General features: G+C 41.1%; 1 protein-coding gene and 1 long non-coding RNA gene across 3 annotated transcripts; one reads left to right on the top strand and one right to left on the bottom strand.

Moving 5' to 3' along the window:
* Positions 1 to 37860: 37860 nt before the first annotated feature.
* On the bottom strand, positions 37861 to 41636 carry LOC118676392. The gene is made up of 2 exons (XR_004974094.1): positions 41156 to 41636; positions 37861 to 38482 (listed from the first exon to the last, which is right to left on the bottom strand). It is a non-coding gene; the product is annotated as an uncharacterized LOC118676392 (long non-coding RNA).
* Positions 41637 to 41710: 74 nt separating this feature from the next.
* On the top strand, positions 41711 to 70070 carry LOC118677408 (TCDD inducible poly(ADP-ribose) polymerase). 2 transcript variants are annotated; one of them, XM_036352520.1, is made up of 6 exons: positions 41711 to 41946; positions 44978 to 45934; positions 60832 to 61000; positions 62958 to 63118; positions 68347 to 68625; positions 69295 to 70070. In XM_036352520.1, the coding sequence occupies exons 2-6, from the start codon at positions 45018 to 45020 to the stop codon at positions 69740 to 69742; spliced, it is 1974 nt and encodes a 657-aa protein (XP_036208413.1). In that variant the 5' UTR covers positions 41711 to 41946; positions 44978 to 45017; the 3' UTR covers positions 69743 to 70070. The 2 variants fall into 2 exon arrangements, with proteins under 2 accessions (XP_036208413.1, XP_036208414.1); XM_036352521.1 differs by lacking the exon at positions 41711 to 41946 and adding an exon at positions 41972 to 42486.
* The last annotated feature ends 2019 nt before the right edge of the window (positions 70071 to 72089 follow it).

The following is a 72089-nucleotide window of genomic DNA, read 5'->3' as shown; positions in this document are numbered from 1 at the left end:
TTACCTCCCAACTTTGCCTGAACCTCAATGTGTGAATACTAAGGAAGCTGTCAGGGTATTGGAGGGCACACAGCTCTTTTCCCCTCCCCCGTTCATTCCCTGCAATCTCACCCCATCCGTCAGTGAACTCATATTCACTTCAAGGCTTCTGTTCAAACCCAGCTTTCCTCAGCCCAGTCAGCCACAAAAACTTACAGTGCCCTCTGCACTCCTCCCTGCCCACTTGCTCCATTCTCCCAGCCGCCTCCCCTCACCCCCCAGTCTGGGAGACTATGTCTGGCTTTTCTGTTTTTGCCAATTGACAAGATGCAATACTGAGGGTAAGACACCACAAGGTGCTCAGAATGTCAGATTTTTTAAAAAAAATTGCTTGCAACGAGTATTTTAGTTACACTTCCAAAGAATATGCTGAATGTCTTTCTTCAACCTCCAAATCCCTTTTCAGGCGAAGCATTTCTAGATGTAATGTAGTGAGTCCAATTGTAAACCAGAAAAGTATAATAAAAACAGTACAGGAGTACCCAAAAGTCTGGAAACACAGACAATATTGTGCATCTATTGTACTTTTTTTTCAGATTAATTATTAAAGCCACTGTTCTACCTGAAGAGAATCCTCATCTGAATGTAGTTGAAAACAAAAACATATTAAGTTTCTCCTAAGCTTTCTTTACCAACATCCTGCATAATGCCCTGTAATTTAAAAAACTTAAGTCAGTGGTTCTCAACCTTCCTAATGCCGCGACCCTTCAATACAGTTCCTCATGTTGTGGTGACCCCCAACCACAAAATTATTTTCATTGCTACTTCATAACTGTAATTTTGCTACTGTTATGAATCCTAATGTAAATATCTGATAGGCAGGATGTATTTTCATTGTTACAAATTGAACATAATTAAAGCATAGTGACTAATCACAAAAACAATATGTAATTATATATTAAATATGTGTTTTCTGATGGTCTTAGTCGACCCCTGTGAAAGGGTCATTCGACCCCCAAAGGGGTCGCGACCCACAGGTTGAGAACTGCTAACTTAAGTGGACAATAGGATTGGTGTACATTCTCCATTCAGTCTTCCAAGTTAATTGGTTTACTGTAAAAGTTATTTATCTACACATAAACCCTTCCATGAGGATGACCAATTCAAATTATGAGTACGCTTATAATGTACTTGTCAGAATACACCAAAAATGAGGATGATTTTGAGTTTTGCACTTTAATGAAATCCTGGCGCCTCCAATGAGAAGCAGAGTACAAAGGGTCATAGTGTCCTATTTCTCCTTCTCTCTAAAAATAGAATTCTTATTATATAAATATTCTGTGTTACACAATAAATCTAAATAAGTAGGAGAGAACTTTTGCTCCCAATCTTGTCAGCTCAGCAGAGCTAACTTTTCATTAGACTCTGCTCCCTCTAGCCTTTGTGGATAATCTCAAGTGCATTCCCCCATTTTCAGTTAATAGCATCTCAGAAGCATGTTCCATGTTGCTGTGTAGTCTTTGTAATTTAAATTTTAATAACTACACCATATTTTTAATTATTCCCCTGCTGTCAGACATTTATTTGGTAATATTTTCTATGATAATTAATGTGACAGCTAAGCTTTCTTTCCTCATGGATTATTTCTTCAGAATACATTCCCAGCCTGGCTGGCATGGCTCAGTGGTTGAACATGAACCAGGAGGTAACGGTTGGATTCCAGGTCAGGGCGCATGTCCAGGTTATGGGCTCGATCCTTAATGGGGGCCTTGCAAAAGGCAGTCAATCAACGATTTTCTGTTATCATTGATGTTTCTATCTCCCCCTCTCCCTTCCTCTCTGAAATCAATAAAAATATCTTTAAAAAGAATACATTCCAAGTGGTAGGATTGAAGTCCGAAAGCCTGGATATGAGGAGGTTTTTATATTACCCAGTGACCAAGGAGCTCTGAGGCCCCACCCATAGCCTTCCCCCTTCTCACCTTCCCCTGCCCCACCCTTTCCTTCAGATATAGGCAATTCTGCATCTGAGGTTTATCAAATACTAACAGCCCCCAACTTCTGCCCTACCTCCCAGCCCCACAGAATGCTGGGACAAGCTCAAAGTCTATTTCAGGAAAATATAAGCTTAAATACTATGATCGTTAACCCATATGGGCTTGTTATATGTTGTTCTCAGCAAGGACTAACACCAACACTTTAAGATTATAACAACTTCACTGAAAAAAAGAAAAAGAACAACATTTCTGTGGCCAAGTAGTGACATTTAAAGAGTTGTATGCCCCTTTAATAAATGTAAAATCGTCCTCATTGTTTTAATTTGCATTTATTTTACATTAATGAGATTGAACTCTTTTCCATGTATTTGTTTACTAGCTATTTCCTCTTGAATGAAGCATCTATTTATTTCCCCAGTGTATTTACTTATAAGGATCTAATATTTTTGCATGAGCATTTTATATAATATACATTTTAAGCCTTTTTAATATATGCTAATATTTTCTAATTTATTTTTTTCTTTTTAATGTAATTCTAAGATTGTCTTAATAAGCTACATCCACCTTCAATTCTCGTAGCATTGCTTCAGAAAGCTTTGGATATTGATTTTTCTTCACACATGTTTCCAGAAATAATACAAAGTTGTCAAGTTTTGGGATTTTGACAACATGCCAGGCATATTATGGAAACATCTTTGGTCAATGTCAAATTTATGTAGTAACTTGTTGGTTCTTGTGGGGGTTTTTTGTGTGTGTTTTTTTTCACTGTGTAAACAGAATAGTCAATTAAAATAGATTGGGACTTTTGGGGACCTCAGTGTGGATAATGGAGTTAGGGCCTTAGGAATGTGGAGAGGCAGGAGCGGGGCTTTTTGGGGATGGCATGAGATAAGGGTATATGGACTGGGAAGAACTGAGATAAAAGGGGTTTTTCCTTTTTTTCTCTGGCCTTCCCATTCTCTTTTCCTTTAATCCTGTCTGATTACTAGATCAGATTTCCATAGGAAGTAGTTTGCAATTATTTCTAGTATCTCCCCTTATTTCTCTTCTCTTTGTTACACTCTTTCTTTTTCTCTTATGGCATATAGCACAGTTATACTGGGTTCAGACAGGCTGGGACTAGGCCCTGCCATTTGATTACAGTATTCCCCCTTATCTGTGTTGGATACATTCCAAGACCCTCAGACCCCAGTGGATGGCCTGAAACCATGGACAGTGTATATATTTCCTATTCATACATACTTTTCATTTAAAGGAAGCACTATACAGATTCTCTTTGGCATACTGAATTGCCAGCATCACTACTCTTGGGCTTTGGGGCCATTATTAAGTAAATTAAGAGTTACTTGAACTTGAGCACCGAAATACCTGGATTGTTGGTCTGATAACTGAGATGGCTACTGAGTGACTTAACAGGCCAGGCGTGTGTAAACAGTGTGGACACGCTGGACAAAGGAATGATTCATGTCTGGGCAGAACTGAATAGGAGGGTGCAAGATTTCATCATGCTACTCAGAATGACATGCAGTTTAAAATGTATGTGTTATTTATTTCTGAAATTTTTCATTCAATATTTTTGGACCATGCTTGACCATAGAAAACTGAAACTATAGAAAGCAAAACTGCAACTCAGGGGAGACTACTGTATTGTTTGACTTTTGCCAGGTTTACTCTCTGAGCCTCAGATTCTTCATCTGTAAAATGGAGGCAATAATAGTATCTGTTTCTAGAAGGATATTATGAAGATTAAAGAAGAAACTGATTGAATGCCTATCACAGTGTGGTAGACTATTTCATTCACAAGTATTTGGTGCTCCTTCCTGGGGAAGGATTAGCTTTCCCTATCCTATTGATTTTGGCTTGGCCATAGATTTGATTCAGCCAATGAGATATGAATAGAAGTGACATATGGCACTTTGAGGTAAAAGATTTAAGAGCCAGTACATTGTTTGCTCTGTTCATCCCTCTGCCATCGTGACAAGTAATGTTCCAACAGTGACTGCTCCATTACTCTAAGTCTCTTAAGTAAAGAAGATGCAGAATAGTCATAGCCGATATACAGGAGCACACAGCATAAGTAAGAAAGAAAACTTTGTTGTTTAAGTCATAAGCCACTGAGCTTTGGGTATTGCTTGTTGTCACAGCACATACTAGTCTATACTGATTGATAAACATAGTAAGAGTTTATATACTGGCTGGGGAGCATTAAGCCAATTTCCAGTGCTCACATCAGCCTGTAATACACCTAATAAAAGAGCTTCAAAATACATAAAGTGAAAAGTAGAACTGTAAGAAAAAAATAGACAAATTCACAATCATAGCCAGAGATGTCAATACTTCTATCTCAATAAGTATTTGAACAAGCAGATTAAAAATGAATAAGGACATAGAATATTTAAACAAGAACCAAGTTGATCTAACTTATAAACTATTCCACCCAACAATAGCAGGATACATATTCTGTTCAAGTGCACACAGAACACCATTAAGATAGACCATATTCAGGACCATCACATAAATCCCAATTGAAACCATTCAGAGAATAGGTGTTCTCTTACTACAACCAAAATCAATAACAGAAAATAATCTGGGAAATCCATAAATATTTGGAAATTACACTACACACTTCTAAACCAGTGCATCAAAGAAGAAACATGGAGAAATTAGAAAGCATTTTGAATAGAATAAAAGTGAAAGCACGTGTCAAAATTTGTGGGATGCAACTAACATAGAGCTTAGAGGGAGATTTATACCTCTAACAGCTTATATTAGAAAAGAAGAAAGATACAAAGCAACAGTCAAAGCTTTCAACCTAAGAAGCTATACAGATAAGAATTTAAATCAAAATAAGCAGAAGGAAAAAACATAATAAGGATAAGAGCACAAGTCAGTAAAATAGAACACAGACTAAAGAGAAAAATCAGTATGCCCAAAGCTGTTTTTTTGAAAGCAAAAATAAAATCAATAGATAAGAAACAAAAGAGGGAACAAACAATACTACATATTCTACAAATATTGAAAGCATAATAAAATAATGTGCACACATCTGTTAATGGATTTAACAATTTAAATGAACAAATTCCTTAAAAGACATACACAATCAACATTGATTTAAGAAAAAAAAAAATAGAAGTGGTACATCTACACAATGGAATACTATGCTGTTGTAAAAAAGAAGGAATTCTTACCACTTGCAACAGCATGGATGGAACTGGTGAGCATTATGCTAAGCGAAATAAGCCAGTCAGAGAAAGATAAATATCACATGATCTCACTCATTTGTGGAATAAAATGAACAACATAAACTGATGAACAAAAACAGATCCAAAGACAGAGAAGCATCGATCAGAGCATCAAACCTCAGAAGGAAGGTAGGAGAGGGTGGAGGTAATGGGGGGGAGATCAACCAAAGGACTTGTATGCATGCATATAAGCCTAACCAATGGACACAGACACCAGGGGGGTGAGGGCATGAGTGGCGGGGTTGGGGGCAATAGGGGCTTAAGGACACATATGTAATACCTTAATGAATAAAGAAAAAAAATAGAAAACCTACTTAGCCTCATATCTACTAAAGAAATTAAATTTAAAAAATTGAAATCCTAATCTAGGCCTAAATCTAGACTTGGATAGCTTCATTGGTGAATTTCATCAAACATTATATATATATAAATTCTACAGAAATTTCTTTACAAAATCGAGGAAGGAGGCACATATCCCAACTCATTTATGAGTCCAGCATTACTGATACCAAAACCTGTTAAATACATTATAAGAAGAGAAAACCATTTATCAATATCCTTCATGAATATAGATGCAAAGATCCTTAGCAAAACATTAGCAAATCAAACAGAGCAGTATTTGAAAGGATGTTATATCATGATCCAATGAGGTTTATCTCAGGAAAATAACATTGATTTGAAATTCAAAAATTGATTAATATAATTCAGCATACTAACAGAACAAATGGAAATATAATATGATCATCTCAATACACACAGGAAAAGCATTTGATAAATGTTTCTTTTATGATAAACTTTCTCAACATATCAACCTGTGCAAGGACATTTACAAAAGCGTGCAACTAGCACCATACTCAGTTGTAAAAGACTGGATGAGAAAACATGGGAGAAAATCTTTCTGAACCTGGGATAGGCAAAGATTTCTTAAAACAAAATTAAGAGGAAACCACTTAATAATAAATCAAACTTCATGAAAATAAAGGACAAATAGACAAGTCACAAACTGAAAGAACATATTTGCAAAATACATGTTTAACAAAAGACTGGTATCCAGAATATATAAAGAACTTCTACAACTCAATAGTCTGATGATAAAACAATCCAGTAAAACAAGGGGCAAATGCTCTGAACAGACACTTCACAAAAGGAGATATATGAATAACCACTAAACACATGAAAAGATGCTTCAAATCATTAGTCTTTGGGGCAGTGCAAAGTAAAACCACAATGAGTCACCACTACCTAACTACTGGAAAGACTAAAATGGAAAAGATTGAAATATCAACCGTTGGCAAGAATAAGAGGCAGCTAGAGCTGTCATACATTGCTAGTGGGAACATAAAATGCTACAACTGCTTTGAAAAATAATTGGGCAGTTTCTTACAAAGCTAAATATATACTTACCATACAACTCACCAACCCCATTCACAGATATTTACCCAATACAAATGGAAATATGATCAGTATATATCTATGCATGAATGTTTGTAGCAGCTTTATTCATAGTATCCAAAGCCCAAAACAACCCAAGTGTTCATCAACAAATGAACTGATAAACAAATTGGGGGATATCCACACAATGAATTATTACTAATCTATTAAAAGGAACTACCAATGTAAGCAACAGTATCAATAATCTCAAGCAGAATGCTAAGCAAAAGAAAATAGATGTAGAAGAGTAGATGCTCTATCATTCTGCTTATATGAAGTTCTAGAAAGAAAAAAAATCTAATCTATAGTTACAGAAAGCACATTAGTGATTGCCTAAGCCTCGCTGTTGTGGGTCAGGGAGCATGAACAGCAAAAGGATTCAAGGGAACATTTTAGGATGACAAAAATGTGCTATTTCTTGACTGGTTGTAGCATGGTTGTAATCACTTGTTAAAATGCATGAAACCATAACTTAAATTGGATGCATTTATTTTATGGAAATTATGCCTCAATAAAATGTATCTTAAAAATAGTTACAGGTAGTATTTTAAGGGCACACACTCTGAACCTGTCAGATTGGGCTAGAAACCCAGCTCCAACTCTTTTTAGCCTTGGGACCTTGAACAAGCTACTCAATCTCCTTTTGCCTCAGTTTCATTACCTGTAGCATCAGGATAATAATAATAATAGTAGCTGCCTCAAAGGGTTATTGTAGGGATTAAATTATTTAACACTTTTAAAGCTCTTAGGTCAGATAGCAAGTATTAATATTATTACTGATATTTGCATTGGTCACCTGGCCATTCACAGAAAGCACAAATGTTCAAACATGGGCCACTCTATTGTTCACTCTGGCTCATCATGGTTGTTTGGTTGTTCATCTCCAGTTTTGAGCACAGGATGATACATACAGTGGGTACTTAATAATTATATTTTTAGTGGGTGAACTATTTATTTAATGAATGAACATTTATTCAACATGTTGCATAAAATATACATAGTGATATAGGAGTTTCTGTTTGGGGTGATGGGAAAGTTTTGGTAATGGTGCTGATGGTGGACAATATTGTGAATGTAGTTAATGCATATTGTGGTTAAATAGTTAAGTGGCATATTTTATTATATATATATATATATATATATATATATATATATATACACACACACATATATATCCTGCCTAATAAAAGAGAAACATGGTAATTAGCCGTACCTCTGCTACCCTTCCCATTGGCTAAATCAGGGCGATATGCAAATTAACTGCCAGCCAAGATGGCGGCCGGCGGCCTGGCAGCTTGAAGCGAACAGAAGGCTTGCTTGCTTCAGTGACGGAGGACTCCAACGTTCCCCGCCTGCCGCTGCCGGCCTCTGAGCTTGCAGTTTGAAACATTGTTACAAATATAGAAGCTAAACAAAACCCCAGAAACCTGCTTTCAGCCAGCTGGGATCTCAGAGCTGGAGTTGAAACAGTGTTTCGATTATAGAACCCAAACAAACCAGATACCGGCTTTCAGCAGCTCAGAGCTAAAGCTGGCCCAAAATAAAAAAGAAAAAAGAAAAAAAGGAGCAGTTGGGAGCTTCAGTCACCCGCCAGCCTGAAAACAGCCCTCAGCCACTTACCCAGACTGGCCAGGAACCCCAGTGGGGACCTCCACCCTGAAGGGTGTGTGACCAGCTGCAAACAGCCATCATCCCCTCACCCAGGCTGGCCAGGCACTCCAGTGGGGACCCCCACTCTGATCCAGGACACCCTTCAGGGCAAACCAGCCGGCCTCCACCCATGCACCAGGCCTCTACCCTATATAGTAAAAGGGTAATATGCCTCCCAGCACCCAGATCAGCATGACAGGGGGCAGCGCCCAAACCCCCTGATCGCCCTGCGGCTCTGTGTCTGACAGAGGGTGGGGACACAACCTCCCTATCCGCCCTGCTCTGTTCATGACAGGGGAAGGCACCCCAACCCCCTGATCAGCCCTGTTCTGTGCCTGAAAGGGGGGAGCTCCCTAACACCCTGATCGCCCTGCGGCTCTGTATGTGACAGGGTGCGGCGCCCCAACCCCCTGATTGGCCCTGCTCTATGTGTGACAGGGTGCGGTGCCCCAAACCCCGCCCCCCCCCCATGGGCCCTGCTCTGTGTGTGACGGGGTAGAGCCATAACCTCCCCATCGGCCCTGCCCTGAGTGTGACAGTGGTGGCGCCCCAACCCCCTGATCGGCCCTGCTCTGTGGGTGATAGAGGGTGGCGCCCCAACCGCCCCCCATGGGCCCTGCTCTGTGTGTGAGGGGGTAGACCCATAACCTCCCCATCAGCCCTGCCCTGAGTGTGACAGGGTGTGGCGCCCCAACCCCCTGATCCGCCCTGCTCTGTGTGTGTCAGGGGACGGTGCCCCAACTCCCCTATTGGCCCTACTCTGTGAGTGACAAGGGGGAGCTCCTCAACCCCCTGATGGACCCTGCTCTGTGCGTGACGGGGGGAGCTCCCCAACCTGCCTATAGGCCCTGCTCTGTGCATGACAGGGGCAACGCTCCGACCCCCTGATGGGCTCTGCTCTGTGCGTGACTGGGGGTGGCGCCGCAACCTCCCCATCGACCCTGCCTTGAGTGTGACAGGAGGCGGTGCCCCAACCCCCCAATCGGCCCTACCCTGAGCGTGACTGAGGGTGGCATCGCAACCTCCCGATCCGCCCTGCTCTGTGCATGACAGGGGGCACTGCCCCAACTCCCCAATCAGCCCTTTTCTGAGCCCGACCAGGGGCTGCACCTAGGGATTGGGCCTGCCCTCTGCCACCCGGGAGAGGCCTAAGCCAGCAAGTCGTTATCTCCCGAGGGGTCCCAGACTTTGAGAGGGCACAGGCCAGGCTGTGGGACCCTCCCCCCCCCCCCACCGAGTGCACAAATATTTGTGCACCGGGCTTCTAGTCTAATAATAGGCAAGCATGGTAATTGACCATACCTTTGCTATGCATCCCATTGGCTAATCAGCACGATATGCATATTAACCGCCAACAAAGATGGCGGCTAATTTGTATACTGCAGGCAGATCCTGCTTTGCGCCCCTCCTGGGGTTGGCGGCAGCGCGATCCTGAGCCGCCATCCGCCCCAGCAGGAGATCCGGGCCTGCCATGTGCAGGGCTGGCGGGGCGGGCGGCAGCATGATCCCCAGGTGCCGCCTGCCTCAGCTCGGGATCGGGGCCTGCTGTGTCTTCGGGGGGGTGGGCAGGGCGGGCGGTAGCATGATCTGAGCAGCCGCCTGCCCCAGCAGGGGATCCGGGCCTGCAGTGTGGGGGGTGGGGCGGGCGGCGCAACTTCTGACTCCGGGAAGTGGCCTGGGGGCTGGGATGTGGCTCCTCTGACCACAGCGCTGGAGTCCCACTGCTCCACCAGGAGAGGAGCAGAGAAAGACTGGAGCCTCCATCAAGGTGACCTGAAACCCCCACCCACACCAGGCAGGCCGCTGGGCCTGTGTGCAGAGGACTCACCTCCAAGCCCAGCCGGTGGCCCTGCCGCAGCTCCTGGGTGCAGGCCCCAGCGGGACGCAGGGTGGCGGCGGGGGGCCCCATGCGTCCTGGGCTCCTCGCCTTCCTTCCACGGCCTCCTCCTGCTTCAGGGCCTCGCCCTCCGCGGCCTCCTCCTCCCCAGTGCCCAGAGCAGTGAACCCACTGAGGGCACTCCCCGCTGGCCGAGGGGGTGAATGGAGCAGCAGGGACTCTCGGGTGAAGGGTCGCCCTGGGGAGGAGTCCCGACACCTCCATGCCCCGCTCCTGGAGCGCTGCCTAGGCCCTGAGCACAGCGTGGAGCCGCGCAGGCCTGAAGGGCCTCGGCGGGGGTGGGCGCACGTGCACCTGGTGCAGCAGGACTTGCTGGGCGGGCCTCAGACCTGGCGCCCAACACGGAAGGGCCGCAGTGCAGCCACCAGGCCCTGAAGGCTGCCCTGAAAGCCACACAGACAACCTGCTGCTGGAGGGCAGGCATGCGGTGCTCCGGGAAGATGCCGGAGGTAGGGAAGGAAGGTCATGGAAGGGAACAATTGCAAGCGGAGATCCCGAAGGTTCTGAAAGCAGAGGACCAGCTCCCTGCAGACCTGAACTCCGTGTGGGCATCTTTCTCGGCCCTGTGGAAGCAGTGCGACACACAGGAGGAGGTGATGGACTGGGGCTGTGCCCAAGGAAGACTCAGAGGAAGCAACATGTGGACAGGGCCAGGCGGAACAGGCAGGCCCGTGCGGAGCCCGCTGGAGCGCAGCCAGACCCCAAGGCGACCACCAAGGCAGGCCCCAGGGAGAAGCGAGCAGATGCCACTCCACTCGCTGGAGAAGACCATTGAGCAGAAAACTAAAGAAACCGATTTTACATCATTTCCCAGGTGAAGAACAGTTGGCATGTAAGCCCCTGACCAGTGCCCAGCCTCTCCTCTGTCTGTCTATCTCACTCTTAGGTACCATGTTCTTTGTTCTCTCTTAACTGCAACTCATTTTTAAACTAGATTGCTTTTAAAAGAAGACTAAATAAAGTTTCCCTTAAGTTATTTAGGCGGTGCTGGGGCTGCTGGGGCTGGTGAGGGCCGGATTAGAGACACAAAAATGCAGGGGAGCCCGGCACCCAGCAGCCGCAAGCCCCGCTGAGGCGGTGCTGGGGCTTCTGGGGGCCAGATCAGAGACACAAACCCGCATGGGGCTCTGAACCCAGCAGCATCAAGCCCCGCCACCACAGTGCTGGGGCTGCTGGGGACCGGATCAGAGACACAAACCCACAGAGGGGGCCGGCACCCAGCAGCCCCAAGGTCCACCACCTCGGCGCTGGGGCTGCTGAGGGCAGGATCAGAGACACAAACCCTGTAAGCCCTGCACAAGGAAGGCGCTCCCCTCCAGGCGAAGTGCTTTCCCTCCGACCCTGCTCTCCCTGGGAGTCCAGCGTGGAGGGCGCTCTTCCTGGTAACCCGGAAATCTGCACCTGGGGTGACTGTGCAGCAGCCATGCCTGGCGAGTCAAGGTGACCTACCCATGCAGATGTGTACGCTGGAGGAGGCCACACAGCTGCCACAGTTGAAGTCGTCCTTGATGTAGGAGCCGGGGTAGTGGGGATCAGAGTGGGCCAGATTGGCAATGGAACCCCAGCTCCCCACCGAATGACTAGAGCACACGGTCCTCAGTCACTTCCTGAGCAGGAGTCAGCCCCGACCCGGGATCAACCCGAAACCTAAGTAGGTGCCCTGGCAGAATGGAACCCAAACCTTTGCTGTAGCAGAGGAGCTCCGACCCACAGCAGGGGCCAGGGCAGCTGGCTAGTGCAGCGGCGGTGGTGGGAGCCTTTGTGGCAGCACTAAGGAGCAGCAAGCCAAGCGGTAAGAAGCAGCAAGCAGGTGGGCCTAAGGAGGGAGGGGTCCCGGACTGGGAGAGGGCACAGGCCGGGCTAAGGAACCCCCCCCACTCATCCCCAGTGCAAGAATTTCCTGTACCGGGCCTCTAATATATATTTTACCATAATAAAAGAAAGTTCATACATATATACACACATATATACATGTGTGTAATTACACATATAAAATGAAAAAAGAATCTATAAACTTGTCTTCCAGCTTTGCAGAGGTAACTCAAAACAGTTACCGTATCTGTTTTTTCTGTGGCTAAAACGTGGAGAAAAATGTTCATTTGCAGAGTTCTTTAAGGTTAAGATCGGGATGTTTCTGCAACATCTTGACAGGAAAAGCTAAAATTTGGATCCATCGTGGGGTACATTAAGAACCAAAAAAACTTGATCTATCAAACATTTGTCTAGTAAGATGAAATTTCCAGCTAAACCACAGCTTGCTTCCCACACAAAAGCTATTAAAATATAGAAGATTCAGCTCCTGTTAGCAAAATTATGAATTGAAATACCAACTTCCGGTGGTAAGTTGCTCAATAACTATATGATTAACATTCTTCTTCTTTAGAACTTATATAACACGAGTTGCTTGTATACCTTGAACATCTCTAGAAACACTATAGAAACACTGATTTTGTTGATAATGGTCAAATTTTAGAAAATGTCCTTGAAGCATGACAGCTTGAAAAGTATTAGTTTATTTCAGACATTTTTAAAGCACATGAGTGAGTGTTTGTTTTATGGATATAAAACATTTATATCTTTTTCCTTCCTTTGATGGAAATTATTTAAGAATCAATGGTGTCGCCCTAACCAGTTTGGCTCAGTGGATAGAGCATCGGCCTGCAGACTCAAGGGTCCCCAGTTTGATTCTGGTCAAGGGCATGTACCTTGCGGGCACATCCCCAGTGGGGAGTTTGCAGGAGGCAGCTGATCAATGTTTCTCTCTCATCGATGTTTCTAACTCTCTATCCCTCTCCCTTCCTCTCTGTAAAAAAATCAATAAAATATATATTTAAAAAAAAGAATCAATGGTGTTTAAAATGATTAAAATCACATAAGAAGTACAGAGGAAAAATAGAGTTTTAGTGCTTGAATTAGTTTTGCCTAGTATGTAGTGTTACTTCCTATCATAAAGACAGGACAAAAGGATACCCTCTCTTCCATTAAAAAGGAAAGTTTTATTCACTTCTTTCCTCTCCATTTCTGTCTACTGCTGCATGGCAACCATTGGAGAAAAGAGGAGGCGTGTTAGATTCCACAGTGGCATCTGCCATGACGTAGAGCAATGCTCTGCGTCTGTTAATGTATTTTGGTTTTCTGGTAGACTATCTAAACCTCAATTATCTTATTATCAAAATTCTACCCTGATAAGAGTTTCTCTCCCCGGGGGATCCCATTCACTTTACAGTTATTAATCTGTGAAGAGCCACAGGGAGACTTTTATAAAGAAAAAGGATAAATGAACCATGTATATTATTTTCTTTACAAAACATATATGCTAAATCTTTGAGTGGAATATCAGGTGGAAGTATGCAAGATACTTTAAATGTTTCCAAAAGCCCAGTGAAAATTCTACCTATATTAAAACAAAGCTAGCTGGCCCTACTTTTGGCTTTTATTTTTCATAGCATGATGATTAATTAAATGCTCTAATTAGGGGTTATATAAGCCTGCCGGGAGCCGGTCCATCCTTGCTGTTTCAAAGGACCTGGCATATATGCAATACTGTTCTTAATATGTTTGCTCACCTTCTTGGCACTATGTGTTTTAACCAAGGTCTCTGAGAAAGGTTGTTTCCCCAGGTAGGGATTTTCCCCTGAAGTTAGGGAGGGAATAAAACCCCTCAACTAAGTGCCAGGCGGGTAATTAATCACTTTAACTATGAACAATCATGCTTAAGCTACATAATCTTTACTCCCTGGAATGGAGATAAGAAACGCCCTAACCTTTGTAATAGAGATTGATAGGATTGAATCAACTGGTATAAATACAGATGTAACAAGACAGCAAGAGACAGAACTTAGAACACAGAACTTAGAATACAGAGCTTAGAACACAGAACTAAGAAGACAGAACCTACACAGAACTAGAGACAGAAGAACTTCGCTGGAGAGAACATGGCAAAAGATCCTGGACTGAACCTGACTACAGAAATGGGCAAGAGAACCTGACTAGAACCTGGTGACTGAACCTGGCTGGAGAACCTGGACAGAACCTGGCTGGAGAACCTAGCGAGGGAACATGGCTACAGAACCTGGCTGGAGAACCTGGAGAACCTAGCAAGAGAACATGGACACAGAACCTGGCTGGAGATCTGAAGCAGAACCTCTCTGGAGATCCAGACCAGAACTTGGCTGGAGATCCTGGCTGGAGATCCTGGCTAGGCTGCTGATCAACTGAACACTGTCTCCGTGTCATTTCTTCTTCGCCGACTCCATCTACGCCTTTGGGAACCCCTGGACCTGCTGGGGTTGGACCCCGGCATAAGCCTAATTAGGAATTTCATCTGATTAATAATGAAAAAGTAAATTATTGCATGAGAAATGTAGTTTGTTTACTAGATAACTGTTTTTTCTTAAATATGAGGTCACTGTGGGAAAAGCATAATGAAACAAACCCTTGGTGATGAAAATGTTGGGAACCATGAGTCTATAGTAATCATTTGGCAATGAGTCGTCTTTCTATACTGTGCTGCCTAAGTGAGTATTTTTTATTTATGCATGAACTATACCCTACCTTTTCCTGGAAGCACTTACATTGTCTCATGCTAGCTAAGTATTATTGTTCTTTCAATATTTTGCTTCTTTTCTTACCTGCCCAATGAGACTGCAGAATCTTTAAGGAAAAGGAGCGCCAGGCATTTTCTGCACAGAGTGGGTGGTTTTCCCTTGTCCTAGTCACTGACCTGTGAATTATTGGTAAATTTTCTTGCCAAATCCATTTGGTGCCCTTATTTAGTAAGTACTTATTCAAGGCCTACTATGAGTCAATCACTGTACCTAATGCAATTAGGCAAAGAGAATACACATAAAAGGAGTAGGCAGAGTACTCCAGGAAAAGGGAACAGTTTATGCAAAAGCCTCGAGGTGGGGAAGAACTGGCCTGGTTCCAGGGACTGAAAGGACACCAGATTTAAATTCTGTGGGCAAAGGAGAGAATGGAATGAGATGAGCGTGGAGAGGCTAGCAAAAGCCAAATTCGGCATGGCCTTGGAGGCCATAGTAAGAAGTTCTTCAAAGTTTACTCTCTGTCCTGAGTCAAGAGATTGGGGTGGGGGTGAAGGTGGCAAGAAGTGTATCAGAGAAATCAATTTAGAGGCCAGGCTTTGGCTTAGACCAAAGTAGTAGAAGGGGAATAAAGAGAAGTACATTTGAGATTTACTGTGAAGGTAGAAACCATAGGGTTTACAGATGGATTAGATGTGGGAGAGGAGGGGAAGGGAAAGGTTCCTGGCTTGTGCAATTGCATGAAATGTGATGCTGTTTACTAAGTTGGGAAGTCTGGGCAAGGACAAGTTGACCTGAGAGGTTTTGAAAGAAAATCAAGACTGGTCGGGGCTGCTGTGTTTGCGATGCCCGAGAGACACTGAGAGGGAGCTATCAAGTTAGTAATTATGTTTACAAGTCTGGAGCCTACTAGGTACATGGTGAATCTGAAAAGGAAAATGTGGGGAAAGGAAAACCTAGTTCAGTATCTGGTTAAAACTGTATTCTTTTTATAAAAATATTTTTATTGATTTCAGAGAGAAAGGGAAAGGGAGAGAGAGATAGAAACATCAATGATGAGAGACAATCATTGATTGGCTGCCTCCTGCATGCCCCCTATTGCGGATCAAGCCCACAACCCAGGCATGTACCCTTGACTAGAATCGAACCCAGACCCCTTCAGACCACAGGCTGACGCTCTATGCACTGAGCCAAACCTGCTAGGGCTAAAACTGTACTCTTACTTCTCCACTCTGACTTGGGCAGAGCTGCAGAGCCTAACCCCATGGCCCCACCACAGCTGAATTGAGCGAAGCTGCAGAGCATACCCCAAGGCGCTGGCCAAGATTGATTTGGGCGGAGCTGTGGGCCCTCAGGGGCCGCCACAGGAGGAGATATATAAGTCAGAGCCTCCTCACAAGTTCAGTTCAGGCTTTGGATCCGGACTTTCTGGGACTTTCCCGGGAGGGAAGTCAAAATCAGATGTCTGAACTGTAAGTTTTTCCCTGGGGAAATGGGTCTGAGTTCTGGCCTGTCCTATGGGACAGAGAGGTAGCTGGCCCCTACCTAGGTAATTATTTACCTCAGAATAGCTGAGATCATCTGGAGGAATGGCTTCTAGACCAGTGGTTCTCAACCTTCTGGCCCTTTAAATACAGTTTCTCATGTTGTGACCCAACCATAAAATTATTTTCTTTGCTACTCTGTAACTGTAATGTTGCTACTGTTATGAATCGTCATGGAAATATCTGATATGCAGGATGGTCTTAGGCGACCCCTGTGAAAGGGTCGTTCGACCACCAAAAGGGTCGCGACCCACAGGTTGAGAACCGCTATTCTAGACTGTATTCGCAGTCTCTGGGACTTCCTGGGAGGGAAGTCAAAACTCGGACTGGCTAAGGGTCCGAGTCTGGCCTGCCTTTGAAAAAGGTAAAAGAGAAGCGTTCCTAGGCAATTTTCTACTGCTTCTGTTCAGGGACTTGTTCTGTATCTCTGCACAATTGAAACTGATTTAGCGAATAAGATGTGGCATGCGCCAGTGTAAAAGTATTTATTTACTGATGTTTTCTTTTTTAAAAATCCTTCTAAACCTCTCCCAAATTTCTGTGGTGATTCAAAGTTTTTAGTGGGGAATGTTATCTGTCTTTATTGTTTAAATATGTCTCTTTGTTGTTTTTTAAAATTGTTTAGATGACATGTCACCTAAATATTAAGGCTGAGAGTTCTAACTAACTGGAAAGAAAGTATGGCTTTGGTGTAATGGAGGAAGGTAAAGAGAAATGTTGAAAGAAAGTTGAATGGATGACAGGCCAGTAAGCCAGGACAAGTAGAATAGGGAAACTGAGCAGAAATCCTGTCTTCCCTAAACCTAGGACACTGGGAGTAAATGATTTTCATTTTGCCTCCCTAAACAGAGGTTAAATAGCTTGTGTCAATGCACTCAGGGAGATTGATAGCAGAAATCTGATTAGTGTCATTTGTGGTCCACACCTAAGAAAAAATGAAGTTAGAAAATTAGCCTTATTTTGATTAGTTCTTTTATTCGGGTATTTTTTTTTTTTTAAGGAGGCAACCTGGTCCCTCCCTGCAATATGGGTAATAGCTCCTCCTCAAACTCTACTATCTTAGAATGTATGTTAAGGGATTTTAAAAAGGGGTTTATTGGGGATTACAGAGTAAAACTAGTCCCCTGGGAGTTAAAAAAAGGATGTGTGAAACTATGAGTTTGCCTTCTCTGGATAATCTAGAGAATTAAATTAAATTTGTTAATAAATAATTCTAGCTAATTAGAAGGAAAGTATGGCTTTAGTGAAATAGAGAAAGCATAGGCATAGAAATGCATTTTGAAAAAGAAAGAAGGTAATTCCTAAAGCTGGTTATTTCTGAAACTTATAAGAATGTTTGTGTCTAATACCCTTTGATATATAATCTTTTGTAAAGGGTAAAATCAAGTTTGACAATCCTTCAAGGATTTAAATTTTAAGAAACTTTCTCTTGACCTAGAATTGGCTTTAGATCATCCCAATAGACTTTGAAGTGCCTCAAATGTTCGTTTTCTGAAGGTACATAGGAGCCTTTGTCAAATACAGTTAAAACTAATAGCTATTAGTTATAATATTATAGAATACTAGAGGCCTGATGCATGAAATTTGTGAACTGGGGGGGAGGGCGTCCCTCAGCCCAGCCTTTGCACTCTCAGGGTTCTGGACCCCTCAGGGGATGTCTGCCTAAGCCAGAAGTCAGACATCCCTCTCACAGTCTGGGACACCTCGCTCCTTACCACCTGCCTGCTCACTGCCCCTAGTGCTGTCGCAGAGGTGGGAGAGGCTCCTGCCACTGCCACTGTGCTCACCAGCTGTGAGCCTGGCTTCTGGCTGAGCAGTACTCCCCCTGTGGTAGCACACTGACCACCAGGGGGCAGCTCCTGCATTGAGCATCTTGCCCCCTGCTGGTCAGTATGCATCATAGAGACTGGTCGTTCTGGTCATTCCGCTGTAATGGTTACTTAGGCTTTGATTATATAGACTAGAAGCCCCATGCACAAAAATTTGTGCACTGGCATTGCGGGGGGTGGGGGGGGGGGGTCCCCTCAGCCCAACCTGTGCCCTTTCACAGTCTGGCACCCCTCTGGAGATAACCACCTGCTGTCTTAGGCCCGCTCCCCTGGTGGCAGATGGCATGCCCAATCCCGTGGTGTCTGCCCCGTCTCCCCGGTCGCAGATGGTAGGCCCGGATCCCGCGCTGGGGCGGGCAGCGGCTCGGGATCATGCTGAGGTCCCTGTGGATGCTCAAACTCTGAAAGCGTAGTTTTTCTTTCTTGGTTTTGTTTTTACTTCTTGAAATTGAAATGTGTTAAAAATATTTTTTTAAAAAGAATAGCTCAAGCACCCAGTGAGGCCTTAAAGCCTGGGGTGCTTGCTTGTGTTGTCCGCGTCTAAGCTCGCGGCGCTGGAGCACCCCCGGGAGACGGGACCCCGGCGCGGCTCTGTCTCCTTCCCACAAACCCCATGCACAGCTGCTGCCAGGTGCCCCGCTGTCCTCCTTCACTTTTCGTCCCGGACTTGCTGGTCACTCCTGGTCTCTGTCCGCCTCTGGCCGTTGTGGGGGAGGTGTGTTTCTTCCTGAGGAGCCGTCCTGGTCCTGGCCCCGGGCCTCCACTTCCTCAGAACGATCCCCCCACCCACCCACCGCCACCCACAGTAGAGTCTCCCTCCCTCCCCTGTGCTCGCGGCTTTCCTGACGCTCCTTTTCGCTTCCAGAGCCGCCCCTCTTGCTGTGTCCCGCGCCCTTTCGCTCTTCCGTGGAGACGCCCAGACCTTTCTTTCCTTTAGGCACTTCCAGGGCTTTCTTCGGGTTTCCTTTCTGAGCTGTTTTTCTGATTTTGGACCTGGGAGCCAGGCCTCCTGCACCCGCAAGCTGCTGTGCTTCCTCTAAAATCATTTCTCCCTTAGGCCCCAGCCCCTCAAACCCCCCTGGAAAGCACTGATCACTTCCTGTGCCCGTGCGCTTCCTGCTCCCGGCATTTCAGGTAAATGGAGTCAGACAGCCAGGGCCTTTGCACCGGCCGCTTCCCTCAGCTCCGTGTTCGTCCTCGCTGCCCGCAGCGTGTCAGCCCTGCGCTCCTCTTCACCGTCACCCACTCCCTGTGGGCACATAGTTCTGGGGTCGACACCTATTTTCTTTGTTGTTTGTTTTCAAATAACTTCTCTAATGTATTGGTGCCTAGTTCCAATAAGCATAAGCCTGATGCTCCAGTAGGCAGGTTCGGGTCTCCTGGCTGTGTACCTGGGGCTTGCAGCTCCCTGTCACCTCTGAGGAGCTTCCTGCGCCTGGGGCTCCTACTCCCTTGGGGAGGGGGGGGCCTGCAGGCCTCTCCCTTCGTGGGCGGTGGCGGCTTGGGTTCGGGCTGCCACCCGCCCCGCCCCGCACACGACAGGCCCGGATCCCACGCTGGGGCAGGTCGTGGCTCAGGATCATGCTGCCGCCCACCCTGCCTGCCCCGCCCCCCACACAGCAGGCCAGGATCTCACGCTGGGGTGGCCAGCCCCAGGTGGGGCAGCGGGGGATCTGCCTGCAGTATGCAAATTAGCCGCTATCTTTGTTGGTGGTTAATTTGCATATTGTGCTGATTAGCCAATGGGAGGCATAGCGAAGGTATGGTCAATTACCCTGCTTTTCTATTATTAGATAGGACTAGAGGCCCGGTGCACAAAAATTTGTGCATTGGGGGTGTCCCTCAGCCCAGCCTGTGCCCTCTCGCAGTCTGGGACTCCTCGGGGGATGTCCACCTGCTGGATTAGGCCTGCTCCCCAATTCTTGAGTCTTTTGTAATCCCCAAGGCTAAGAATAGCTTGTGGAACAAGAGTGGGGAATGAAAAGGAAAATGGGGGGCTTGCAACCTAGTTCAGTATCTGCTTAAAACTGTAGTCTTACTTCCCCACTCTGACTGACTTGGGCAGAGCTGCGGGGACTCTCAGGGGCCTGCCACAGGAGGCGATATATAAGTCAGAGCCTCCTCACAAGTTCAGTTCAGGCTTTGGATCCAGAATTCCCCTGGACTAGCAGATCTGCGAAATAAAGTTTAAACTTTCCTCCCTCAGAGCGCTGGCTGATCGTTCTCCCATGCATTCTGCCATAGCAGATCAACATATATTGATGATGTTTTAAGGTATGTTAGAGGAACTCTGTATTTTAGAGTTTGAAGAGGAGAATGTTGAGAAATAGAGAGGAACAGGGAAAGGAAGTAGATAGGAAATCAGGATGTTTATTGTACCAGAGGTCAAGAGAGGAGAAGAGTCATCGGAGAAGTAGGCAGCCTGAATGCTGCTGAGAAGTAAGCATGAAGAGAATAAAGTGACTATAAGATTAGGCACCCCGGGGTCACTGGAGGCCTTAATCAGGCCGTTTCAGGAATGTGAAGGATTCTGAAGACAGACTGGAGATTCTGAGGGAGATGAGCAATTTGAAATAGTACATGTAGATAACTCTTTTGGGGGGAGTTTAGCAGAGATATAAAAATTAAATTCAAGAGGAAGAGAGATATTTGAGGGAGGGAGATGGGGCTGAAATGAAGGAAGTTTTCAGGTATGGTGAGCTTTGGGATTTGACAGCAGCAGAGCATCCAGGTAAAATTATCTTATAGAAGACTTGAGGAAGAACTTTGGAACCATGTATGTGCAGCCAAAGGTGGGACAAGAATCTCTGGCCCAGGTGCCCTTTTAGCATAACTTGTTTCTTCTACAGTACATGCTCAAGGTCCTAGTGTAAAAGAGGGATGCAACACATAACCCCTTTTCCAGGCAAAAGTCTTGGATTACCCAGCTCAGCTAGTAACCACTGACTTCATCCTTGCTGTAGAATCTATAAGCCACTTTAGTCTTTTACCTGGCCCTTTGGTTTTCTCCTGGAAGAGAAATTTCTAGAAGTAGCATTTCTGGACCATAAGGTATATCTTAATTTGACATGTCAGAGGCAGCTTTGCATCCTCTTAGGGACTGTGGGAAGCTGGAAAAAGCTGCATGAGATATGCTGTGTCTCTCTCTTCCTGCTCTGGGTAGCATTTTACTGCTTGGTTTCTGTAGCCTTTGCTAAACAAATCAGGAACTTAAACCTTTCCTGGAGTTAGTCAGTGCTGTCTCTTGGGCCATTCCATAGCCCACAACTTTCTTTCAGTATTGGGAAGAAGATAATAGCTATGAAAATCAGAAGAGGTGGGAGGACTTTTGGAGGTGGAACCCATTATGTATGACTGCAAAAATGTTTTCTTAGCACTTTGATGAAGGCTGTTTTAAGATTTCTCATGGGAATGTTTTCTTATGAGAGTAGCATGCTGGTATATTTTACAGGCTTCTTTTCCTTTTTTCAAAATAATTTACACCTACTCAAATAAACTACCAGTCTTGTATGAACTGACTCATTTGTCAATAATAAGTCCAAAGCCAGTATGGGGGCTGACTACTCCATCAAGAACACAAAGTGTTTCAGCTTAAGTGTGACAAGAAGCAGTGAACTTTTTCTTCTTGTTCTAATGGCACCCATTGACTTACACATGTTTCTTTGTGTGCTGAGATAAACTGTAAGTTTAATGCAAAGGGACAGGGACATGGCATGGGCAGCATGTAAGAGAGATGATTTATTGTACATCATGAAAGGAATATTTCAACATATCAGTTATTTCATTGTACAGTATTAGTTTCCTAGAGCTTTCATAACAAACCACCACAAACTGGGTTGTTTAAAACAAAAGAAATGTATTGTCTCCTCGTTCTAGAGCAGTGGTTCTCAACCTTCCTAATGCCGCAACCCTTTAATACAGTTCCTCATGCTGTGGTGACCCCCAATTTCATTGTTACAAATTGAACATAATTGAAGCATAGTGATTAATCACAAAAACAATATGTAATTACACATGTGTTTTCCAATGGTCTTAGGTGACCCCTGTGATAGGGTCATTCGACCCCCAAAGGGGTCGCGATCCACAGGTTGAGAACCGCTGTTCTAGAGGCTAGGAGCCCAAAATCAAAGGAAAGAGGGAATCCTTCTTGGCCTCTTTCTAGCTTCTGGTGGTTGGCCAGCAAGCTTTGCTGTTCCTTTGTTTGTCGCTGCATGACTCTAATCTCTGCCTTCATCATCACATTGTGTAGCCTGTGTATGCACATTGCCATCTTCTTTAAGGACACAACTTATATTAGATTAGAGGCCCACCCTACTTCAGTATGCTGGCATCTTAATCACATCTATTTCCAAATTTTTGTAGCTCTATTTCCAAATAAGTTCACATTCTAAGGTACTAGGGGTTAAGATTGCAACATATCATTTTTGAGAAGACAAAATTTGATTCATAACACTCATTTTCACAAAAAGGAAAGAAGTAAAGGTGATAGTTATTGATAATGGGTTGAGAAGCTAGTTGTCCCTATTAGTTTCTAGACCCTATGATAGCAAAAAATTGCTTCCCAGAGGTCCCTTCTATTTGACTAAACTACCCTCTCTTCCTTTCTCCTGATAAATATTATTATGTACTGACTAGTCAGTTACATCCCTCCACTAAATATTGGACAGTGTTTCTAACACTTTGTTGTAAATTCCAGATCACTTGGGAACTTGGTAAAACTATACAGAAGTCCAGGCCCTATCCTACTTCAATGAGCCTGTCTCTGTATCTTCTAATGGGTTTCCAGGTGACTCTAATACATTCCAAAGTTTGAGAAGCACTGGCCGTGGGCACATTGCTTGCAGTCTATCTACTCAAACTTTTCAGGCATTATGGAAGACTTCATCATTCACAAAGAAGACAAAGCCAACATCATATCTCTCATATCTTGACCTCTTCACCCTCAATGACCTTCTATTCCAGTACATCAGAACCAACTGCTCCCTCAGCCACACTTTGGAGCTTGTTATTATTATTTCACTAATTTGGAGTAACCAGCAGTACAGTGAATGAACTGCACTCTACAGGGCAGAATTATACGGTGAGTTCTTTTTTTCTTTCAATTGCCCTTTTCAACTCCCAAGCTAGTTTTTCTTTTGTTTTCCTTGCCCCTAAGGTAGACCCTAACTTTTCTGGCTACTTTTAGGTGATTAAAATTCTCCTGGGAACTCACAGTCACAAGAATGTTCACTGGAATTTGAGTCACATTCCAAGCTAAAGCTCTTCTCCTCCCTCACCTGGTTACTGCTACTGGCTGGGAAGGAGTACTGATGGCAGCTTCTCTCTGTCTTTCCCATCCCGCCCCCCAGTTTGGCTACTTCTGTTTGCATTAGGAAGAGAGAGAAGAGATTGTCAAGGTTTCCCTTGATTGGCACAAACACAGTCCACCATGATAGCCTCTGGGATGACAGAATCCTATTGATCGCTCTTTCCTTAAGGAATTTTGAGAAGATACTCCTTGATGGTGGCAATGTCTCTGGCCTCCTCCTGGCTTCCTATAATTTATTCCTCAGCCCCTGACCAGCTGGTAGCCACTCACTCCAGCCAGCCCTGGAATCTAAGATAACCCCAGATTTGTCTCTCCCAACTTTGCTCACTGCAGGTGGATATGTAGTTTGCTTCCAATGCAACCTTATATCTCCACCATCACCCCATCTAATTTGGTCAGTTTCTCTTACCAGACCTTACACTCTTCAAACTCAGGGAGGCACAGTTGAAGCTCTTCAAGTAGTTTCCTTGAAACATCTCTCTCACTTGGTTTAGAAAGAGAGGAACATCATTCCCTTCACTCCTAGAATAAAGAGGAAGAACAAGCCAAGGCACCCCAATTCTCCAAAGAAAACTTCCCTGTCAATTTTCAACTCTAGTTCTTGTACAAACTCTAGGTGAGTGATGGGTTAAAGGTCACAACACCAGTTTGACCCTCTCTTTGCAAGTCCTGTACTAGGTTATATAGCCTCTCCTTACGGCACCTATTGTTTACTTCTTGCTCTGTAGGGCCTCAGCCAAAACTAAAATAGAAAGAGCCCCAATTGAACATCCTCTTTACACAGAAAACTGCTCCCTAATTTAGGAAATGGCTACTTTGCTAGTTAAATAATTCTCACTAGGACCATTATTTGACCTTAAGAGGACTCTTCTCTTTATCTCATCACTCATCTTCCTCCCAGGTTAGATTTCACAGTCCATACTTTCAGTAATCTTCTTGCCAGTATCATACATTTTCTAGTCTCTTTATCTTTTCCTCACATCAATCTGGAAAAACCGCAATCTTAGGTTAACTCAACAGCCCACATCCTCCATATCTGAACCCAGGCAGCTATGCACCACATCTGAGAAACACAAAAGGGCAAGCTGATATGACTATAATTTTAAGGTCACTAGCTCTGGGCCCTCAACACTGCCAATAATCCAGTTACATTTATTTGGCCAGCGGGCTCTCTTGCTCTCTACAAGGGTCATTTTAAGTGTTCCTCACTCTCCTGAATCTCTGATCCCCTACCTGCTACTAATTCTCAGAAAATACTTTGCCTTTGCCTGGCCAGTGTGGCTCAGTGGTTGAGCATCGACCTATGAACCAGGAAGTCACAATTTGATTCCAGGTCAGGGCGTATGGGTGGCTGTGGGCTTGATGCCCAGTAGGGGGGCATGGAGGAGGCAGGCAATCAATGATTCTCTCTCATCATTGATGTTTCTCACTGAAATCAACAAAAAAATATTTTTTTAAATAAAGAAAAAGAAAATACCTCCCCTTTTATTTCTTGGAGAATACAGAAGTCATTACACCTTCTCCCTAGAAAAATTACCACCCGACACCTGCACCCATTCTATTCTCTTTCCTTCCTGTTAAAATAGAAATACTCCTCCTTTAGCCTCTGTTCTTCCTTGGCTCCCCTCCCCTGCCACTTTCTCAGGAACCATACACCATTAATTACCCCTTCTTCTAACTTCAACCTCTCTCTTTTGAATTCTTATCTGAATCTAAACATATTAAATTCTCCTCTATCTCAACAAACCTGTAACAGCTTACACTTATAAAGTAATTACTATGTACCACTATTGTTCTAAGTACTTCAAATATGCAACTTATTTAATAATTATATAACCCTATGAACTAGGTAGTATTTTTATCTCCGTTTTTTTTTTGTGAAAACAGATTCAGAGAGATTGTATAACTTGCTCAAGACCGCACAGGTGATGAGTAAGGTGGGATTCCAACCTGGGTAGTCTGATTCTATTCTCTGGATTTCCTATTGGTCTGTTTTTATTGCTATTGTTTCTCTAGGTTTTTGCTTTCATTGTCTTATCTCTTCATGACTTGCTTCCCCACCCTAACTTTTATTATAATAATCTGAAATTTAAAGAAAAGCTGCAAGAATAGTACAGTGGACACCTATTATATATACCCTCTATCTAGATTCACACACATATCTACACACACACACACACACACACACACACACACAATGACATGATTCAAATTTTAATTCCAATGGTATATTAATTGTAATTGCATAAAGAACAAACTTCACTCCCAGAACTTCAGTCTTCAAAGCACCACAAACTTAACGGATGCCCATCCTGATTAGTGACAGTGACCAATCACAATACTTCTTTCCAAATCTGTCAGTGAGGGGTCACTGCATATCTGTTATTCAGTTCGTGACAGACAGCAAAGCATGCTATGGTGTTGTCTCCTTGTCTCCCAGGGGTAAACTTACATGACATTTTATAAAAATGAATATTTGAAAGAAGAATTTGGCCAAAAAGATGAAAGTACAGAAAAAAATTAAAAGTGATAATGCTGAAAGTGAAATTAGAATCAAACATAAAAGGAGTTATAGAAGAGATAACTGGGACTATTAACACTGCCACCATTAGAAGCACTAGCTATGCTACCAGAGGAACTTGGTGAAGGCAAATTTATGAAGATTAATGAGGAAAGTGGTTGTGATGAAAAGGATGAAGATGCCTTGGAGGCAGTGGCATTGACAAAAACTTCACATTAAGAGAAATTTTGGAGACATTTCATGACATAAGGGCAAGTGATAAAATGATTTAAGCTGATCAGGTTTAGAAAGGAGCATGACAATTTGCAAAGGCATAGAGAAGACGCTTAATCCATATAACTAATTATACAATCAGAAGAGTTGTTCAAACTATCCTTTGAGTTTTTTGCAAAGAAATGAAATACTTTAATCCACAATGTTTCCAGTGTTTTAAATTATAGTGTACTAAAGAAAACATTGTTTTACTAGTTTTTCATTTTCCTGCCTTCCTAACTAACCATAATGTTTTGACAAAAATGTTTAAAGGTCATGGAACAGTGGCAGTTTTTTTCCACTATTAAAATCATTTTGGCCGGGCTGGCATGGCTCAGTGGTTAAGCATTGACCTATGAATCAGGAGTTCACAGTTCCATTCCCAGTCAGGGCACATGCCTGGGTTGTGGGCTCAGTCCCCATTAGGGGGCATGCAGGAGGTAGCCAATCAATGATTCTCATCATTGATATTTCTATCTCTCCCTTTCTCTCTGAAACCAATAGAAATATATTTTAAAAAATCATTTTGCACACTTTTATGTAGTCCTACACTACCATGCAAAGTGATATATATATATACATTTTTTTCCTGAACCATTTGAAAGTACTCTACAGATATTATGATGTTTCACCTCCCAAATATTTTAACATGTATCTCTATCCCTTAAGAACAGGGACATTCTCCTACACGATCACAATACTTCTCTTATCACTCTCAAGAAGTTCAACATTGATACTATATTTAATATTCAGTATGTATTCAAATTTCATCAGTTGTCTAAATAATATCCTTTATAGCATTTTTTAATGTCTAATGTCTACATAAAGATCAGGCATAGCCTTTAGTTTCCTTTCATCTAGAATAGTTTTGCTGTGTTTTTTTTTTTCTTTTTCTCTCATGACACTGATATTTTTTAAAGAGTATAGACTGCCCCACTATTTGAACTTATCTGATTGTTGTCTCATGCTTAGAGCAGATTAAATATTTATGTTCTGGAACTTCTTTCCTCCAACTGCCTTATTCCCTTTCCCCAACCAGGGCCCAGGTAGCTATGGTAAGTTATGGAAAAATTCCTGTAATGTTCTTCTTTTCCTTTTATTGCTTTCACTTTCCTTAACCAACTTGCCCATAAGTAATCAACCAATTCTCTTCTCTAAAAAAACAAAAACAAAAACACAACACAAACAAAACAAAACAAAACAAAACAAAACAAAACAAACAAAAAAACACCAAAGAATTTCACAACTAACTTCCTCAACCTTCTCACACATTCTTAAGAATGATTGAAATTCCATCATTCGTTTTCTTCATTCTTTTTACTCCTTGGGTGCTCAAAAAAACCCTTACATCCTCTATCCCAATCAAAAACTCTCAAGAAAAGATTGAAAACCCTTACACTAAAATGAAATGGCTACCACTGGTTTAAAAAGACACATCTCCCAAAGAAGGATTTAACTTTAGCAAAGTTCGGTAAAGATCTATGCCTATCCAGTCGTAGGGCAGAATATACTCTCTATTGAAAGGAATTGACATATAACTCACTGGGTAAAATCAAAGATTTCCAAATCAAACTCTGTCTTAATTAAAGTACTGCTTTTAGCATAATAACTGTTTCTATTGATAATAATTTATACAGAAAAGTGCTAGAATATTGAATGACCAGGTAGCGTTTGGAAAAAAAATCTTTGGTTGAAATATTGTTGTTTTAGTCTTGGGAAAAAAAATAACTCTGTAATATAAATTTAATGGATGGCTTGTCTCACCAACTATTTTATAGTGATACTAGAGGCCCAGTGCATGAAAATCGTGCAAAAGTAGGCCTTCCTTCCCCTGGCTGCTGGCACTGGCTTCCCTCTGGCACCCAGGACCCAGGCTTCCTTACTCTAGCTGACAGCAGGCACCGAGGACTGGGACTGGCTTCCCTCCACCTCAGCTTCATCAGGAAAGACATCCAGAATGACGTCCGGAAGTCATCTAGTCTAATTAGCATATTACCCTTTTATTATTATAACTAGAGGCCAGGTGCATAAAAATTTGTGCACTCAGGGGGAGGGGAGGTCCTTCAGCCCGGCCTGTGCCCTCTCCCAGTCTGGGACCCCTCGGGAGATAATGACCTGCAGGCTTAGGCCTGCTCCTGGGTGGCAGAGGGCAGGCCCAATCCCTAGGTGCAGCCCCTGGTCGGGCTCAGAGCAGGGCTGATTGGGGAGTTGGGGCGCCGCCCCTGTCATGCACAGAGCAGGGCAGATTGGGAGGTTGCGATGCCACCCTCAGTCACACTCAGGGTAGGGCCGATTGGGGGGTTGGGGCACTGCCCCCTGTCACACTCAAGGCAGGGTCGATGGGGAGGTTGTAGCGCCACCCCCTGTCACGCACAGAGCAGGGCCAATTAGGGGGTTGGGGAGCTCCCCCGTCACTCACAGAGCAGGGCCCATCAGGGGGGTTGGGGCTCCGTACCCTGTCACGCACAGAGCAGGGCCCATCAGGGGGTTGGGGAGCTCCCCCCTGTCACTCACAGAGTAGGGCCGATAGGGGAGTTGGGGCACCGCCCCCTGTCACACACAGAGCAGGGCGGATCAGGGGGTTGGGGCGCCGCCACTGTCACACTCAGGGAAGGGCCGATGGGGAGGTTATGGCTCTACCCTGTCACACACAGAGCAGGGCCCCTGTGGGGGGTTGGGGTGCTGCACCCGGTCACACACAGAGCAGGGCTAATCAGGGGGTTGGGGCACCGCACCCTGTCACACACAGAGCAGGGCCGATCAGGGGGTTGGGGTGCCTTCCCCTGTCACGAACAGAGCAGGGCGGATAGGGAGGTTGTGGCCCTGCCCCCTGTCACACACAGAGCCGCAGGGCGATCAGCGGGTTTGGGCGCTGCCCCCTGTCACGCTGATCCCGGTGCCGGGAGGCCTCGTGGCTCCACTGATCCCGGTGCTGGGAGGCATATTACCCTTTTACTATATAGGATAGAGGCCTGGTGCACAGGTGGGGGCCAGCTGGTTTGCCCTGAAGGGTGTCATGGATCAGGGTGGGAGTCCCCATTGGGGTGCCTGGCTAGCCTGGATGAGGGGATGATGGCTGTTTGCAGCTGGACACACACCCTTCAGGTTGGGGGTCCCCATTGGGGTACCTGGCCAGCTGGGTGAGGGGCTGAGGGCTGTTTTCAGGCTGGCGGGTGACTGAAGCTCCCAACCGCTCCTTTTTTTCTTTTTTTAAAATTCTGGGCCAGCTTTATCTCTGAGGCTTGGCTCCAGCTCTTAGGCCTCTGCTTCTGAAAGCAGGTTTCTGGCCTTTTTTTACCTTCTGTATTTGAAACAATGTTGCGATCCTGCTGGCTGAAGCCTGGCCAACTAAAGCAGGTTTCTGGGGGTTTGTTTAGCTTCTATATTTGTAACATAGTTGCTTAGAGTTGCAGCTCAAAGGTCGGCAAGGCAGGTGGGGAATGTTGGAGTCCTCCGTCACTGAAGCAAGCAAGCCTCATGTTCGCTTTAAACTGCCCGGCTGCTGCCTGCCATCTTGGCTGGCAGTTAATTTGCATATCGTCCTGATTAGCCAATGGGAAGGGTAGCGGTCGTATGCTAATTACCATGTTTCTCTTTTATTAGATAGGATAGATCTTAAGGTCTTACTCTCCATGGCTCCCAACATATGCCTTACCTCTATAATTAAAGTTCAGTAGATGCTTGCTGAGTTTGAAAATATATTTTTTGACAAGACTATTACATTAATGATGGTTTGTCCTCCTCTGTTAATCATATCAGATGATATATAATATCTATTAGTGCTCATCTTAAGTTCAAATACTTGGTTAAGGTGATGTGTGCCCTATATTTGCCAGTAGGAGGACCTTTAATCTGCATGTCATTTGACATGTTCCATCGGTTTGTGAATGCTCACCTGGTTATTTTTAGTTGAGTACCATATATGGTATTTGGATCATTGTAAAAATAGTTTGAGTTCTAGAATAATATCATCTTTCTTCAAGGAGGATTTATATTTGCTTCTGGAAAGAGGTTAAGGCTACTAGCAATGATAGGTCTCCTTAATCCAACTGGAAGACCTCAGAGGATTTGAAGCTGCGAGGGCTGGCTTATTTCTGGTTTATCTTTACTCCCAATATAGTCCTTTGGGTCCCAAACCCAAAACCTGAAGTCACGCCCCTTGACCTTCCTCAAACTTTAATTTTGTATCCTTATTCCTATTAGTCTGTCAAAAGTTCTGTTTAGCTTCCCAGTCACCTCCTTGGGAAAAGCAGCTCTAAATGTTCTGCTCACTTCTCTGTGTTTTCTTCTCTTAGATCTTATTTCATTGTCGTGCTAGCTCTACGAGTGATTTAAAAAATATTTTTTCCAACTTCTCTGGGGGTTTTTTTGGTAAAAGTATTAGCCTGAATTACCTAATCCATTACTGGAAATGAAAGTTCTCCTTGCCCCAGAGTTGACTTTTAAAAATAAAAAGATGGTTATATCATTTTCCTAATTAAAACACTTCAATGATTGCTTATTTTTCTTCAGAATCTTTTATTAAGCTTAATGGTCTTCATCCCCAAATCATCTCCAGCCATTCTCCATCTTGCTTTGTACTTTCCAGATACAGTGGCTCTCTTTCGCAAAATTTATGATTTTCAATCATTCAACCTTTACAATTCTGGCATTGCACTGTGGTTTCCATCTCCTGACTACTGTTAACTGCTCCCACCCATCACCTCCCTCTGACCTAGTTAATGCTTATTAATTACCAGAGCTCAGCCAAATGTTCAGCAAGAACTTCCCTGACTCTCCCGGCCTACATAGGGCAGTCACAGCACCCAGTTTCCTCTTCAAAGCACTTACTAAAGTTTGCAATTATACACTGATTTGAATGATTAATTGAATAATCTCTGTCTTCTTCATATGCTATATGATGGCAGAGGTCATGTCTGTTTTGCTCACCATTGCATGCCCAGCAACTACTTGTAACAGGTGTTCAATAAAATAGAGGAAAGAATAAAAATGATTGTCAATCAAAAGTCCTTTTCTGGGTCAGTTATCTATGCAATTAGCCCATTTATTTGCACCAACATTTCTGCAGCTACGGTTTGTTGATGCAGCTGAAATTTCCTGGCTTTTTACTTTGAAGTCTGATTTAAAACACACACACACACACCAGTTTCGATTTCCATTCCTCCTATGGTCACGTTGATTTCATGTCAATAGAGAGTTATTTTTAACCAAAGAAGTGTTGCTTTTTTGGTGACTTTGTAAAACTTTGGAACAAACCGAGAGTTACTTTGGTTTCAATGTAAACAACACTGATTCTTGAGAAAAAGCCATTCTGATGCTTAGTTTTCATTTTGGCTAACTCCTCAGAAAGTCAAAAATGAAAGACAGAGTCTCAGGCAGGTGATGGAAGTCAAAATAATAGAGCAAATAATTTTGCAAATATGTTCTTTTGCTGACTATAGATTTCCCTGGTAGAGTGAATTTCCATCTGTTTTGCATTTGAAAATAAAAGACAGCTGCTTCTTTAAAATTTGTAGGTAAGAAGTCAATAAATAATGAGAACTCTAATTAATAGTATAGGTTTTTGTTTTAAAACCAGATTTTGGCTTACATTAATAGAAACTTGTATACGCCTGTACCAAGTTTGTATTTTGTATTTTAATAGGCTTGTCTTGGAATCGGCTATTTTTCTTTCTCTAGGTCTCTAGAATACACAAACAATAGCTATTTTACTTTTTTTAGTTTCAAAGTGATTTCTTAGCTTTCCTGAATGGTGTCTTCGCTGACACAGTTGGTAACTGTAATGGTAACTGTAATGGTAACTGTAATGGTAACTGTAAATCAGATTAAGTTTATAGGGATTACAGTTTTTTTCTGCTGGAGAAATATGAAATGTGTAGACATACCACTCGGCAACACCTCACTTCCACACTTTGTGAAACTAAATCTTCCTCTGCAAATACAGTCCTCTTTTTAAAAGACACACGTTTAGCCCTAGCCACTTTGGCTCAGTGGGTAGAGCGTTGGCCTTCGGACTAAAGGGTCCTGGGTTTGATTCCTATCAAGAGCACATGCCCGGATTGTTGGCTCGATCCCCAGTAGGGGGCGTGCAGGAGGCAGCTGACCAATGATTCTCTCTCATCACTGATGTTTCTAACTCTCTCTTCCTCTCTGAAATAAATAAAAATACATTAAAAATAAAAAACCAATATGTTTGCTATGTAGGTTTAGAAATGGGGATATTCTTAGAAATGGCAGCAAACAGTCCCAATTTCCCCTAAACTTTTGCCTTCATTATCCAACTGCCTACTAACCATCTCCTCTTGGATATATTTTATATCTCAATCTTAACATGTCTAAAGCCACACTTGCTCCCAAAAGTCTAATTCCCATCATCCTTATCATCTCAATAAATGACAACTTCATTCTTCTGATTGCTCAAGCAACTGAAGGGTCATCCCTGGCTCTTCAGTTTTCTTCATATGCCATTTCCAAATCACCAGCAAAGCCTCTCAATTCTACACTCAGCACATGTCCAGAATCTAATCACATCTCATCACTGCCACCATTACTCCCCTAGTCCAAGCCACCATAATCTCTTGCCTAGACTATAAACTGATCTTCCCTGTTTTCACTCTTACTATCGTATAATACTCCTTCACACACAGCAGCCAGAGTTATCCTTTTAAAATGTAAATCATATAGATTTTTGTCTTAAGGTAGAATCCAAAGTCCTTACCATGGGCTCAAAAGATAAAATATAGCCTCTGGCCACCCCTTTGACCTCTTCAGCAGAACTTCCTTTTGTTCATTTCACTCCAATCAAACTGGCTTCTGTGATTTTCCTCTGCCATGCCAGTCTTGCTACTACCTCAGAGACTTTGCATATGATATTCCATCTACCTGGAATGCCCCTCCCCTAATATCATCATGACTAGCTCCTTAATCTTCCTCAGGCTTCTGCTTAAATGTTTCCATTCAGAAAATGCCCTTCCTGAACAGCACATCAATTTTAAAAAGTACCTCATTCCCTACCCACAGGACTCGTTCATGCCTTTCCTAGAATAAGGTTTTCCAGGATAGTCCTGATTTCATCTGTATTGTCTTGACATAGTAATTATTCTCAAAATGTCCTTGTTTGATAAATTATGTTGTTGCACACCCTTACAATATTTTCTTCTTATAGTTTTCATCTGTACCTGATACCACCTGTCTATCTCTCCCCGTCTGAAGGTTGGTGAAAGTTGACCATTTGTTTTATTTTCTGCCGTATCCCTATCACTAAGAAGTACCTACAGCACAAAGACTCAATAAATCTGTGTTGAATGAATGGGGTCATTAGCTACCTGATAATGTCAATTGCTCTCCTGGAAACCAGGGAGGAAAAGATAAATAAGAGACCCTATTCAATACATAAGCCCCACCTGAGAGATTGTGTTTTGATAGAAACTGGAAAAAAGATTTTCAGGTTGAAAATCTATGGTCTGGGATCTATCTAACTAGTGGAGGAGTCAGAGATGAAAGGCAGATGGGCATCGGAACATCTCTCATCAGTGAATGGCTGGGATGTCCAGTCTGGCAAAATCATATTGAGTTTACTATGCACATAGTCCTGCCCAGTGTGGCTAGTCAGAGCTAATGATAAATTAAATTCCTAAATTCTATTTTTGACACTGGAAAAAGTTTTTACTACAGAGTTTTGGCTTTGCAGAGCCTAAGCAGCAAAAATAGAAAGTATTTATAGCCCCAAATGTCTCATGGCAGTATAAGAAGTGGGGACAGGGAAATTGTCTCACAGAGAACTGAGTTTGGGATTTGATCAAAATGAGCAGTTGGACACAAATTATTTGCTGCAGGGAACAGCATTGTAACCAAACTTTTGCATATAACTCTAATTATATCCTTAGGATAAATCCACACAAGTTAGAAATGCTATTAACTCGGATGATCTCTGCACATGATTTTCAAGATTGTCTTGAAAACTACTTGGGAATTCATTTTTTTTTTTTTAAAGAAAACTTTCCCCCTCTATTAAATTTAGGTGTACTCCCAGTAGAAACAGCTGAAGTTCTTAACATTCTAAGATATAGTAATCCTAGATACGTCAAGAAATCTGCTGCATAATTCTCTCCTCTGACAATAGAGGTAGGCTTAATTCCTCCTCTTTATATTATATTCCTAACACCATGCAGGTACACCTCTATTATAGCACTTGCCACACTACTATAGATTATTTGTTTTCCTATTTGGCCACCCTCCAAGTCTCCTTTCCCTCCTACCCAACCCCCAAGGGTTTTAAAAGCCTGTGAGCTCTTAAAGCAGCAGCTCTTAGGGAACATCTTCAAAGTGCAGAATTCGCTGCCCTCTCAGAATTTTTTTTTCATACTTACCTGAGGGCATGTTCATTAATTGTAGAGAGATGGGAAGTGAGAGAGAGAGAAAGACGGAGGGAGGGAGGGAGGGAACAGAGGGAGAGAGAGAGAGAGAGAGAGAGAGAGAGAGAGAGAGAGAGAGAGAGAGAGAGAGAGAGAGAGAAGGAAACATGGATGTGAGAGAGGAAGATTAATCGGTTGCCTCCCATAGGCGCCCCAGCTGGAATCAAACCCTTGACCTTTCAGTGCACTGAACGATGCTCTCAACTGAGCCACATCGGCCAGGTCATGCCCTCTCAGTGAAGTTCTAGGGTGGGGCTGGGGAATCTGTAGCAGACTTTCCCAAGAGACTTGGATAGTCAGTTCATAGACTTCACCATATGAAAATGACTGAGAGTAGGGACTATCTTAGTCATCATTGCATAACTAGTGCCTGGCACATACACACCCATAAATGTGTGCTGAATCAACTGAATGAATGGTCTGGAAAACATCTGGGGACTTCTCTAAGAGAATCCTTTCAAAAAGAATCAAAACCAGTTAGATCAGACAGCACTTTGCTTATGTGCTATGGGAATTAATCAACAAACAGGTCCAAAACTAAAGGGGATTAAAGAGCACAGTTAGCTATCCTGTGAAGATAAGAATAGTCCAGCAAGTGATTAGGCAGTTTACAGATGCAAGTCTTAGATAAACAGAGTACAGCCCTGGCCGGTGTGGCTCAGTTGGTTGAGCATCATCCCATGCACCAAAAAAAGGTCACCGGTTTGATTCCCAGTCTGAGTTTCAGGCTCAACCCCAGTAGGGGGTGTGCAAGAGACAGCCAATTGATGTTTCTCTTTCTCCCTTCCCCTTCCTCTCTCTCTAAAAAATCAATAAAAACATATTTTTTTAAAAAGTCAAACAAAAACAGAATATAGAGGGTCCTCATGTTTGATGGTGTGACTTATTATTTTTCAACTTTATGATGGTGCAAAAGCTATATGCATTCAGGAGAGACTGTAATTCAAATTTTGAATTTTGATCTATTCCCAGGCTAGTAATATGTGGTACAATGTAGGGCGCAGCTATAGGGTTAAGCCTCCGACTGACCTGTTGGCAAAGCCACAAACAAGTCCCAGTTTAGAGGGCACAGTCCTCTTAGCATAATTAGGCTTGACCTTATGACGTTCCCTAGATCTTATCTGGGAAGCTAATGGGCTGAGGGAAGTGCAGGGAGTGTAACTATGGTCAAAACAGGTGAAACTCACAAGAACTGTGTAACTATCGTGACCACTACCTTGTTTACCTCTGGCTATAAAATAAAGGCTCAGCTTGCCTCTGGATCTCCCTCTGTGGCCTCAGCCGGGCACAGGAAGATCCACCTAGACCCAGCTTATTCTCTTTGTCATTTCTTCATCCTTTCGCTGCCCTCACTCAGGCTTTCGAACCCTTGGCTGAGCTGGCTCGGCACAGTACAATACTCTCTCATGGTGCTGGACAGCAGCAATGAGATGATTTTGCCCTATAGTAGGGTAATGTAAGTGTTCTGAGCATGTTAAGTTAGGCCAGGATAAGTTATGATGTTTGGTAGGTTAGGTGTATTAAGTGTACTTTTGACTTAATTTTTCAGCTTATATCAGGATATAACCCTATCATAAGTCAAGAAGCATCTTTAGTGAACTGGCATATGCATTTTAGAACTCATCCTACTCATATTTTATCTTTTTATTTTCCAGTAGGCCTTGTACCCTCGTCTTTTCCAGACAGAGGCACCTTGTTGCCTCAGCAGAGGCAGAGAGAAGTGAGTTTCATGAGAGAAGTGGTTATAACTGAGAAGTATTTTTAAAACCCAGAAATGGTCTGCAAAGTGAATATTCTATCACTTGATGAAAACATGAATCTGAAGTTTACATTTATCAAAGTACTTCATGTCAGGCTCAAAACCAGCCCTGAGCATTTTATTAATTCACCCTTAATTCATGCTGATTAAATAAATACTCTACCTTTTGTTGCTCTGACATATTCTCTAGCAGCACTTTTCAATCTTCTCCCATAAACACATTTAAAGTCCACTTGATGTGAATACATTCAGCCAAATCTTTTCTTGCCCTAGAATCCCAAAAGTACAGAACTCCCTTTCCAGGAAATAGGCAATCTTTGTTTAAATAAGTCCCTAGAGTTGGCCCAATAGTAACAGCATCAAGACAAAATTTTCATTAATAGAATGTTTAAAAACAAGTCATTCCGTTGTCTAAATAACAGTTGGACTTTTCCTTTACTTTGGATATATTAGATACATGCACATATAAACTTCTGTTGAGTTAAAGAATAAGTTGTCCTTAAACATCACCAGGAAACATTATAGCTTGGACTTGGCACTCATAGATAAGGAATTGTCAGTCTGCCATTTATGCAGTGTGGCTGCATTCTCCATGTAATCTCAGTACAGCATTGCTGAGAGCCAAGGCCTCTGTTTGCAAATCTCATGTCTTTCACTGTGCTCTCTGAGTCACGTTAGTTACTGTTTCCTTCTTGGTACAGTAACCAGAAATGATTATCTTTGCACCAGAAGGATGTTGGGGAAATAACTATTACTAATAATTATGAAAACAGAAAGCAACTGATATTGATACTTGTACTTTATAGCATGTACTCTATTCATGAGCAGGGAAACGGGAGGTCTTGAGTCACTTGAAATTTCAAGTATGTAGTCTTGGCATTTACATTAGTAAGTTGTTCATGGGGAGTACTCTATTGAACAGTAATGCTAAGGCAAATCCAGCAGGCAAGGAAAACAGAAAGTGATAAAAGAAATATGTGCAAAGGAAATTAGAATATTTCAGTCCTATAAGCATATTTTAAAAATATTAAATGGCTTTGGGCCACATATAGAAAGTATACACATGCATATGCTATATACTGTATGTTGCATGTATATATTTGTACCTTTTGCAGTTTTGAAGAGCATTCAGAGAGGAGGCACTTATTCATGTATGAGTACTTACAATATTTAATCCAGTGACTTAAATGTATTAGATACTCATTGAAAAAATGATTTTTTAAAAAGTGAATTGATAGCTCGGCCAGTGTGGCTCAGCAGTTGAGTGTTGACCCAGGAACCAAGAGGTCACCAGTTCAATTCCCAATCAGGGCACATGCCCGGGGTTTCGGGCTCAACCCCCAGTGGGGGGCATGCAGGAGACAGCCGATTGATGATGTTTCTCTCAATGTTTCTTTCTCTCAATCCCTCTCCCTTCCTCTCTCTCTAAAAATCAATACAAACATTTTTTTTTAAAGTGAATTGATAATTTCAATGATAAGGAACCAGTTAAGTAAAACTTGTTTATATTTATTTGGAATATTCAACAGCTATTTGTTTAAAAGACTGTGTTAACATGAAAAGCAAGTTATCATATAGTGTTAAGTTAAATATGACTATACAGTGATGTTACAATAGAAAAAATCTTTAAATAAAACAAGATGGAACTATAGAAAAATGTTAAAATGGGACTTTAGATTCTTTGGTCTCCTCTCTACTTTCTATTTTTTCTTTAATAAACATGTTTCTTAATCATATAATTTGGTATAAGTGTAGAATTGGCAAAAAGTGCTATATATAGGAGTTGATGTATTGCTTTGTGACAGCTTTTATATCTCTCACATGCTATATCATATTACTATCCAACGGGTAGAGCCTGCAAGCAGGAAGACAACATGATAATTTATGTATTAGCTGAGAAAAATTTTAGCTACACATAACAGAAAACCAAATTGGGGTTTTTCAGACATAAAAGTAAGTCCAGATGTAGCCAGTCTAGAACTGCTGCAGCAGCTTCAAGATGTCAAGTGACCCAAACTCTTATCTTTCTGCTCAGCATCCCTATCTTGTAGATTCCATCTTCATATTTTCCACATCATGTTCATTTTCATCATGAGGTCCACCTCCATCCTCATTCTAGAAGGGGAAAAAAAGGGTATAAAATGGAGTTTTGAGGTAGTTAGTAGACATATTAAGAAAAAATGTTTTTTTCTAGACATATTCACCATATGTCTAGAAATATATCCCATGGCCACCCATATCAGTATGGGATCTAATGAAATGAGTTTTTTTAGCTAAGCTCATTGCCATCCTTCCTCCCATCCCCCACAAAAGTATCAGGATAGTCCAGCTGGTGTGGCTTAGTGCTTGAGCACTGACTCATGAACCAAGAGGTCACCATTTCAATTCCCAGTCAGGGCACATGCCTGAGTTCTGGCTTGATCCCCAATAGGAGGTGTGCAGGAGGCAGCCAATCCATGTTCTCTCGTTGATGTTTCTCTTATCCCTTTCCCTTCCTCTCTCTCTAAAATAATCAATAAAAACATTTTTTTAAAAGTGTCAGGATATTTCTAATAGATAGGGGCAACAAGCAGTGTCTGCCCTTTCGTTTCATATAAGGAATACACTCATCCCCTCCCTAAGAGAAACACTCTCAAAGTCTCATCCAGTTACTGCAATGAGCTCAAGCCCAGAATCCAGAAGTTCTGATGATGTGGGGTACTTCCCATCAAGAGTGTGGATCTGGCAACCAATATTTAAAGAAAATTTATCTGCCTCAACACTCCTAATAAGCAATGGTGGATAGACAAGAACAGAATGTTGGTAAAACTCCTATTCAGGAAAGGGGAAAATGGGAGACACAGTGGTCTCTGGCCCATAGAAATACCAAATCCTGCTGGATAATTACTGGTATAGCAAGGAATCCATGCCCTTGGTCAGTTAATATGTCAGTTCCTGGTTCTGTTCTGTAAGAGGATCTTCCTATTCTATTGTCTTCCAGGAGTCCCATCTGAGGTGGACATTGTGGAGGGTACATTTTGGAGCATTAAAACTTTAGTAGTTGGAAGAGACTAGATCTAAGAGTGCTGAATGAGTCCAGAATCTGGTGCCATTTTACCTTCTGAGACAACTGACATCCTGAAAGCAGTAGTGGAGAGGTTGTGAAGTTCTCAAGGGCAGTGGGTGGGGAGTGGAGGGTGAAAATTCTGAGCTCAGAACCGGGGGAGGTGGGGAAAGATTTTAAGTTGGAATCCCCAAGAGCTACACCCTGGAATAAACTTTTAATTAATCCCTAATTGGATTAAGTTGATCTGTCCTTAATCTAAATACCCCCCCCCCCCCCCAATGAACCACACCTCCTAATTCATGGCCTCTTGCCATATCTGCTCTTGGCTATGTGACTTGCATCGGCCAATGATACATTAGTAAGCACAGGCCTGCACCCTGAGGCTTGTTCTCTTGGAATGCTCCCTCTCGGGATCCTGGAATTACCATGCTGTGAGGGAGTCCAAGTTAGTCACATGGAGAAGCCATGTAGAGAAAAACCAGGGAATCTAGCCAACAGCCCAAGACACACAGGCCTCCCTGAGCCAGCCCCAACCATCTGAGCCACCCCAGTTGAGGCCCAAGGGATCATGGAGCAGATGTGTGGCTCATGCACTCTGGCCTGACTGCGTTCTTGAGCCAAAGAATCTGGAATCTTGAGCAAATAAGAGTTAAGTCATGAAGTTTTGAGGTGGTTAGGACACAGCAACAAATAACTGAAACACTACAAAAAGAATAAAGAATGTATAGCAAATAAATCTAACTGTTGGGGAAAAATACAATTAAAAGTAGGTAATCCAAAGGAAGGCGTGAAAAGAAAGACAACAGATTAGATCAATAAAAGCAAACAGTAAAATCCATTTAAATGTGCTTCGAAGGCAATTCTGTCTATGAGTAGGCATGACGAAGAGCTTGCCTCAAATCAGTTTCTAAGCCTGAAAAATCTTGTCTTTTCTGTATTAGCCTCTGTATCCTGTCCATATCATTTCCACCTGAGTTTAACGGCCCTGCCTTGATGCAATTTGAAATAAGCCTGCAGTGATGATCCTTCCTTTAATCTATTGTTTGCTAAATACATACATACATACATACATACATAAATAAATATTCTTTGTTGAATAGATTTAGAAGAGCTTGTCACCCAGTTTGGTTTAGAAGAGTTTAAGAAAGGCTTGGAACCATATATCTATTACTACCACCTCTCAGCTCCTATTTTTATAGGCTTCCATGTCTGGCAAGGTTAATAGTTGGCTTTTCCAACCCAGAAAGCCTCCAAATTATGGAAAAAAATCAGTTTTATTTTTCAGGCCACAGGCCGAGAGCATCTTTTTGCAAGCTGTATTGTGCTCGCTCTCTCTCTCTCGCTCGCTCTCTCTCTGCCAGCTGTTGGGGATAAAGCCATAATTAACTTTCTTTTATTTTGATCAGGGCCTTTCCTTCCTATAGACAGAGATTATATGATTTTCACGTGTTTCTTCCTCCACCACTGACAAGCTTTTCAATTTGTGGATTTACCAGAAAGGCATTTGACAATCCGGACAATCCGGCAGAGTCCCGAGGGGTACGTGTTTCAGAGGAGAGGATGTGGTGCCCTGCACGCTGCCTGGTGGGTGTCTGGGCTGATCAGAGCTGCCGCCGAAGCCTAGCACACGCCGGGCAATAGGCGCTCGACAAGTATTGGGTCAATTAATTACTACGGTGTCTGTGGGCTTTAAAACATATCTATCGGCGCCTTTCCGTCAAAAAACCCCAAAGATAGGTCACCTGAAAGAGGAATATGCCTTCTACCCGGTTGGGGCAGGCGATCCCTGGTGCTGCCGGGCCGGGCCGTTGAGTACGGAGCTGGCGACCCCGTCTGGCCGCAGCGACCATAGCAGCCGTTTGCCGCCCCTTGGGGTTCGGTGGCGTCAGGGGCAGGAGGAGTCTTGTGAGGAGGCAAATAAACAAAGCCGACCGCACAGAAACGGGTCGTTCCGTTTCACATCCTCCTTCGCACGCCCGGGATTTCTCGGAACAAAGTGATCCTCCATCTAACCGCAGGCAGGTGGAGCCCGCCCCACAGGGAGCGCAACGCTTCCTCACCGCCAGCCGCTCAATGAAGCAAGTTGACAGGGACCCTCCCGGCCCGCGCCGCCCGGAAAGGACACGCCCCCTCGAGGGAGCGCGCGGCCGCGGCAACCCCCGGCGCGCCTGCTCGCGAGCGCGCACGCGGACGGGGCGGGGCTCCTTCCCGGCACCCAGTGAGCGCCCGGCCCCGAAGCCCCACCCCCGCCCGGGCCCCGCCCCCTCGGCCGGGCTGTGGAGAGCAGGCGACCGGAAGCCACTTTAAAGCAGAGCTCGAGGTGACAGGCGAGCGAGCTGGGTCGGGAGCGCCGTCGCCGCTTTCTGCGCTCGCGGCGGCGGAATGGCTCGGGCGCCGGTCACCGCGTCCCCAGCCTGCGACCCTTAGAAACCTGAGCCTGCCCTCCGCGCCGACCCCCGTGCGGACGTTGTCCGCGAATCGGCGGCGCCGCAACTCGGCTCCTGCGGTCGGCGCTCTCAGGGTGCCGGTTGAGGTAAAGGACTCCGGCTGAGCTCCGAGGAGCCGGGGAGGGACCCTGGCGGGGCTGGCGGGCGAGGAAGGGGGCGCCGGCCCCGCAGCGACTCTCAAGGATCGAGGGCGATGGCTACTTAGATTGTGCTTTTTTGTGTGTGTGCCCAGTTCACTCGGATCCCGTCCGCATCGAGATGGAATTGGTTTACACTTCGTAGTCACTTAGGGCCTCTGGCAGGTGTATACACCGGAGTGAGACGCGGAAGGGTTTGGTCAGGGTCGCCGGCGTCGCCCCTGCCCGCCTTGGTCAGCGCGGGCGCGTCTGGGCGGCCTCCCCCGCGGGGGCGCTCCGCAGCCCGAGCGGGAGCACGGTGGCCCGGGGAGCCTTCCGGCCGCCCCACGTTCCGCCTGCAGCCCAGAAGTTAGCAGGCTTGTTCGGATTAACTTTGAAGGCGCGGGAGTCCTCGTCGCCCTTCCCGAGAAGCGGCGGCCACTTTCCCCCGGCGCTTCGCGGGGCGGTTCTGCGATCCTGCGAGACCCGCGGAGCGATCCTCTGGGGAAGGTCGGTTGAGGGGTTGAAGAGTGGACTGGAAGGCCCCGTGAGTGGCTTCTGGGATGGAGGGGATCCCGGGCCGGGGAGGAGGCTAGACCGAGGGTTTTGGGGTGGGGGGTGGGGGCAAGATGCTCGGGACTCCCGGACCGAATTGGCCGAGCTTGGCGGCGCCTCAGCCGCGCTGCGCCGAGTTGGCGCGGCCGGGGGGTGCGGAGCTGCGCGAGTCGCCGCGGCCCTAGGAGGCGTCGCTCGGACCCGGGCTCGGCGCCGGGGTGTCGGGCAGCGGCGGCTGGCCTTCCGAGTCCCAAGTTTGGGGCCGGCGATTCCCGTGGAGCGGGCTCCGAGCCGGGCGTGCCAGGGAAATCGGGGCACCTAGAGGTGAGGGGAGGAGTGGTGGGGGGCCTGCGGAGGGGGGGACCCCAGGAGGTGCCCTGCCGATCTCTGTTTGTTGGTATGCAAACTTTAATTGAGGAACTAGGTTCTGTTGACTTCCCCACTCCTCCAGGTCTCTGCCGCCTCAGGTTTATTTCCGAGTGTGACAGAGGACAATCATGGGAAAAGTTGAAGTGTGTGACTCAAGATCGGCTTAAGGTCTGCTGTGCCCGGAGAGGGTGTGATAGGAGGGTGTGCGTGTGTGTGTGCGTGCGTGTGTGTGCGTGCGTGTGTGGAGGATGGCACAGGCCGGTTTGGTGTGGCGGAGAGGGAATACCACAGTCTGTGCCAATTGTGCCTTGAGGCAAGAGCACTGAATGATGAATAATAACGCCTGGCTTGGCCGCTTTCCAGTTGATTTATGTCTTCTGTCAAGTCCCTCCTTCTTCGTGAAGCTTTTCCCTAACAATGGCAGCTCACACTGAACTCTTTCTACCTTTTCCTTTTGTACTTATCTTGGAGGCTAACACCTTGTGGGAGGTTTTTTGTGTTTTTGTTTTTCTTTTAAATCATTTTTCTGCGTTTGATCATTATGCACTTTTTACCCGCACAGATTCAAGAATCCAATTAGACCTTTAATATTCACTTTTCAGGGGACTCAGTTTTATTATTTTTGTGTTGTTGTTGACCCATAAAGACGAGTAGAACTAGGCACTGCAGGTTCTTTTTCTTCAGTTATTCAGACAAAAACATATCCTGAGTACCCACTGTTTGCATTGTGTTAGGCACTGTAATGGGCACCTGGGTTGCATGCTTGATGAAGTCATGGGTCCTTGCATCAAATATCTCTTTCAGTCCATTGGATAAGAGAGAAGAATATTAATTGCTCATCACCAATCCTTTTACACCCGACACAATGCTTAATAAATATTTTCAGAATTAATTAATGAGTGCTAGATTATGGAGGTGATACCATTTGTCATTTTACAAAGTTTCCTTTGCTTTATACTTTGTTCACCATTTGTCATTTTACAAAGTTTCCTTGGCTTTATTCTTTGTTCCATTTTTTCCCAAAGGGTCTGATTCCTTAAAGAAAGAACTTTTATTCTCTTTCAGTAGTTCATAAGGAATCTGAAAATGTGGCTTGTGTTTTATATTCTTATGTTATTTTCTACAATATTCCTTCATTTGCCTTTAAAAAATACATGTGTAACTTTTTTGAAGACAAGGACAAAGGGGTCTCTTTATGAGGTTGTGTTTGGTTTCTAAAACAGTGTGCGCTGTAGTTGTTGCTGATTTACTTTCTGTCGCTAAACAAGCCCTGGTATTCCTCCTCCAGCAGTGGTTATGTTTTGGGGATTGCAAAAGTAGACCCTTAATGTCTTTGGGGTTTATATTGAAACTTTCTGAATACAGCAGGTCATCAAAAATATCATTTTGTTGTATGAACTTAACTCTTGTTTATAACAATTAGCCTATGGTAAAATTGGTTTCATTATACTTGGTTTCCCTAAAGTCACAGGTGACCTTAAGTAAGGATTTAACTGAATAGAAATGCTTCAGCAGGCTCCTGGCTTTCTCCCATATAACATTTTGAGAGACCCTATTTTCTGAGTATATCCTCACACCCCAAATTCACTCACTATTTAACTTTGAAGTTTATCCTTCATTTGATGAACCTTTTTTTTTTTTTTTTACAAAGAAACAGTTTTGTCACCTCATGAGAAAGGCGATAAATAACTCTGAAAAGAACCACAAAGCAGTGAAGATGTGGTTTCCCTGCTGTCATCAATTAGACACACTTATTTCTACCCCTCATTCTCCCCCTCCCATTCTACCCTAGACTTATAGTAAAAAGTCATACCCCAGCAAAAGTACAAATTGTATATTAAGTCCACAAATAAATTTCAAGTGCCTAAAATACTCTTTCTCTTTTACTTTTACCTTCTGTGGGCATAGCCCTGGCTGTTTTGGAGCCTTGATTTCTCAATAAAATCTGAAAAGATGAAATACAATGTAAGAGGAGTGATTTCAGTAACTTATAGACAAAAACTAAACATTTTGATGAATGAATGGTATCCAGTTGTTGTCAGCTTGTAAACGATCATCTTCTTTCCTTTCCTGGTAGGATTTTAGACTCTGAGGAGCAATTGGAGCTAATCCACATTATGGAAATGGAAACCACCGAACCTGAGCCAGACTGTGTAGTGCAGCCTCCCTCTCCTCCTGATGACTTTTCATGCCAAATGAGACTCTCTGAGAAGATCACTCCATTGAAGACTTGTTTTAAGAAAAAGGATCAGAAGAGATTGGGAACTGGAACCCTGAGGTCTTTGAGGCCAATATTAAACACTTTGCTAGAATCTGGCTCACTTGGTGGGGTTTTTAGATCCAGAAACCAGGATGCAGATGAGAACAGCTTACATGAACCTATGGTGAAAAAACCCCTGGAAATCAACACATCCTGTCCACCAACAGAAAACAATATGTCTGTCCTGATTCCTGAGGGGACAAATGTCGGGGACCAAATACCAGAAACTCGCCCTTCTACTGATGCTCCAGAACAAGTGATTCCAATCCAGGATCACAACTTTCCATCAGAAACCATTAGTGGGACAGTGGCTGATTCTACAGCAGGGCACTTCCAGACTGCCCTTTTGCACCCAGTTTCAAGTGATGTTCCCGTTAGTCCTGACTGCATAGACAAAGTCATGGATTATGTTCCAGGGGTTTTCCAAGACAACAGTTTTACAATTCAGTACATTTTGGACACCAGTGATAAGTTGAGTACCGAGCTCTTTCAGGACAAAAGTGAGGAGGCCTCCCTTGATCTTGTATTTGAGTTGGTGAACCAGCTACAGTACCACACTCACCAAGAGAACGAAATTGAAATTTGCATGGACTTTTTGCAAGGCATGTGTATTTATGGCAGGGATTGTTTGAAACACCACACGGTCTTGCCCTATCATTGGCAGATCAAGAGGACAACTACCCAAAAGTGGCAGAGTGTATCCAATGATTCCCAGGAGCACTTGGAAAGATTTTACTGTAACCCAGAGAATGATAGGATGAGAATGAAGTATGGGTATGTATTTATAACTTCTTTAAAGCTGTTGTTAAGTACTATAGAGAAAGTAAAGAAGTTAAAAGCTTAGTAGGGTAGTTTCTTTTAAATAACTAACAGGTTTTATTCTTTTTTCCACTGTTATTTTTCTGGCTGTGTGCTGTACTGATTTTTCATAGTGGTTGAATGAAGGCTATTTACCTAACCAGACAATAAAGTTTTTATGATTTGAACAATTCAGATGTTACTCTGTGCAATATGTATATGACAGAAGTTACCTGTACATTGAATGTTGTAAATCAAATACAATTTTAATCATACGGGAGAACTTGATTTTGAAAGAAAATCCATGATGAGTCTTATAACCTTAGACTCATACCTAATATATCTAATTTTCAAGTTTTGCGTATTGAGTAGCTGCTACTTTTTAAAGGAAAATAGTATTGTTCGGAGATTTTTGTGGCCCTCTTGATTTTGAATGGTACAAACTGTTTTTGTGAATGATTCAGAAGTTTCTTCCAAACATGAATCCTGTTCAAGCATATTAATTTGTTTTTTAGTTTCCTTAAAACTTTTTGCCATTAAGTTTATTATTTTATTTATCTTATAGTAAAATAAATTCTGCAATTCAGCATACTTTTTAAAAAAATGAGTCTTTTAACAGTGAGTAGAGGATATGTTTATTTATCATTTACATAAAAACAGTTAACATATAAGTAATTTGGTTCTTTTAGTATGGATATCTAAGCAATATTCACTGATAGGAAACTGAAATTTTCATATCTGAATTCTTTAATTGAATTTAAAAGTGAAGAAGAAAATGATAGTTGCCACATGTAAAGTTACTAGTGCAAAAATGGCTGCATAATAACATTAATCTTTATATTTCTAAGTTGTTTATCCTGTAGTATGGAAGGAGTTAAAATGTGTGATGTTAATAGTTATTTGTGTATGACCAAGAGTAAATATTCAAATTACTTAGGGGAAAAGAGCACTTGTGTACATGCTACCTGATTTGGGAGACCATGAGGGCATCCTGACTGCTTCACAGATAATGAATAGCCTGATGATGTGTGTAGCACTGAAAGGAATGATCCATAGAGAGGAAAACGACCCTGAGTGTCCTAGACGTCCAGGGGAAAAACTTCCTTGAGAGAGTCGTCTTTGTTCACAGATAAGTTGGGTTACTCTCTTCAAGAGAGTCAACAAGCAAATGGTGGCAGTAAACCATTTCCAAGTTGTTTAATTCCGTTAATCTTGTTGTTCAACTTCTGTATTTCTAACATGGTGCCAAAGCATTGTTGGCATTGCAGAAACCTGGTCTTTTTTTTTTTTTTTTTTTTTAACTTCTCTTGTTCCCATTTAGTATTAGATAACTGGTTTCTTTTTAATAGTTCAGGCATATAGTGCTCAGATCTGTGTCTTTTTAGCAACTCAACTATGAGACTAGAATTTTGAGATGCAAAGGGACATTTGGAGGGATGTATGGAACAAGATGAGAAACAACATGAGGCCCAAGTTTAAAGGCATCATTATTATATAGAAGACTCCTTGGGATTAAAGTAAGATTATATCAATAATGTAGTTTTCCTGATCATGAATGTATTATCTTAATAATAGAATGCATCCAAGATTCTATTTTGCTTGGGTAGTGAAATTCTTAGATCCTGTAATAAAGCTAAATACTTTAACTTCATATTTTAAAGCCAGCATTGGAAGACAACAATGTTTTCCATTCTCTTAAAATCTTTTTAATAAGTCTTTGTCTAAAATCTCTGTTGCCCATGAGCTAGCAATTCTAATTGGTATGTAAAGGGTAATTAATTTTATATACTCCAAAAGCCACTCTATCTTTCCCATCTCCAGATTGCGAAACTGCAGAATAGTAGCCTCCCACTTCACTCTTACGAAGCACATTTCCTGTCTGCTGAGTACTTCAGCATCTGGTACATTAAGTTTCTCTCTGTTTGAATTGGTCAGGATTATTGTCCAACACATTACGTTCTGTTATTATCAGCAAGGCAAGATGGGTATTTTGATGGAGAGAATCCAGGAACTCTTAGGTCAGCAGTATATTGGGTATTTTGTCCTTCGGTAAAATTACTTTGCTGAAGAATAGACATGGATATTGTTGAATTAGTTATAAAGTAGTTGCAGTGAGTGCTTGATTTCCAAATCAGTTTTACTGAAGTAATGTTTATTTGACACTTGAGAGGAAAGGTATGAGCGAATTATTATTGTAATTATTGTTGCTAATACATTGGTAATGGTAGTAAGTTGTCCTGTCCTGATAAAAATAGCAAAGTTAATTATTAGTAATGTGAAGAAGGTTCTCCATGGACTACAGTAAGAAATGTTATAAGATTGTAGATAACTAAGTGTCAAAAATTAGATTTTTGGGAAGTTGACCTGTGGTCATTGCAACCTGGTTTTCCTTGTATTCCAAAGCGATGTTGTGTTTCCTGGCAACAAGATGCAGATAACGGCATGTTGAGCCTTGCTGAGAGATTCACAAACAAGCTGGAGCAGCCCAGGTTCACATGGTTACCACATTATTTGGCTAAAGCTATTAATCTCTGTGGTCAGGCCTGTAAAGCTGGTCTATCTGTGCAGATTGCACATAACCAGGAAGTGTGTGTTCAGCTGTGTATATGTCCAAGTCAGACCCCAGCAGTCTTTGGGTTCAGGAAAAATGAATGACAGTTATTATCTCACTTGTGTTCAGTATTTTATATGACTTGATAAATCATTATTACATACTATATCTATAATACTTCATTGTGTGGAACTTGGGGAAAGTTAATAGTTCTGGGTCTGCTGTGCAGATAAAATTCTTCCAAATTAGATTTACAGGGTTCATTTTATTCTCAAGAATGAAATTGGAAAGGAAGTTGAGTTAGATAAATTCACAAGTCCATTCTGCCTCTTTAATCAAGATGCCTAGATACTAAAAATACACTTAATAAAGAGAATTTCAATAATAAATGTTTATTTGGTTCATTATAATGAAATTATTTTTAATTATTTTCCAATTTTGCCTTCACCCCAAATTATATAATCCTACTTTTCTGCCACACTGCTTTTGTACATCTGCAGATGTTCATTGCCAACATCAACTGGAAACTAGTTGTATGTGTGAGCTCCCTGTATTTACACGCCGAGGCTTTTACACACAGGATGGGCTTTGGAGAATTTCCAAATTCCAAATATGAAGTTAAGAAAACAACATTGAATGTTATGTTTTAAATTAAGAAAACATAGTCTCTGACAGTTTAGGCACTCATCCTTATTAGAAAATGATACTAAATGGCAAGTCTAAGTAGTTTTAAGAGAGCCTCACTAACTGTAGAATACCTTTGAGGATAATTGAAATTGTGGAGGATGTGCAAATCTCCCATTAGCAACTAAGATCGCCATTGGTTTTCACATTACATCCATTTTAAAGTGTGCCAGAAGTCTTATAGTTATTATTAACCATAAAGAAGAGGCATTCTGCAAACCTTAATTTGGGGTTAATCTGTACATGAAAATATAGCCTGTGATTATTTCTAATTCTGAAAGTTTTGAAGGAGAGTGGGAGGGTGAAGTAGAAAGTTGCAAAGCCCAACTCCAGGGTTAATCTTTCTCAGAGGACAATGTTCTTTTCTCCTCTTATGGAATTAAGGCATATTGATAAAAGAGGGAATTTTACTTGATATGACTTATGCCTATAGTCTTGTCATAGTCTTAGTTTTGAGTGATTTCGATTGCTAATTGCTTTTAGAAGTGTGTGTTTAATCTGTGCAGAGGATAATAAAGATGACTTCACAGGAACTCTGTGAAAGAAGACAGGAGAATTGCATACTAATGATAATAAAGAGGATAGGATGTTCTTTTCTATGTGACTTGCAGAATGGATTATTTAAAATAGAGCCAACTCCTGACTGAACTCTACTGGAATAGTTAAATTAGCCAAGTTAGCTCTGGCCTGCACAGCTGTGATGATGTATGAACTAACTCATTATGTGCTATTGATAATACTGGAGAGATGAGAACAGCTGAATCTTACTATGCCTTGTGACTTTTTGGTATTTCTTGAATATACACAGCTGGATGAATTTGAATTTATTTTTAAAATTCCTGCCTAAGAGAAAGAGAGAGAGAGCTCCATAAGCAATAATTGTATTTGAAGTGACTTTCAAAATGTGTGCCTTGTGCTTGAGGATAAAGCAATCTAATGAATTATATTTTGTACCTCTTTATGATGCTATTTACATATGAAATAAAACTAATTGGCTTCTTTCTGTACTAATCTAGAGGAGTTACTGGGTCTGTTGAGCTATCACGGGAATCAGTAGCGATCATTCATTTATTTTCTGTGTGTGTGTTTTATCAATAAGCAGATTAGGCTTTTTTCCCCATTGATTTTTTTGAGAGAGAAACATCTATGTGTGTGTGTGTGTGTGTGTGTGTGTGTGTGTGTGAGAGAGAGGAAGAGAGAGAGAGAGAGAGAGAAAGAGAGAGAGAGAGAGAGAGAGAAAGAGAGAGAGAGAGAGAGAGAGAGAGAGAGAGAGAGAGAGAGAGAGAGAGAGAGATCAGTTGGTTGCCTTCCATAGGAGCTCCAAACTGGCAACTCAGGTTTGTGCCCTGGACCAGGAATTGAACCCGCACTCCTTTGGTATGAGAGGCGATGCTCTAACCCAGTGGTTCTCAACCTGTGGGTCACGACCCCTCTGGCGGTCGAAGGACCCTTTCACAGGGGTTGCCTAAGACCATCCTGCATATCAGATATTTACATTACGATTCATAACAGTAGCAACATTACAGTTATGAAGTAGCAACGAAAATAATTTTATGGTTGGGTCACAACATGAGGAACTGTATTTAAAGGGCCAGAAGGTTGAGAACCACTGCCTAACCACAGAGCCAAGCCGGCCAGGGCTAGATTGGACTTTTTAAAGCACCTGTCACCTAGTTTCGGGTTAGGTCAGTCTGTTCCTAATGTATTTATGGTAATGAAAATGAACTTTGCAAAAAGCAAAGACAGTTGGAGTAAATAGCTTATAAGGTTATCTGGCAATCCCTAAAAATATATTAGATATTATACAGTTTCTTATTGAGTTGACTATAAAGCTTTTACTTTTTGTTGTAAGTAAATGGGGAAAAGCAAGTAGTAACTCCTTATTCTGCATATGTGTACATGCAAAAAAACCCATGCAACTTTTGATTGATTAATTCTACTGTGTCCCTGTAAATCTATTTTCTGTAAATCTATTTACCATAAAGCAAAGATAAATTCATAAGTTCCTTCTGTGCATCTCTGATCTTAGTGATTCTTAGTTTTATATTGGATTTGGGGCTACTTCTAAAGGGTAAAGCAGTATGTAGTCCATACAAACCTTGACTACTCAAGGAATGCTACTAAAATCCAGCCATTCGAGATTATAACTGTTTTCTCATAGCCTTCCTTCTTTCTTAGTCCATCATTTGAGACAACCAGATTCTCATCCTTTGTCTGATGGTAATAATTTTGATCACGTTTAAATTAGGACCTAAGGTGCTCTTAACCTAAGTCAGCAACCTTTAGTAATTACCAGTGTCCTGCTTGTGAGTTGCAGTTGTATTTTTGTGGAAAGAAAACTTAACTATATGTGTATATGTTTTGTGTTTTTTTTTTTCCAGAGGAAAAAACAAATGTATTTCGAGTTATAAGATAACTCTTGATTATTCTGGCCCAAGTTTCTATGAGGGTGGATAGGTTTTGCCAGAAAATCTCTTTGTTAAAAGCAGTAGAGTTTCTCTTCTAAAATAAATCTGGGAGTCTTAAGGTGAATATGAATGATTTTGAATCATTGGAAGACACTAGAGTGCTGAGGGTTGAACCATTTTCTATTTCATCTGGTTTTGATATCTATCTATATAAAAGCCTAAGCGACGGTTATGACAGAGCGACCGGAATGACCAGAACGACTGGTCCCAGTCGCTGTGATGCACACTGACCACCAGAGAGCAGACACTCAACGCAGGAGCTGGCCCCTGGTGGTCAGTGCACTCCCACAGCCAACCTCCCGCAACCGGTCAACCTCCTGCAGCCTCTCTCCCTGGCTGGTCCCTACCCCCAGCTGGCCAGCCCTGATCTGCCCCAGTCGGGCCAGCCAACCTCCCCCCATTCCTCCCCCTGGCCAGCAGGCCCCGATCAGGACTGGGCTAGATGGCCCTGATTGGCCCTGATCACCAGCCAGGCCTAGGGACCCCACCTGTGCACAGATTCGTGCACCAGGCCTGTAGTTGTTAGATAATAGCTTGAGGTTTTTGGGTTGAACTGTACTTTGTAACACCATAAACAAACTGTGCAAAGGAATAATATACTCCTATAGTTCACCGTTTCTAGGCGCAAACAAGTCACATTTTAGATATGAAGATACTTCTTTAACAAAAACAAAATTTTCTACTTATAAATTTATGGTAGTGCTTTCTAGGGACTAAGGATTATGCTATACAAACTCACCTCTATTTAAAAACCCTGTGTTAAAACTAATCCCTGACACATTAACTAAAAGCCTTGACTTTCCAGTGTAGATTAATTCCTTGTTAATAGGGAAATTTGAAATTGCAGGCGGTAGGTTGTGAAACATATTTTTTAATCTTTGAAAATAAAGGTTTTTATGTAAAATAAATAAATTCTACTTATTCAACTTAGTAGTTTGTAAAGATATATATATATATATTCTGTACAAAAGATAGTTTTGCAGTTTTGTGCTAAATATAACTGATTCTGTGATTAGGAACTCAAATTTTAGAAGTTGATGATATTAATAAATTTCTAATTCTGAAATTTCCAATTTTTCTTGCTGACCTAGTCAGTTACTGTTGCTAAAGCAAGCATAGAAGGGAATTAGCTAAGCATTCCTATTTGCAGTGTTCAGACAATAAAATGTGTCTGTCTCTGTGATCTTTCTCTGCTATATGTTATTTACTTATTGGTAACACCCACTTGACCAGTAGAGAACCTTTGCATGGTAATCACAATGAAAGGGTAAGCTCATATGAGAGCGAGAATGTCAGAATGACTGTTTCCTTTCACATGCTACAGAAACCAGTGATTTTCGAGTTTGTGTGCCACAAAGTGTTGTGTAAAGAGTGTATTAGAATCCCCTGTGACTAAATTGTCTGAGAAAGATTTGTTCAGGAAACTTGTATTCTTTATGCAAATGGTATTGTTGCTTCTGAGCATAAGGAAGGATTTATGAATAGTCAGTGTTGAAACAGCACTTCTCACAATGATTGGAAAAGATTTCATTTAGGCCACACTTACTGGAATTTGTTACATTAATTTTTATTTTTGGATTAAGATATTCTTAAACTATCCCTTCTCATTTCACATATAGCCATAGAATTTGGGTGACTTTCTTTGCTCTAAAATTTACCATCACTGAATAGTCAGTGAAGAATGGCTGGGGTAGGGGCCCAAGGGTGAACTTTGCTTGCAGAAGTACATGTGCTTTCAGTATCTTGCCTGTACCCTGTGATATTCACAGCTCCTGCAGCTGATCAGGGGACAGAGAGGGCAAATGGCAAAAAATACTCTAAATAATTTCCTGCTGTGATTGGTCTTTGGTTTCTGACAGTCACCTGGCTTCTCTCTTTCATTTCCAGGCATTGAGAGAATAAAAATAAGCACAGGAGAAATACTAGGTTTGCCTTCCAAGTTAATAATAATAAAAAATAGGACATCCTTGAATGGGGATAGAGTATGTGAAACAGAAGAAACTTTGCTTACTTGCTTTCTAAGGTTGGGATTGTCCAAATGTTGCTGCACCTCAGGAGCATTGTGTAAAGTGTTCTACAGTTAATTAGCTACTAAAAAATTACGTAGACTCTTAAATTTGATAAAATTAAATATATTAGAGAAACTTGGTTTTGTAGAATCCCTTTCCTCTAGGAAAAATTGACTGGTATAAACCTTGTTGAAAGATTTTGTAGACATAGTTTACAAAATCTATAGACAAAAACAAACAAACAACCTCTTGATATGTTTTCTATAGGAAATCTTATTTTTCCCTTTCAGAAATTAGCCCAGAAATAAAATAAGCTAATAGATTGTATCTTATTGGGAGTTAGAGTATATATTTTATGATAATTATTTATAATTAGTATTTCATTTATGTATAAGTGAGTTCTGAATTGTTTGAGCTTATTTGAAAACAGTTATTTTAAGCAATTTTAACATTTATATACACCTGATTTTATAATGTGTATGTAGAAAAGTTTTATAAACAAATTTTTTCAGCTCTCTCTAAATACTGTGAAATTCTATATCCACAAAATTGAATTAATCAGTATTTGTGTTTTGAGTACACAGCAGACATTTTGTATTGTCTACATTGAGGTAAAATAGAAATCCCTCAGTTTAAAAATATTTAACAAAGGTATATTTACTCATCTTCACAAAAAGCAACAGCTGCATAATTTAAGGTAGCACAAGGAATAGTACACATTATTTTAATCTATTGTGTGCTTTCTATCACAAATTCTTGCAGAAATTAAGTTTCACTTCATCAGGCAATGGTAGTCAGAGACATGTAGAAGTATTTCTCACTTAAGTTACCTTTTAGGAGTCTCAGTACATGTGATTAAACTTGGATAAAAGTTAAAGCTGCCCTGCAGGCATGGTTCGGTGGTTGGGCGCCGAACTATGAACCAGGAGGTCTCGGTTTTCGATTCTAGTCAGGGCAAATGCCCGGATTTTGGGCCATGATGTCTTCAGGGTGCAAAATTAATCCCATGCCTTCATAAATAGATAGCAGTGAGGTCTTCTGAACTCTTAAGTATAATTTTTATTCATGAAAGATTATAGGCTTATCCACATATTATTAGAAAGTTCTTTTGTATTTTTTTTGCTTTGGTCCATAGTTTTGTAATAAAAATCAAAAAAAGCCCAACAACAGTATTTTAGTAGATTATTTTTTCTTCGAGTGGATATTGTAATTTGCTTTTGGTGGTTGCATAAGGGGACTTCAATGTATGGTATTAAACTGTGTTATGTGTTTGTTTAGTTTCCCACATCCTTTTGGAGACTATAGAATACAAAAGCTTAAAAACGGTCCTAGCTAGTTTGGTTCAGTGGATAGAGCATTGGCCTGCGGACTGACGGGTCCTGGGTTCGATTCGGTCATGGGCACAACCCAACCCCTAGTAGGGGGCATGTAGGAGGCAGCCAATCAATGATTCTCTTTCATTGATGTTTCTATCTCTCTCTTCCTCTCCCTGTTTACCTCTCCCTTCCTCTCTAAATCAATAAAAACGTATTTTTTTAAAAAGACAACAATAAAACAAAAAACAAAAAACAGGGCATCCTTTCATTTAGTAAACCTACCTGCCTTTAATTTTTCTTCTGTCTTATCCTCATTATTATTTCACTGTGTTCACTTCTAAAATGACTGTAAGACCATCGATTAGATATCCAACAATTTGTAAATCAGACATGGGGTTTTTCACACAGATAAATGTGATTCTAGATGCCACTCACTAACTGACTGCATTCTCTTATTTCTAAGATGTCCCAGAAGGGACCAAAGGAGCAGCACACACAGTCAGAATTTTGCCTTTTGATGGTTCCTTTCTAAGAGTTGTTTCTTAAAGTGGGGAATATTTTTACCTACCCCAAAATCTTTTGAGGCATTTAGAACCATAATATAAATCTATGATTCAAGATGGATATTAATTATTTTACAGAGTGATCTAAGCCTCAGCAATCCTGCCTTGATTAGGTCAGGGTCTCCTTAAATATGGGCAGATTTAACTGAGAGTCAACATTTGATGTGTAGCCTACCCATAATTACTGCGGGCCATATGCATAATAATAAACTCCCAATTTTGATTTATAGGTATATCTGTGTCTCCAGCTATTCTGGATACAAAGGGAAAACCCAGTTGTTACCAAGACCCTAGGTCATAGTATAAAATTTAAGTATAGAATTTTAACTTCTGGTAAATATTGAAAGATGTTGCTTTGTATGTAAGCATTTATAGGTAATTTTTATTGCCTCCTCCAATAGCTTTGTGCTATTTGAGTCAGTGTTAGCAAAAAATCTTAATAACAGAATAAGTGACCATTATTGTTTCTAGTACAGAAAATTAAAAGTACATAGCCAGTCCTCCGAAGTTTAATAATTATTCTGCTTCTACAAAATATGCTGGTATTGTATGTGCCATGGCTTTGATTCTCTTCACCTTATAACATATTTGAAAGGTTATATAAGCTGCCAGATATTCCAGCGTTGCTAAATGAGTTCCTGAAAACATCAAAGCCAGGTATCAAAAGCCAGCTATATTTTGTGTGCCTGTGAAATTTCTTTAGCAGCAGCAAACATACCCCATCTGTCATGCCTGTCTCAAGTCTGTAAGAGAAGAGCCTTAACACTCTCTTCATATTGCATTTGATCTTTAGCCTTCTATCATTATGACCCTCAGTTTGGGGAGACATTTCATTTTATATCATAGTAATAAAATAAAAGGACCTATTAATTGTGTCAGGTTAGTCTAGCTGATTAGAACAGGTGTTATTGAGGTCACAGGTTTGTCCTTGTAGAAACCAGTTAACTCTTATTGGCTTCCTGCCAATCCAGTTAAAACTGTACAGAAGTAGGATCCAGAAACTTATTCTTAATTGACCTCTGCTAAAGTCTGATTTCTATATTTTATTTACATCATCTTCCCATTTAAATGTGTTCCACCTCCTACAATTCCTATCTCATTTAATGGCACTGTTAACCAGTCACCCAGACCAGAAACATAGGACACATCTTGGACTCTTTCTACTCCCTTCAGCCCCACATGTAATCATCCTTCATGCAGTTAGGTTCTAACTCTTAAGTACCCCTCAGAGCATCCTTTGCCTCCTCCATTTTCTGTCATCATTTGTCTTAAGAGCAATGCTAATAGCTGTAGATGGCTAAGCATAGAATAATAAATATTAAAGCAGAATAACTGCCTTCTCCACCCTTCCTCAATCTTTCCCCACCCTCCCCTTCCAAAAATAAACAAATCAGTCCATACCACTGCTGCTGGAGTGACCTTTATAAAAGGCAATCTGAATCTTGTTGAAAATCCACCAGTGATTCTTACTGCCCACACAATCAAATCCTAACCTCTTAACCCAGAATACAAAGCTCTTCATTATCTGGCCCCAGCCAACCTATCTGTAATCCAGTTTTTTATCTTATCATCCCCCTCACACACACATACTCCCTGACCTCCCACATGAACTGCAAGTGCTGCATGCTCTTGGGTCTCTCCTGCCTTGCTTGGTTAGCATCTACACATGTCACGGTGCAAGTGGTGTCGTGCCTCCCATTGTCTGCCTGGTGGCTGGCCAGATTTGGCTCTCATTTCATCCACTCTGGGATACCTCCCTTGACCATATTTCCTGACCCCCTTTTCAGCAGAGGTAGCTCTCTCTCTAAAATGTTCCCAAACCACCTTTGTGTCACATTTCATACTATGCCACAGGGTTTGTCTTTTCTGTCTCTTCTTCCACTGACTCTGGCATTTTGTTATTGTTGCTCTTCCACACAACCCTTTACTTGTAAGATTTCATATTATTTAAATTGTTCCTAGCTTTTTTTTCTTTTACAGAAAGTTATCTTGGATTAATAAAGTCTCTTACTTTTCCTAACCTTTTCCATTTTTGGATGCCAGTAACCACCTCCTCTCTCATAATTCTGTGTGTCTATTCTTTGTCCTCTTATTCCAGGATTGTACTTGCTGCTGATGAATATAAATAGGCAGATGCACTCCTTCTTTGGTTTTTCATTTCTCTCAAAACCATTGAAAGCCAGGGACTACATCTGTTTAATTCTTTGTGTGTTGCCTAAAACAGCCAACCATCACTATTATCACACACATGACTTATAACTGCTTTCTGGTAATAGAAAACAATGGTTTGATAAAGAAGAGTGGTAAATGTTGAACATTTACGCATTTGTACTGATGCAGATTGAGGAGGAGAAAAAACCTCTTGGCTTTGGAGTTTTTAAGCATTACTTGTTTATGGGAGAGCAGGTGGTAAAATTGATCTTATAAAAAGATAATTTAATGTTTTTCAGATTTGTTGTTTTGTCTCTGTCAAGTCTAGAAAAGCATATTAAAAATCAAATAGAGCTAAAACAGTACTTTGATACATCAATGCAAGGAACATTTGGTTGTAGTAAATTAGGATTTGTCATAGAAATTTCATAATGGCCAAAGGACTGAAATGCACAGAGAATGTAGCAAAAGCTGCAGTTTTAGATGTCTTTCTCATGCAAATCATTATCTATGAAGTCTTAGTAATACAGGCTTAAACAAAAATTGCTAGAATGATGTCCAGAATAAAATCTGATACTTTAATAGCAAAAAGCATTGGCTGTGTATATTATAATGCATGTTAACCTAATGACTGCTGTTCTAAGAAGTCCTTAGAAAAATACTGAGGATTTATTAACTCATAATTGGGAAAAGTTATTGGTAAATAAACATAAAGCAGGAAAATGTATTTAGAAATTGGCAATGATCTTAAGAGGGAAAAAGAGCCAAGAGTCTCTTGGCTCTGTGATAACATCAAATTCTCCTAAAGTTAAGCCCTGGCCGGTGTGACTCAGTTGATTGGAGCATTGTCCCATACACTACAAGTTGACAGGTTCGATTCCTGGTAAGGGCACATACCCAGGTTGTGGGTTCAATCCCTGGTCAGGGTGCGTATAGGAGGCAACCAATTGATGTTCTTCACATCACTGTTTCTCTCCCCCCCCCCCTTCCTCTCTCTAAAATCAATAAAAACCATACCCTCAGGTGAGGATTTAAAAAAAAAAAATTATTCTAAAGTTAAGTGAAAACTGTTTACAGCAAGTTGATGTGGTGTTTAGGCAAAGGAGTTTGTTTTCGGTGTTTTTTCTCTTTTTTTCAAGGATTTCCCAGAAGTATTTTTTCCTCTTTGATTGGATATTCCTATTTACCATAATCTTTTTTAATAATCCTCACCCAAGGATATTTTTTCATTGATGTTTAGAGAGAGTGGAAGGGAGAGGGAGAGACAAACAATGATGTGAGAGAGACATACCGATTGGTTGCCTCCCATATGCCCCCAACCAGGGCTGGGAGCCTGCAACCGAGGTATGTGCCCTTGACTGGAATTGAACCCAGGACCCTTCGGTCCCCGGACCAAAGCTCTATCCACTGAACCCAACTGGCTAGGGCTACCATAATTGTTTTAAACAAAGCAGTGTCCAAATGTTATTTTAAAATACACTTTATTGTCTTATTCTCATTTTATAATTAAAATTATATGTTCTTTTTAAGACCTTGTCTTAACTAGTTTGTACTGTTTCTGAGCAAGAAATTAAGGATTTTGGAAGCTCTTTGGGAATTTTTAAAGACCATACTGTTTTTTACAAGTTATGTGCTTCATGGCACTGTCATTTGGGTTTATGACTTGAGTCTTTGTGTGTGTGGTTTGTTTGTTTTTAATATAGAAGCTGATTCACTAATTATGAATATTGGGATGGTGGGTGAAAAATAGATTTACTTTCCCTGACATTTGTCAGGGGTGTTTATTGAGAGATGTTAACAGGTATTCATGGGGGAAAGGGAGAGCATTGTCATAGGTTTGGAAGAATACTTTATAGTCCTTATCATGGTACTTCAATGTCTACCTTAGTATATTAAAGGGACTGAGGAGTGGCCATAATATATAAATTGTTTAATTTTATAAAACCACTTTTTTTCAAACATTTGACTGCAGAATGCTTTTTGCACAGAATACCTAGTAACAGTCCTTGAAACATGTTTTTTAAGGGCAGAGTTTAGGAAGTATTACACTAACCAACAAAACGCGTAGGTCAAAACTAATACCCTTTTCAAAATCCCAATTTACAACAAGGAAATAATTATTGGGCGTATCTGTCCAGACATCTGGATTTCACATGAGCCAGTCTTCCTGAGTGCCACTGGATCTAGAGTATCCTGTGTGTCATAGACATCTGTTTAGAAATCTGTGGTGGAAAAGGGTGGAAGTACATCTCTGATATTATTTTATGATATATTTAACACTTTGTTTTCTTAGGAAAATTTTGAAACATACAAAAAAAGAAAGAAGAGCAATGAACTGTTTATCAGTTACTGAAAATAATGGTTCAGATGTTTTAGACACTAGATGAAGTTCCATTTAAAAAGAAACATATTTTAATTGGACCACCTTTTATAAAATTTATTTCTTAAGTGATTCTGATTCATACAGTGGATATTTTCCTCAGCAGTATTCAGATGTTTTACAAAGTGCTGATACAGCAGCAGCAGACCAGATAACAAAAATGACAAAAATAATCTCATAGCTAAACCTCATAATCAAATCATTTTTCTCTTCATGTTTTGCCAACTCTTTTTTCGTCCACAGGATAAAAAGTAATATTGATGGTGTGTAGATTAGCAGTAATTACCTCCTGGAGTCATTTTATTACCACCCCTCCCCATCAGACAGTATTGTGTATTCCTACTTGTCTTAGGTAAACTGATGTCTCTGAAAAACACAACAAACCAAAACAAGAGAAGTTTCTTTTGTTTCTCTGTCTTCTTTGTCAGTGTCATCCTGAGTCTGACTCTCTGATTGGCTGACACCAGGGTTTGGCTCATCCCACTGGGGGGGAGGGTAAGATTCTGTTGATTGGTTTAGGTCAATGATGGTGTGGAATATAATCAATTCTACCATAACTCCATGGCCTGGAGATTTTTGTGTAGGAAATGAGGAAACAATCAATAATGCCCTTTACTCTGAATAAGACTACTTTTAAAAATTTACAACATATGCTATATTAGTTATTTTTAATATCCAATGAGATGTTTAAATATTTCTATTTTGTAAATGTATTAATATTAACAAATCCTTTTTTCTTGGGTCTTTTTAGAGGACAAGAATTTTGGGCAGATTTGAATGCCATGAATGTGTATGAAACAACTGAATTTGACCAACTACGAAGGCTGTCCACACCACCCTCTAGCAATGTCAATGCTATTTACCACACAGTCTGGAAATTCTTCTGTAGGGACCACTTTGGATGGAGAGAGTATCCTGAGGTATTTAAAGGACTTTTAAATCCCCAAAAGTACATTTAAATTTTTTTGTCTTTCATTGTTCTTTTGTTCTTCCTTTCTAACTATGACTACACAGAACTACAAATCAAAGAGCTTCTGGTTATAAAATTCAGTCTTGTTGGTATAAATTACACTTTTCTCTCTTGATTTTTCTAAAAATGTATTTTTTCCCATTAAATCCCTGGAATCCATAAGTAGAATACCTCTATTATTAGAGAGATAAAATGTTTCCCCAGTATCTTATATTATGGAGAAAAAGTATTTAGAGTTGTAAGTACTCAGACTCAGAGCAGTTTTTGGAGTAATTTTAATGAGGTGAGTACTGGTGTAACTTTTGGTTGTATCTGACTCTTGGGCTCATGGTGATTAGATCATGTGTTGTGCTTAGCATTTCAGAAGTATAGTGGGAAACAATCACTCTTACGCCTCTGAAAGAAGTATTGAAAATGTTCATTGAGCTGTGGTCAGGCACATTTAGTCATTTAAAATTGTATCAAATGGCCCTGTCCGGTTTGGCTCAGTGGATGGAGCGTCAGCCTGCGGACTGAAGGGTCCCAGGTTCGATTCCAGTCAGGGGCATGTGCCTTGGTTGCGGACACATCCCCAGTGGGGGATGTGCAGGGGGTGGCTGATCAATGTTTCTCTCTCATCGATGTTTCTAACTCTCTATCCCTCTCCCTTCCTCTCTGTAAAAAATCAATAAAATATTTTTTTTAAAAATTGTATCAAATGTGCACATGCATCCTTAGTTTAAGATGGTAAGAATAGCTTATCACAAAGCAAAATTTTAAAATGGTGATGGTTTATTTGCCTCTAAATGAGAATTTCAAGTCAAGTTTAAACACCCTGAAATGGACTTTAGAGATTAATTTCGCATTCCAAAGATCTGACTTCAATTTGATCAAATTTCCAGCATACAAAAAGGGCAAACTAACTTAACTACCTTAGGTTTTCTTTTAAGGCAATAACTAAAGAAAAAAACATAGTATTTTAATTGCTATAAGACACAATATTAAATTAAAATTTTGACTCTCATTTAAATAATCACTAGTATCTAATACCTTCCAAAGAGAACAAGAGGCTATTTAAAAAGTATTCTCAGAATACTTAGACTGTCCCTTCGTTTGTCCTCTGAAAGATTTTTTAGGTTTGGAATTTACTTATTTGAACACTACCATCTTTAATCCTCTTCTGAAAATTCCCTTAAGAAATATAAAAAATCTCTTTTCCTCTTCCGGGGATGATGTCCTCAGGCATTCAGAATAGTTCAGTGTTTGACACACTGTCCTACAATGCAGCTTCTAACAAAACTAGACTGTCCTGAACCCCTACTGTTTGTTTACCTTTATACCAAGAAGGTTGGGAAAGCACCAAAATCTGCATGTGGCCTGGGCCCTGGCCAACTTCACAGAGTTTGTGCTGTGAGACCTAAAGTCGTAATAAGGTTGTCTAAAATGAGAAAACATGCTAGCAGGACCACCAGTGTCCAGGAGCAAAAAAAAAATCATTGTGAAAGTGTTGAAAGCACTAGCAGAGTGAGAAAACTAAATTTTTTAAAAAATGAAGCTTTTTTTGAGTAAAACAATTAGAAGGCTAAATTGAAAAAGAAACAAAGAATATTTAGGACATTGTTAAGGCCTCAAAATAGAATAGAGTAGTTCCCTGGGCCTCACATGTTTCTTAAGGTGGAAATCTGTGTTCTTCTAAACAGGGATCATCTTTATACCCTGTATCTTTGCTCCAAAAAAGAAAGGAAAAAAATTTCTATGTATAAAGGGAATTAATTTGACTCACTTTACTTTATTGAAACTCTTCTGATATTAACAGCAAGGTTAACTATGTGTGGCTTTAGTAACATTAATAGTTTTTATATTTCATAGTGATTGTATATTAACTTGCTTTTTTTTTTTTTCTTTACCTTCTGTTTACTACTCCATAGACTGTGATTCGATTGATTGAAGAAGCCAACTCTCGGGGTCTGAAAGAGGTCCGATTTATGATGTGGAACAATCACTACATTCTCCACAACTCATTTTTCAGGAGAGAAATAAAAAGGAGACCCCTCTTCCGCTCCTGTTTTATATTGCTTCCATATTTACAGTAAGTGTCCAGTGAAAAGTCTCATTTTTTTCTGATTTTACGTTAATGTACAACTGTATGCCAAAGAGAAAAAAAATTAAATAACTAACTTGGTTATTACCTCTAGAATGTGAAATTCTAAGTTATTCTTTGGGCTTAATTTTTCAAAAAATAGAATTCAGATAAGATATAGTTAACCCGACACTAAAAGAGTGAGTATTGTATTAAATTTTTTAAATGAAAGCACAGTAGAATTAACATTTTTTCACAACTAAAAGTAATTGTACCTGGAATAAGGCAAAATTTGCATATGCCGCCTTCATGCAAGATTGAGTTTTCTGATGATACGCTTCTGTGTTATGGGACTACTTCCCAGTCCTGATAAACTACCAGGTCAAGTAGGGAGAAACCTTCAAGGTGATTTTCTCCATTCTTCTTCCTGGAATGCATTTGCATGGGAAGAATTCACCTTTTCAAATAATTTACATTTTCATTTGCTAAGTAAGGCCCATCCTCCTATAATACTCACTAAAATTACTTGTGGCACTTTTAGGTTGAGACTGAACTTATCCTTCTGAATTATAGGTGAGCTCTTTCATTTTCCCAAGTGCCATTTCTTCTTTCCCTCTCTACATAGTCCACTCACACATCTTTGTAGATGTGAAAAGATGGGGTACATTGCCATTTGCATAGCCATCTGTGAAAGTGAGTATCTTAAGGGAAATCTTTATATACTCTAGTCAGATATACTGTATTGAGAGCCTGATTTTTAAAATGATACTGGATTTACTTGGTTTTATGAACTTTGGAGGTTAGAGTAATATTGGTTGGTCCCTTCTGCTGATCTTTGAGGTGAAGATGCTCTTTTTATATTCTTAATAGTAGTTGTTTTTTTTTCATTTCAAGCCCAAACTGTGTTTTTCCCAGATCATTATGATGGAACTTTAATGATTCTAATTCTGAGATTGCAAAGGGAACATTCAAACAAAATAGAAACAAGTAAAAATCCATGAAATTCTCAAGATCCAAAAGTACTGTGTAATAAGTCCAATTTTAGAAATATATATTTGCTTGGGTAAATGTGTCCTTTCTTTCTTGTCCAAGTGTGAAAAATTTTACTTTGTCTGGTTTTTTAAATTAGAAATTAATAAAAATGCCATTTCTGTGATTTCATTAGCACAGCTGGCAATAATGTCAGTGTCCAGTAGTTAAGAACACATCGTCATCCTAGTGAGATGGTGGAACTCATTAGTGAGAACAGCGCCTTGGCATGCTGAGCCAGTCGAGTGAGATGTAGCTTCTGTGTGAGAGTAAGAATGCTCATTCAAGTGCTACATTGTTGAGGGACTTTCATAGAATGGTGAAAATTTGTTTTCATCCTAAGACAAGTAATTATGAAATGCTACCTCCTCTCCCCCTTTTAAAACCTAAGCTTGTTTTGTAAAAGTATAAACTATTATATAAGCAATAGTAGAATTAATGCCACAAATATGGAATTACTATTTATAACTTAGGCTTAAAGAGAACAAAGTTCTTCCATTTTCTTTTTAAAATTTCCTATTTTAGTGTTGTCTGGAACAGTGGTAATCAGGTATAAAGTAAAAGCTTAGCAAATCGGAGATTGTGCAAACATGTCAGTGAGAAAGGAATAGAGAAACATCAAGTTCACCAGGGTAGAATGGGTAAATGCAGCCCTTCAATTCCCATCCAACTGAGTCTGGGCCTAAGGGGTACTTGGGGAAAAAGAGGAGTGAGGTAGTTCTAAAAGCAGGTTTCAGAAAATCTATTTCTTAGTACTAAGCCTTCTGTTTACTAGTCCATAGACTGTTATTTGATTGATTGAAGAAGCTAATTCTCGGAGTCTGAAACATCATGATTTTAGCCAGAAAAAAAGTTTGTTAAGTGTTAGTAAATACTAAAGGTCAAAGAAAAACATAGGTGTCAAAAAAGCCACAATTATTGGGGAATCAGAGATGCCTAAGAATTGGGAAAGCCCAGAGTAGGAAGGTAGTAAGATGATTGGAGAGGGAGGCTGACTTAATTCACGAATTTCCTGCAAACTTAGCTCTTTAAATGAGGGTTTCCCTGCTCTTTTTTTTCTTCCAGTTTTATTTATAATCGACAAACAACACTGTAAGTGTAAGGTGTACAGCATAATGACTTGACATATGTATATATTACAAAATGATTACCACAGTAAGTTTAGTTAACATCCATCACCTCAGTTACAAAAAAGTTTTTTTCCTTGTGCTTGCTCTTTTTTCATGGGACTGATAAAAAGGAGCTTATTCTTTAATATTCTTAGAATACTTGTGCTGAGGTTACATAAAAGCAAACAAATCTCAGGTTTAGAGGTTTGTGAGTTCATTTCAGCTGAAAAGACATCTATTCCATGCAATCACCTCATGGTTATGAGAAGACCTGATACAGTTTCTTTGGCTTCTCCTCCCAAAAGGATAAAATGAATTAGTTTTTGGTTCATTACTGAAGTTGGGTTAGGAAACCTCTTTCAAAAATATGACAAGGGAGGGTGAAAGTGAGTGATAAAAGGTGACCTTGGATTCTGAAAATCCATTCATCAGAGGTCCTTGAGTACAAGTTCCTTACCCACCAGCTTTGCCTCCCTAAAGAAGACTGGTGCAGCACTGTAAAGCACAGTATGTCTTTGGAAAACCTATGAGCTGACTACAAGGTCAGCATTCTCAGAAAATAAAGCCACATTTCTAAGTGTGCTTGGAATATACATATTTTTAACCCATGTCAACTAGATTGTATAACTCCATCAGACATGTCTATATGCATTTTTATGTTTTAGCCCAATTAGGACGTTGGCTTGTTAAAAGTAAGCATCTGTTGATGGGAATGGTGCTGACTAGATATATATGATCTAATTTAATATCCTAGGATGGATGGGACTTAGTTACACAGGCACATCTTCAGGTATGTATGAGTAAATAATAGACCCTTTCCCCTCTGAAAAAGGAAAAGATAGGTTTGAAACTTCTATTTTATGGAACTGTTGTGTTTTTGTTATGAGAGGAATGGTATTAGAAAGAAAAGAAGCAGTGTCCTCTATTGTTAGTGCCACGTTTTTAATAGAGTTGCGACAGCCTAAAACCTGTTTTGGGCAGAGTGCTTGGGAAGAATCTTACCCTCCTCCCCTCAACACAGAAACCTCTTGCTAACTTCAACCCCTGAGAATACTGGAAAACCTGGTGTGCTTGGATTTACCCTCTTTGCAGAGCAGGGATAGTGGGGACAGCTAAAGATAAGGAGCTTATATTCTGTGTTTCCTGCCATCCTCCAGAATTGTGATGGCTTTTAAGGAGTTACAGACTTTTCAGAATCTGATTAAAACAGTGATGTCTCTCTCCAGAAATATATACCAGTGAATGCAGGTTCTGGAGGGATCTATCAAAGCTTGGTGAAAATGCTCCAGATGCCAAGAACTGTTGTGCCTTCTGTCATAAAAGTTGGAGAAACCAGCACTCCTTTAAATCTGCCCCTGAACTTAAAAGCACCTGGGGGATACAAGGAGTTCGAGGCAGGTTAATACAAGGCACAGCTTGAAGGGGTGGGGATTAAAGAAGGGAGTTGTCCCTCTATTAATTGTTAGCTTCTTCTCAAGTCATCTCTTAAAAGGCAAAAGACTATGTGAGGTGATGGTAGTGGTGTTAGTGGGAGCCGAGTTCTAATCCTGATATCCATCACTTTCAAGCCTTGTTTGCATATATTGGGGGAAATGGAAAAATATGTACTCTTTTCATTTCTACATATTTCACATATGCACTTAGAAACTAGGTAGACCTTGATTAAAATCCTGTCTCTGGCCTTTGCTGGCTCTGCTAGCAACTTTTTAATTTGAAAAGTAGGGATAAGCAGACCATCTTGCAGGGTGGTTTTGACAGGGATAATATATATAAAATGCCTGGTTTATAGTATGTGCTTAGTATAAGGTGGCTATGATTATTAGGAGGAGGAGGATGAGATACGTGCTGGAGATTAGATGCATGTTCACCCACAGTTGTAACCTCTGTGTCGCAAAACTCTTGGAAAATTTCACTTTCCTAATCTATTTGGCAGACTTGTTGCTTCCTTGTGATCACTACATGCTGATGAATGTTACAGTACCCTAAACCTGAATCTGGGACTTAGGGTCAGGATTTCCTTTCTCTCTGCTTCTTCCTTTTTGCTCTGTTTTGAAAATGGTCAAGAAATGTGATTTGAATTTAAGCATTTAATCAGGCAGGAATAAGTAACTGAGCAAGTTGCTGCTTATCTAAATTCATCTTTCAAATTCATCTGAATTTAAAGGTTCAAGAATATGCATTCTGGTCTCTAGAGCTTAAAGTAATTAGAGCCATCACCCCTAAAGTTGTAAAATTTGAATAGTATTGGTGGGGGTTTTTGTTGTTGTATGTGATACTGAAAAAGGAAGCAAATTCCAAATGTCAGCTTTCAATGCCCATGCTATGATTTTTGTTTGTTTTTATAAAAATTATAAAGTTTAAGGTTTTTATTTTTAATATTTTGTGCCTTCTCTCTGTAAGCTCCCTCTTTTCTACTGCCTCACTTTTTTCTCCCCCCTTTTCTGCTCTCCTTACCCCACATAGACGTTAATAATGATATGTTTCCTATTTAGTACAGCAAAGTTGGAAGAACACATATAAATTACCACTGCTCCCTTGAAACAAAGCTTTATAACTATATAGGCAAAAGAGGAGTCCAGGATTCAAAAAGTAAAGATATTTATAGCCCTGACTGGTTTGGCTCAGTGGATAGAGCGTTGGCCTACAGATTCAAGGGTCCCAGTTCGATTCCGGTCAAGGGCATTTACCTTGGTTGTGAGCACATCCCCAGTAGGAGGTGTGCAGGAGGCAGCTGATTGATGTTTCTCTCTCATCGATGTTTCTAACTCTCTCTCTCTCTCTCCCTTCCTCTCTGTAAAAAATCAATAAAATACATTTTTTTAAAAAGATATTTATAAATTTGTTCTTGTTTGCTTACCTTGCAGCAGTATATTCTATAGTTTTTCCCACAAATAGGAGGCCAGGAGGAAGCAAATAATATCTGTATAAAGGCAGTTTTTGTTCTAAGATTTCTTTTGTCTTTAATCAATAGCATTTTATATATTGTTTTTTAAACAAGCTTTTAAGCTATACAGATTATAATATTAGGTATTGCTATAGTGCATTCTAATGTGAAATGTTCTGAGTGGTTGACATTGACATTTCTTCTTCTCCTTCTAGGACACTTGGTGGTGTTCCCACGCAGGCTCCTTCACCTCTCGAAGCAACCTCATCATCACAAATCATCTGCCCAGATGGGGTCACCTCAGCAAACTTTTACCCTGAAACTTGGGTTTATATGCATCCATCTCAGGACTTTATCCAAGTGCCTGTTTCTTCAGAGGACAAAAGTTATCGAATTATTTACAATCTTTTTCATAAGACTGTGCCTGAATTTAAATATAGAATTTTGCAAATATTGAGAGTCCAAAACCAGTTTCTTTGGGAGAAATATAAAAGGTGAGTCAGTAGTATGAAAAGTTTAAGAGAGCTTTTCTTAATATAGCTAAGGACAAGTGTGGAACCTAATAGTAAAGACTTACATAGAAATTAATATGTTTGTGTTTTTATATGTTAACTCTCATATAATCCTTATAACAGACCTGTAAGTAGGAGTGGAGTACTGCAGTCTACATTTTACAGAGAGGAAACAGTCATAGGAAAGGTTGGTAATTTGCCAAAGGACATACAGCGAATAAGATGCTAGAATTTGGATCCTAGCAGTCTAGCACTAGAAATCTTGCTCTTAATTACTCTACTAGGCTGCCTCTCAAGTCAACAAACAAATTAATGTAGTGCAAAAGGAATATATGTAGGTTTGAGGAATCTCATAATTAAGAGGCATTAGGTTGGTGAAATTGGACAAGGAAGGCATTCTGAAAAGGTAAAATGTGAAAACTAGTTTTAAGTGGAAGAGAAAGCATGTGAACAGTTGGTAGAGAAAAAAAGAAAGGGCTTTTGTCTGCAGTGGAAATGATAAGCTTAAACTTTTAATGTGATCACTGATGGCATTTTGCCCTTTAACATCTCTTCCCCATTGAAACCATAAGGAAGTTTATGACCACATCATGCCTTTTAAATTGATGCATACCTTCTTTCTTCTGAATTCCCTATCCACTCTTGCATTAGGAAAAAGGAATATATGAACAGAAAAATGTGTGGCCGTGACAGAATAATAAATGAGAGGCACTTATTTCATGGAACATCCCAGGATGTGGTAGATGGAATCTGCAAGCACAACTTTGACCCTCGAGTCTGTGGAAAGCATGCTACAATGTTTGGACAAGGCAGTTATTTTGCAAAGAAGGCAAGCTACTCTCATAATTTTTCTAAGAAGTCCTCCAAAGGAGTCCATTTCATGTTTCTGGCCAAAGTGCTAACTGGCAGATATACGATGGGTAGTCATGGCATGAGAAGACCTCCTCCCGTCAATCCCGGCAGTGTCACCAGTGACCTGTATGACTCTTGTGTGGATAATTTCTTTGAGCCTCAGATTTTTGTCATTTTTAATGATGACCAGAGTTACCCTTATTTTGTTATTCAGTATGAAGAAGTCAGTAACACTGTTTCCATTTGAAAAATCTTGGTACTGTTAAATTATTTGATATGAACTCAATCCAGCATTTGTAGCAGGTTTTGGATGGGTGGGACAGAGTGGGAAACAGCATTGGACATTAATAGGGCACTTTTAAGACCCATTTTTTTTAAGTGTTAGAAAGTAAAAAAATTTTGAAGAAAAACAAGTTTTAAAATGACCACTTACTCTTTAATTATTTACTAATTGTTGTTAGTGTACTCAGTGTGGGAAAGACTACAGATTGCATACTCTTCATTCACACTTGTACATATAGGCAGCAATGTTATTAGAAGCATTAAAAAAAAAAAAAAAAAAAGAGCCTAACTAAGTGAATGTGACTTAAGCCTGGTAGAAGTTTGGCCAAATGAAATGGAAGCTGTGAACAAAGTGAGGATTTGGTGTATTTACAGTGATAAAACTGACTGGAACTAGTATTCTCATACGTACTCCCTGTCCAAAGTGGAAAGAAATATTTCTATCAGCCAGACAAATGTATCACCGAACCAAAGCGTACCAATGACTTTAACTTTTGCAGAGTTTGCCTGAGAATTCAGAGTTGTGTTTAGAGGAAGTTTAAAAAAAGGAACTATTTGAAAAATTTTTGTCATCAGCAAAATTTTTCACTAGCCAGTTATATGTGATTCTCGTGTTGTTACACTTCAGCCTTGGAAAAAGTCTCTCCCATTATCATTCACTCAGTTTGAAAAAGTTGGGCAGCTAATTTGGTTAAAGCCAGTTTTGAAGATTAGGAGTATTACTTTATTTTAGGGTTCCAGAGGTAGGCCCTGCCAAGGTTTTAGAGAAAGCAAGTCTATCTGTAAGCAAATTGATAGGGCTTATTACTGTGCTTTGCACAAAGTAGACTCTCAAAAGTATTTGCTGACTTGGAAATAATGTTAAAGGTGGTAATCCCGCCCCTATGCCTGCTTTGCCAGATGCAGCTGGGTTTCCTGGCTGGCTCTGTATTTTACACTACTTAATAGAAACACAAACTTGGAAGTTGTGCTACTGGCCCAGCTGGAGCAGTGTTAGATGAATATGCTGACATCTCAATTCAGAGAGGTAGCAGCTAGGTTTACTTTGCCTTAAGCAAAGCAAACACCTGGATTTATAAAAGTGGAAGTGGCTGTTCACAAAAGAATTCACAGAATTCCTTCAGATACCAAGCTTTTTGAGTATCTTGTGGTCATTTCATTTACACAAAACTTTTCAGGAACTTCTGTGTTATTTAAAGCAAGATATATCTATATTCATGTCTCAGTGAATCAGTCTGTTTAAACACTTTTCAGGGCTTCCACACCATTATTTATTTTGCTCTAGTTGATCTTGTTTGCTGCCATTGGCATGAAGCGGCCAACTGTGGCTGTTACAGTTGTTGTTTCAATTAGAACTTGTAAACCTGTGATTCCCAATCTTTTTCAAGTTAAGATACCTTGCCATTGCTTATTTGATTTTATGAAACTTGTTCCTTTTTTCTCCCTAAAGAAAAAAAAAAAGCTTTATGATATATTTATTTTTTTAATAAAACTAAGCAAAAATAAAAGCTCTGGTAATTCTTTAAAACTTTTTGCTTTGGTTCCATTTAAGATAACTGAATTCAACACATAGTAGATGATCTATAAGTGACGGTTGGTTGGTTGGTTGGTTGGTTGAATGAGTGATTGAATGAGCAGAACTAACCAGAACTGGCTGCTTAAAATGTGTGCTCTGGGAATCAGCAGAGAGGATATTATCTAACAGTTGACTAAGTCACCAGAGAAGAGTGAATATTTTATTTTGCAGGTAAGTATTTGGGGCATCTTAAAAGGGACATGTTTTATATCAGCAAACAGCTATAGTGCAAAATATGAGCAGGGTTGTCCCTTCCAACAGGTGCTGAAGGAAATAGAAAAAGGAATATAGAAATCTTGTCAGCTCTCAAGCACCTTAACTTTCAGCCAACTTAGTCATCTGATTGGTAAATGTAAGCATCTGACAGTATTTAACCTCCAGTGTAATAATTTTGAAATTCCTATATAGTATCGTATGTTGTTTTATCTAAGCAAGAACTATGGAGTCAGCCCGGCCAGCATGGTTCAATGGTTGAACATCAGCCTATGAACAGGAGGTCCCAGTTTGGTTCCTGATCAGGGTACATGTCCAGGTTATGGGCTGTGGGCTCTGTCCCCAGTGTGGGGTGTGCAGGAGGCAGCCAATCAATGAAATCGTTGATGTTTCTGTTTCTTTCTCCCTCTACCTTCCTCTCTGAAATCAATACAAATATATTAAAAAAAAACAAAAAAACCCCAAAAAACTGTGGAGTCAGCCTCAATTTTATAATGGTTCCATGGATTGAAAACATACTGAA

This window comes from Myotis myotis, unplaced genomic scaffold (genome assembly GCF_014108235.1).
Source record: "Myotis myotis isolate mMyoMyo1 unplaced genomic scaffold, mMyoMyo1.p scaffold_m19_p_2, whole genome shotgun sequence".
NCBI classification, from domain to species: Eukaryota; Metazoa; Chordata; class Mammalia; order Chiroptera; family Vespertilionidae; genus Myotis; species Myotis myotis.
This window is presented reverse-complemented; position numbering and strand designations above follow the sequence as displayed.

What these genes read in the sequence shown, in the direction of transcription:
- LOC118677408 (XM_036352520.1), top strand. Translation starts at nt 45,018, where the DNA reads ATGGAAATGGAAACCACCGAACCTGAGCCAGACTGTGTAGTGCAGCCT. An exon ending in AGGATGAGAATGAAGTATGG is followed by an intron (nt 45,935 to 60,831) that starts GTATGTATTTAT and finishes GGGTCTTTTTAG; the next exon opens with AGGACAAGAATTTTGGGCAG. An exon ending in GATGGAGAGAGTATCCTGAG is followed by an intron (nt 61,001 to 62,957) that starts GTATTTAAAGGA and finishes ACTACTCCATAG; the next exon opens with ACTGTGATTCGATTGATTGA.